Raw genomic sequence first — 71,093 nt, 5'->3', positions numbered from 1 at the left:
CGGGGGGAACGCTGAAGAGCAGGCAGATCAATCCGCCGTTCCCCAACCCAGCGGTAGGCTTCAACCGCGCGTTATTCACCACCCCGGTCAACCCCGGCGGTGAGACAAACCCAAGTAGCAGTCGCCCGCCAGGCCAAGACCTCGCCTCTTTATATGAGCTGGCACTGGCGGACCTTCACAAAGCGAACAGAGAGCGTGAACAAGAACGCAAGGAAAAGGCCGAGGCCCAAAAGCAAGTGGCCACGCTTGTGTCCCGCTTCGATGAGCTAAAGAAAACGCTGGAGGCAATCGCCAACCCGGCACGAAGTGAGCAGTCACGAAGCACCAGGCGATGCCAACCCGGTACAGGAGCATTGATACCAGCACCAGTCGTGCATATGCAGGTCCCGCTGCACCCACCAAAGCTAGCGGGAATGGGACCACCCCCTGTACCCCAGCTAATGTTGGAACAGGAGGCAGAGTCATCACTGCACACTCACCGCTCGAGACCTCGGGCAAGAACAGAGGGAAACCCACCCGCTCCCAGGCGAGGATCAGTTCAGCGGAGTACCAGATTAGACCCCGCCGGCGATGCAACAGCTCAAATATTGGAAAGGATGCAGCAGTTGGAGCAAAGGTTAATCCAGGCGGAATCAGGCACCCTAGCACCAACTTCAAATCCACTTTTCGCGTCCAGGCCAGGACCATTTACCTTTGCAATTTTGCTAGCCGTCAGACCGGCGTATGCAAAGACTCCTAAAATGTCACATTACAGCGGTAAGACTGATCCCTTCGTCCATATGGACACCTTCAAGAAAGTCACCAACAACAAGGGATTCGATGATGCCACCCTGTGCCACTTGTTCAGCAAAACGCTGGACAATGAGGCAATGAATTGGTTCTTCGAATGCCCGCCGGGATCCATCGACTCATTCCAAGCATTCTCACACGCTTTCCTTTCCCAGTTCATCCTACTGTCCGCCGGGCACCACAACACAAGCCAATTGTTCAACGTCAAGCAGGGCACGGAGGAAACACTGAAGGCGTTCGTCACAAGGTGGCAAGCGGCGGCATCTCAATGCCGTGATCTTGATAAAACAATGGCTTCGGCGGCTTTTAAGCAGGGACTCCTCAAAGGGCCATTTCTCTATCACCTCAACTACAATCATCCAAATGCGGTATATGACCACCTCATGAGTGAGGCGATCATTCATGCCCAAGCAAAATTCATCACATATGGAGAGACCCCACCGCCACCAGCAGCATTAGCAAAGTCGGTACATCCCTCCTCTAGTCAGCAGGGGACCGCTAACAAAACCTCCAACACACCACCAACTGACAAAAAGAGGGAGTGGCAGCAGGGCCAGTACCAAAACAAGCGACAGAATGACCAACACTACAAGGGGAACCGCCCATCCCATGGGGACAACCGCAACAAACATACAGAGTCTTCTCAGCGGTACGCAGTGTTTACAGTCCTCACGGCCTCGTATGAAGAAATATACAATCAGTGCAAGGATCAGATCCCACCGCCGCCCCCGGGAAAGTACCCAAAAACAGGAAAGCCAAGAAACACCGGCAGGTGGTGCAAATACCACGAAGACAGCGGTCACAATACCAACAGCTGCAACGCCCTCAAAATGGCCATTGAGACCTTGTACCGTGACGGCAAGCTTGAGCAGTTCAAGGTGCGCTAACCGCCACCTGTGATCGCCGACATTGAGCCCATGGGCCGCATCAACACCATCAATGGAGGTGCTCCAATCACCAACATGTCTCACAGAGCTAGAAAGCGTTATGCGCGAGCTAATCACCCAAAGGAAGTCTGCAACATCCGCTATGAAAGATCCGCCAAACTCCCAAGGGCTGGTTGGGAGCCCATTACCTTCTCAGATGAGGAGGAACGCGGAGTACATGTGCCCCATGACGATCCTTTCTTGATCGACGCCATTCTCGGCAAAATGTCAGTGGGAAGAATCCTGGTTGATAGCGGGTCCGCTGTCAACGTTATATTCAGTGGTTGTTACAACGACCTGAAGCGGAACAGAAAATTACTCCAAGATCATGAACCTCTGCTCAGCTTCTTCGATGACGTCACGCAACCTCTGGGTTCTGACTATATGCAACTAGTTATCGGTACTAGTCCATGTATGGCTGAAATACATACGGAGTTCATAATTGTCGATTGTTTCAGCTCATATAACGCCATCATTAGTCGGCCAGCGCTCAACAAACTCAAGTGCATCATGTCGGGTACATGCTGCTCATGAAATTCCCCACACCCAACGGCACAGGCTGTGTCAAGGGAAGTCAACAGTTGGCACGCGAGTGTTATTCTACTACTATAGCACAATCAACCCACCGCCATGAGATCCTAGCGGTAGGCAGTCAGGCACCGCCACCAAACATTTTTGAGGACCCCAGGGAAGACGAAAAGAAGTACGTAAGGAAGGAGCCGGTCAACCCAGAAACATCACTGAGGGTTGTCAGCATCTCGGACGAGCATCCTGAGCGGACAGTCCGCATAGGCGCTTAATTAGACCCAGAGCTGGCGGCGGAGCCCACTCAGTTCCTACTTGACAACGCTACGGTCTTTGCCTGGTCATATGCAGACATGCCAGGTATCTCCCCTGAAATCATCTCACACAAGTTGAGCATCAAACCATCCTTCTACTCGCAGAGCCTTCGACGAAGAGAAGTACCGTCCTATAAGAGAAGAGGTTGCCAAGCTCCAGGGGATTGGGTTCATCTGCCAGGTCATCTATCCGCAATGGATTTCCAACCTGGTTATGGTCAAAAAGGCTAGCGGCAGGTGGAGGATGTGCGTCGACTTCAAAAACCTTAACAAAGCATGCTCGAAAGACAGCTTCCCCTACCCCGCATCGATCAACTCGTCGATGCAACCGCTGGACACGAACTCCTCAGCATGATGGATGCGTTCTCCGGCTATAACCAGATCAGGATGCATCCCGACGACCAGGAGTGCACCACCTTCACTACCGACAAAGGCCTATACTGTTACAATGTGATGCCTTTCGGTTTGAAGAACGTAGGTGCAACTTATCAGCGATTGATGAACGCCATGTTCGCGGAACATCTGGGCAAGATAATCGAGGTCTACGTAGACGACATGTTGGTCAAGAGTATAAAAGCCAGCGGACATGTGGCAAACCTAAAAATCATAGTATCCATCCTCCTTACCTATGGTATGCGCCTCAACCCAGAAAAATGTTTCTTTGGCGTCACCGCAAGCAAGTTTCTGGGGTATATTGTCAGTGAGCGAGGCATCGAGGCCAACCCTGATAAGGTGCAAGCCATCCTCAACTTGAAGGACCCGGAATAGAAGGTGCACGTCCAATGCCTCCAGGCCAAGCTAACCGCCCTGTCTCGATTCATCTCCAGACTGACCGACAGGTGCGCCCCATTTTTCAAAGTCCTTAAAACAACCCACAAGAAGGTCATCGATTGGAACCCAGAGTGCCAGGCGGTGTTCCAAGGCCTGAAGGAATACCTGGCGGCAGTTCCACTCCTCTCCATTCCTGTGCAAGGAGAAATATTATACATTTACCTGGCGGTGTCTCAATCAGCGGTGAGCTACGCCATCGTCCAGCGGGAAGGCCAGGACGAGCTCCCAGTTTTCTATGCTGGCAGGGGCATGAACGGAGCAGAAACACGGTATCCTCCATTGGAGTAGCTTGCTCTCGCACTCATCGTTGCCGCCAGACGCCTCCGCCAGTACTTCCAAGCCCATACAATCCATGTGTTAACCAATCAACCGCTGAGACAAGTAATGCAGAACCCTGAACATTCGGGGCGCCTCAGCAAGTGGGCCATTGAGCTCAGCGAGTTTGACATAGATTACAAACCACGAACCGCCATGAAGGGCCAGGCGGTGGCAGACTTCATTGCTGAGCTCACCGAGCGTCAGCCCGAAACCAAGATCGATGTACCGCCTGGAACGGAAATGGTTACGGCCGAGGAGCCGGCTCCCCAACAATCAGACTGGAACCTACACGTGGACGGTTCCTCTTCCGCCAAGGCCAGCGGCACCGGAATCATCTTAACAGGACCAGGGGGCTTAGCGTCGAGTACGTGTTGAAATTCAACTTCAAAGCTTCTAACAACATGGCGGAATATGAGGCACTCATTGCCGGCCTTCTCCTCGCCATAGATTCAAGGGCCGACAGTGTCAACATCTTCAGCGACTCTCAGTTCGTCGTTAACCAGGTCAACGACAGCTTTCAGGCCAAGGACCAGCAGTTAGCGGCATACTTGGGGTACGCCAAGACGCTGCTCAAAAAATTCAAGTTCCACACCATCACACAAATCCCCAGGGAAAAGAACGGCAAGGCTGATTCATTGGCAAGACTGGCAACCGCCCTGCCACACCAGAATCCAGCGGACACAAGGGTAGAGTCTCTGGACAGGCCAAGTATCACAAAAACCCTGGCGGAGATCTTTAACATTGAGGCCAATCCTAGCTGGATGGACGAAATTATTCAGTACAAACGCAACGGGACATTGCCAGAAGACAAGATCAAGGCGCGACAGCTCCAGCGGAGAGCAACCCGTTACAACATGCAGAACAGCAAACTTTACCGTCAAGGATTCACTCACCCCAACCTCCGCTGTCTAACCCCAGAGGAGGGAAAGGTCATACTGGCAACAATACATGGCGGAGAATGCGGAAATCATTCAGGCGCCAGATCCTTGGCTAATCGCACAATGCGACAAGGCTACTTTTGGCCTACGCCTGGTGATGACGCCCGACGGATATCAAAATCTTGTCACAAATGCCAACAATATGCTGATCTTCCACATGCGCTGGCGGAACCTCTGTCGGTTATCGTCGTTCCCTGGATTCACTCAACGTGGGGCCTGGACTTGATGGGAAAATTCCAAACCGCCAAAGGTCAGTTCAAATACATCATTGTCGCCATCGATTACAACAGCAAATGGATAGAGGCAGAGCCCCTGACGGCAATAACTACCGCCAAGGTAATTCATTTCCTCTGGAAGAACATCTACTGCCGCTACGGTGTCCCGCATGCAATCATCACAGACAACGGCACATAGTTCAACAATAAGGAACTCATCTCTTTCACCGCCAACCTGGGCACCAAGATGCGTTTTGCATCAGTCGCTCACCCCCAAACCAACGGCCAGCTCGAGGAGGCAAACAAGATAATCAAGAAGCTGTTGCAGAAGAAGCTCGATAGGGCCAAGGGTTTGTGGGCGGAGAAGCTCCCGGAAGTTTTGTGGGCCATCAGGACAACCCCAACTTCCGCCACAGGTGAAACCCCATTTTGTATGATGTTCGGAACTGAGGCCGTCCTGCCTATCGAGGTAACCCAACCAACCGCTAGGGTCGAAAGCTACTGCCCCGAGACCAACAGCGACGGCGTTAACCTCGACAGGGATCTCCTAGAGGAAAAGCGTGACGCAGCCCATTTGCGCAATCTCCAAAACAAGCGACGGGTATCGCGTTTCTACAACACTAGGATCAAAGCCCACAACCTCTAACTGGGGGACTGGGTAATGAAAGAAGTCATACCACCGCCAACAAAACTCCGCCCAACTTGGGAAGGTCCATACAAAATTGTAGAGGTCGTTAGCCCAGGCACTTTCTACTTAATGGACAAGGATGGCGTCACAACGACCCACCCTTGGAATACCGAACACCTTCGGTATTGCTTCAAATAGTCAAACCGCTACCCAAGAGCATCTTGACTTAGCTAAATTTTTGTTCAATATTTAGCTAAGGGAAGCTACCCAACGGGTACGACCCCGCTTTTGTAAACGCTGTTCAGATAGCTATCAATGAAACGAGGAATTATTCAAACCATTGTTACCAAGTCTAGCACTGGGGGCAACTGGCAACGCCAGTCAGCGGACTACGTCGGCTACATTGTGCACTTGGACCAATTTTAATTCCTTTAATGTTTCATTCATGGCCAAAAACGAAATTGTCAAGACCCCTAGCGGTACACACATCATCACAAACAAAAGAAAAAAACAGACTATAGGAGCTTAGGTTCCAAAATTTCATTTATATCCCAAAGAGAATTACATAAAATATTTATGCCTCAGCGGCTACAAAAACTTTCCTACTATTTTCAGAGGTTGGCAGGGTTGGCGGGGTTGGCGAGGTCGGCTCCGCTACCTTTAGCATCTCCACTGGCGGCCTGCGGTGGATGTGAACGGCTCGTCTGGTCAGACCCTCGGGCTGTGGGACTGGGGGTCTCTACTGTGCCATCCGCCTGGGTGTGGGCCACCAAGAACCCAGCGCGAGACACCTCGGACTGGGTAGGCGTCCGCTGAGAGTCGCCCTCTGGAAGTCCGCCACTCTCCCCGCTACCCGAGCAGGCTCCTTCAACATAACCAGGGGCGGCAGTAGGAGCGGTACTTGTTGTCGGTGGAGCTTCCTTAGATGGCTGCACGACCGGCATCGAAGCTTTCGCCCAGTCGATGGCGCCCTTCTGCTGCAGCATCTCCACATTAGCTAGGGCACCGGCCTTCGCTACTTCGGTCAGTGCCTTCTTGTACTCCGCCGACTGCTTGTATGACTCAACAGCGGCTGCCGCAGGATGGCTCCCCTCAGCCTCCAGGCGAGCGACTTCACCCTCTAGCCGCTTAACCTCTGCCTGTTTGGCGGCGGACTCCTGTTGAAGGATCTCAACTTTCTCATTCTTGGCGGCCACCCGATCCCGCAGTAGGGACATGTCTTGCTCCAACTTGGCGAACTGTTCGTTCCGCTCCAAGTGCCGCTCAATGGCAACGTTCAGCTTGCCACGGGCGTCTGCCGCATTGCAGTCGGCCTTTGTCAAGCGTCGCTCGACATCAGCCAACTTTTCCTGGGCCTTCCCCAAGTCCCTCTGTAGGCCCGCCACCTCGTCCCTGAGCTCCCTCTCAACCAGGGGCTGTTTTGACGCCGCCTAGAACATCTCATGTAGCCCAACAGCGACGTGCCCAAAGGCTGTGCTGAAGGGCGATTCGCTGATGGCGGTCGACCGCACAATCCCCTCCAACCAGCCAAACCCCAGCCGCTCGCAAAGGTGATACAGGAACTCCCGTTCACCATCATTCAGAAACTCGGTGTAAGCGGCAAATGAGTCCAAGCCGCTAGTACCCGCCGCTTTCGCCAAATCAGCGGGAGCCTCTGGCGGAGCCTGCCTTGACTTCTTCGGCTGCTCGCGGTCCCCGATTATCTCCACTTCCTCCTCTTCTCCGCCCGAGTCGGGTTGACGGCGTTTTCGCTGAAGCGCCCGCGTGCTCCCAGCAGGCCTCGAACCCCCCGTCGGCAGCTCCAACCCCGCTATGGTAACACCCTCAGTTAGGCGCACTGCTTTCTTCGGCACCCCGCGCCGTATTGTCGGCTCTCTCTCTTTCCGCAGCGCCGCCTCGCTTGCCACGCCGGTTCCCGCCTGAACAGCAGGCAGCCCGTCACCACCAAGATGAGAGTAGTGCGGCATTGGCAGCAGCACAGGAACCTCGGACGGGCTCAGCGCCAGCGTCTCCGGGTTCACCACCGTCTTCTGAGCCGCCAGCCCAGACGCATACATGGCTTCCAGGAAATTGTCGATCTCAGCGCGGTCCATAGCTTTTGCAAAAGCGTCACGGCTCGCCTTGTTTCCCGGTGGAGTCTCTACAAAAAATATATAATGGCAGGCCGGTTAGCATGAGGCAACCTCACAAAAGGTGCGATACAGTGGAGAGTACTTACCAACGGCACGCGTCAGTTGTTGAGCTACCAACAACTCCCACCCGGTAAGGAAACGGAAGTCCAGCAAGTTGCGATTCCGCCAGCAACCCCTGATGCGTGCTATGCAGCACTCTTCCTCACGAGTCAGGTTGTACTGCAACCCCGCTGCACAAAAAAAGGTCATTATCAGTACAGAGTACAAAAAAAAACAAAAAAAAAACAAAAAGCAGATATTCCGCCAATCGTGTTCAGCGGAAACTACAAACAACCTCGGATGGGCTGAAACTCCGACTTAATTCTAAACGTCGGCTCCCCCTCGTTGGACCCCGCTTGGTACTCCCACCCCGCCGTGGCAATGCAGAAGGAACCCCGCCAGTACGACATTGAGTCCCTCAGCTTGGACGCTCCTTGGCGACGACTGAGGTTTACTTGCCCTCTACAACCCTGGCGCTTCACGTACACCAGTTAGTAGAAATGTAATACCTCCGCCACAGTCTGTCCTTCTCAACCAGACAACCGCCACAACGAGTTCAGCGCCAGCAGTAACCGCCACATGTTGGGGCACACTTGCCCAAAGGCGATGCCGAACTCGCACACCAGGATCTGTAGGTTGGGCACCGGCGGGAAGGTCACTCCCTCGCGGAATATAGCCTCATGCACCGCGACGTGGCCCACTGGCAGGATCGAAGCCTTCTCCTCTACCGTCAGTGGACGCAGCTTCACCACGCCGGGCAACCGGAACACCCGCTTCAGCCGGTTGACAACAACAGCGGTCATCCTACCTCCCGCCTCGTCAACAGGGGTGTCGTCCTCAAACACCCAAGCCGACTCCGTATCCTCCCCCGCTACACCTCCCCCCCCCCCCCCCCAGCGGAACCGCTGGCGGCACTATTGCTTTCTAGGCGCTTTTCATGCATAGTATGAGCAGCGGCAGCCTCCACCGCCCTAGAACTCTCCAGACGCAATGCACAACCCATAACTACGTCCCACGGTATGGTCTGTAGCGGCTCGACCTCTAGCGGTTCTAGCAATGAGGTTCCTGCACGGGCAGACGGACTTAACGAGTCAATAAAATTTCTATCCGCCGAGCTGAACGACACTTCAGATCTGGAATCCTCACTGCTCGAAATCTCTATGACGTCGGCCATCCCAAAACCCTAAAACCCAAATCAGTTAGCTCACACAAGATCTAACCTATCCCTATATCAGTCAGTGCCCAAGAACATCAACAACACTCAACCCAGAAAATACCAAAACAAGAACAAACGCACTCAAACCCAGATTCGACCACCTAGAAAATCCCTAAAAACCCCAATTCTGTCAAACACAGCAACCCATCCCCAAACCCACTCACACCCTCACAGGACATCAAAGAACATACCACATGAACACCCAAAACCCAAAAAATCACCATGGCAAACATCCAATGAAACAGGGATATAAGTCAGAATACCAACCTCAACGATGGAGTCTCTGACAGCAGTGTGAGCACTTGTCTTCGGAGCCGAAGGTCGTCGGTTCTTCCACGTACGAAAACTCGGCAATATCGCCTCAACCTTCTTCTCCGATCTCAGACGCAGAAAGCTTGAAGACAACGAAGCACAGTTCAAAGTTTAGAGCAGTGCCAAATATGCCAACTTCCCCCCCTTTTATGTCAACGTCAAACAGTCCTACGCCGTCCATTGAAAAACGACATCAACTGTCAGCCGTACACGTGTCCTACAACTACAGTTACTCTCCGGATTAACCGAGGCGTCGCCTCGGTTATGAAATCCATCATTACTCGACATTAATGGCGAGGAGACGGCTAGGCGGAGGAGGCACGCCTCCGCACGCTAACCCTTTAGGGGTTCGCCATGTGTCCACCACCATCAGACGAAGCGTCTGGTAGAAGCCACAACTTTTGGGAGGAGGGCGCCAATTGTCGGCGGATTCCGCTGAACGAAACCCCACCAGCGGAACTTCCCACTTGTCATCTTCCAAGTGTCGAAGTCCGCTGAGCGAAACCCCGCTAGTGGAACTTCCCACTTGTCATCTTCCAAGTGTCGAAGTCCGCTAAGCGAAACCTCGCCAGCGGAGCTTCTCACTTGTCATCTTCCAAGTGTCGAAGTCTGCTGAGCGAAACCCCGCCAGTGGAACTTCTCACTTGACACCTGTCGAAGTCTCCTATGAGCGGATCCCCGCAAGAACACTTCCACTTGTCAATTTGCAAGGGGCAGCCTCAGCTATACGTGGCACTGCCGGCATAACCCCCTCCATCTTGCAAACCCTGTGCGTTGCTGAGCACAACTCCGCTCACTAACTACCACCAAACCAGTCTACGCGACGCTGTTTCCTGCTACATCTAGTGGGGGGTATCCGCCAGCGACGAATCCCGAGGCTACGCCTCACTCTAACAACGACCGCCACGCGGCGTTACGATCAAATCGTCCCTACGGGACACGGGGACTAGTCAACAGTCTACGACGACCTTGATCAGGTACGTTGACCCCCGTCACCCGGGTACTAAGATTGGGCTCGCTACCCAACACCCTCTGCTCAGCGCAGCTTCCCCTCAACAAACAATTTGCCGACCATCCGGAGGTCCGTCTTGGCTAGGGAGTGGGGGACTCCCTGGAGGGCCTGGCAGGGGCCCACCCGAAAGGGTATAAAGCGTTCGCTCAGTAAATCTATGGTTGACAACGCACTGACGCTAATTATGCTATTGCAAGTCTAGCGGAAGTAACGCTTCACACCGCCGATCAACTCCCCAACCAAGATTGCCCTCCTCTACTGGGGACTTGGGGGACTTGTACCTATATGTGCCAGAATGAGCATAATTAGCTATAAAGAGCCGCGCTCATGGTACCGCCAGAGGTACCGACTCCCACCAAGGGGGTAACCTGCGAAGGCACAGCCAGACGGGCTACCGCTCGAGCCCTGGATCACCCCCAGATCACCGCTGACGCGCCGCCACGCGCCGCGTCAAGATGGCATTAGAAGCTCCAGACGCTGGGAATCGAAGCACATCAGTCCCACATCGGAAACAAGAAGAAGATCAACCTCTTCCTCACCTATAAAAGGTTCTCTCCTCTCTCCTCATTAATTACGCAATTACTACTCATTTATTGTCATGCTGCCCATATACAGTGACTGACTTAGGCATCGGAGAAGTGAAGACCGCCCAACGCGGTCTCCCTCTGACGCCCTGTCTCTCGTGTTGCAGTAAACGGAAGTCATCTAATCCTCCGAGTAGTGGTCCGCCCACCGGACCCGTGTTAAACAAGGAGCCGGCTACCACCGGACTTGAGCATTAACAAAAAAAAATTCACAAATCCAATTCGATGAGGGGCAGCTGTTGAGATAAAAAAAATAATAATAAATAAATTGGTGCTACATATATGGCTGCTGTAAATTTCCTTCATATGCGAAAAATAAAGAATCAAGAATCTTTGTAATTAAGGCATGATTCAAAAAATGAATCAAAGCCTTCATGCCGCACCTTTATTCTGAAAAGAGACAAAAAATGCAATTGAATCACAGCTTGAAACAGTGGTCAAACGTGATGTAGTGAACAAGAAGACAAACGACCATGTTTAATTATTCAAGTATGCAAACACAAAGAATGGTGGAAAAATTTGTTAACACAAAGCACTCAGTGGTGGATGTGTGCTTTCTTCGGTGGTGGCAATCAAAGCAATATAAATATGGCATGATAATTAATTGATCTTTTGAAGTGGAAGACAACAACAAAAGCAATGTCCAGCAATATTAATTGTTTTTGCAAGTTGATTTTGGTGCAAAGAAATATAATGCTATGTGCCCATCTCCCAATGGAGGAGGAAGAAAAAAAAATACAGCAGAGGAGAGGACGCACAGAGCAGAAATACAGAGAAGAAGATCTGAGGCATTTCCACAAACACCTAGTGGGCAAAACAAAAATGCAAGCAACCCTCAGACCATAAATTTAGCTTAAGCAGATTTGGAATCCTCTTTCACTGCTGCAAAAATGCATTGAAACAAATCAAATAACAAAAACCAATCGAACCCTGATTCCCTAAATCCCTAAACCCAAATGAGAGAGCAAAGTAGTGAGAGAGTACCAATTGGGGAAGTGGGGCTTTGCTGTAGATGACTTTGAGTCTGGCAAGGGGTGAGAGAGTACTGACCTACATCTTAAAAGGTACAGATGAACAGAGGAAGTGGCCATAAAAGCACAGCTAATACAATCATCAAACGAGAGCATATTCTCTGCAATCATGCAAATCACCAAAATCACATAAAGCATCAGCTCCCATCAAGCAGTCATACACCTGAATCAAATATTCATCAACTCAATTCATCATTCAATTCAACCATAAACCACGCAAACTGCTCAACACAACAACCATGCAGATCAGAGTTCACCCAAAATGAAGTAAATAATCAACAAGAAGCATGCAATGTGTTTTTCCTTGGAAAATAGGAATTGGAACGAATACCAAATATTTTGAATGTTGAGGTGACAAAACAAAGAAAATTGGCTGGTAAAGCCTGACCCACCGTAATTTTAAGCACCACTCCCCGGTCCCTGATTTCCCACAGATGATAGCCCCGGTCCACCTAAAGGATGATGCCCCAGCGGCGGTTGGCCACCCAAAAACCCCCCATACCCAAAACAATCTATGAATTACATTTTCAATACCTGTCAAAGAACTAAATGAAGCAATCTGATTTCAGATTTATCAATTATCAGTCCTAACAACAATGTGACCTTATCGGACATCAATATACTTGAAATACTTTGATGCAAGCAAATCTACCAAGAAATTTGGCAATGTTGTAGAGTACACCTAGTGATAACAACAGAATTATCATAAAGATCTCTTCAAATAGAAATAGAGGAAAATCAAAGCCTGGTCAAGTCTATAGAGAAAACCATAACTTACAATGTTACGAAGAAACCTAAGGAATATAGCAGAGTGAAACCTTCTTCCGTTTCCCAACTTCAAAAACTCCATCAGTGTATCCAACACCACCTCCTAACAACATTATCAAATTTCAAATTAGAAGCAGTAAAGATATCTATAATTATCTGAATGGCTGTAAATTTAAAAAAAAAAAAACCCTTGAGAGTTTCATCGGATTCCGGCAAAAGAAGGAGCTGGATGAGGGACACGACGAGCTCGTCAAACTTGGACTAGAGCCAAGTGCTGTATATGAACTCGGGGTCGTCGTCTTGGGAGTGATTGGGCTTGGAAGAAGAGGAAGGGAGGTCAGGCAAGACGGGAGTGAAGAAGGCTTGGATGGAGAGGAGAGATTTGACAATGTACTAAGGCAGTGAGGTTAGGGTGACGTAGGAGAGGAGCTTGGGGAGGTTGTTGATATGGGTTCGGGAGCTTCCAAGCTTGGTGGTTTTCTGCTTCTGCTTTTGCTTCTTCAAGAGAATGGAGGCCACAAATTTAGCTTTGGTAGATTTGGAATCCTCTTTAACTGCTGCAAAAATGCATTGAAACAAATCAAATAACAAAAACCAATCGGACCCCGATTCCCTAAATCCCTAAACCCAAATGCGAAAGAGACCAAAGCAGTGACAGCGTACCAATTGGGGAAGTAGGGCTTCGCTGTAGATGGCTTTGAGTCTGGCGAGAGGGATGAGAGCAGAGTCAATGTTGGCTTCAGCGTAGAGCTATTGCTTCCAGTCCCACACTCCCACATGGTCTGCTAGGTGGCCTTCTTCGATTTGATGAGGGAGTCCTTCTCCGCCTTTAGAGCTTCAATTTTGTTTTTGCTGCTTCACTGACCTTGCGCTCAGAGCGATGGGGACCCCGCATGGGTAATAAGTTGGAGAGAGCGAGTTAGGGTTTTGAAGGTTGACGAAATTTTGGGGTCAAGAGCTGAGGGGTTGATTATTAGGGATCAGGGATGCAGGTTTCAGTGGAGAGATGGTGAAATCCACTAGGCGCTTCGATTGGAAGCCCGATTTTCATTTGAGTCGGACACGGAAGTTGGTTGTGGATAGAAATGAAGGTACTTGTCTTTCGGGGAAAGAAGAAGAGTGATGAAGAAATAGTGCTTTGAGGTGATCTGTCTGGGTGTTGGAAATAAACAAAGTGGGAGACAAAAGTCACTAGCCCTAGCCAATTAAGTTGTCAAACGCACCGGTTGTTGGCTATTTTTATTTTGTATTCATGTATCAGACAACATAACTTTGCTATGTGTTGTCTGATTCCGCACAAATTAAATTTGAGTTGTGGCAGCAAGGAGGGAAAGTTCCCGCTATGTGTAAGTACAGTTCAATTTGGGAGCAAAGGAATGAGTGGCGTATGGAGACGCATCGAAACCTCTAATATATTTTCCTTGATCATACAACACAAAACAAAAACTGTTGTGTGACAATTTGCAAACTACACTCATACAACAGATATAACTATTCTGTTGTACAATGAAGTACCAATTTGGAGCCAAATTTGGGGTCGATCTAGGAGGGAAATCTACTGCTATTTTTTTTTTCATTCACATAACGAATTATTCTTATAACTGTTGTGCAATGATCTACTAGCTAAAAAGTTCAGAATTTTAACCACCTTATACAACGCAAGTTTTGTAAATGTGTTGTGTGATTCACTTTTCTTCATCACACAACACTTTTTTTTTTTCGTTGTGCAAAAAGTGTTGTGTGTTAACGTTTTTGGTGTAGTGAACCCAAGTTAATCTGGTGAAGTCATCAATGAATAAAACAAAATAATGCATTCCTGAAAAAGTTGAATTTTTGGAAGGTCCCCATAAATCAGAATGAATTAATTCAAATGCATTGTACTAGACTGAAAGCTAGAAGGATAACTAGACCTATAACTCTTGGCTAAATAACAGGTTTCACAATGTAGACTAGAATCACTTATTCCCAAAAAAAGGGAAGGCATGGACTTCTTCATGACACCAAAGGATGGGTGGCCCAAACGGCGGTGCCACAACCACAATTCATTCATCCGATCAGAACTCAATGTCAGGGCAACATGACCTTGTGGACTTAATGGTGCTTGTGTCGGTCCTCCGTACATGCAATCCAAGTGAAACAGTCTCTCCCTCAGATCTCCCTTGCCAATTATCACCCGAGTACACAGATCCTGAAAGATAACATACATAGGATAAAAGGTGACAGAGCATTTGTTTTGTGTGTTTAATTGAGACACAGACAAAAGATGATGAGATAAAGACGGTACATATAGGACATTATAAAGAGTAATGGACTGTGTAACCTGGACTGACCCAATTCCTAAGACCGGAAAGGACTCACCATTTTCATTAGAGACATGTGTTATGGATGGGGAGGACAACGTGACGAAGAAAGACTTATCATAGGTCATATGATCAGACACACCAAAATCAATTATCCATGTATTACTACCAGTAAAGCTAGAAACATTTAAATCGACACCAGTTTTACCTCGATTCTCCTGAGTTAGAGAAACATTACCCTTAGTTTGATCTTGACCCTCCACATCATAGAAATCAGGCGCTTGCTCCTGCACTAGTTGGATTGTCGCCTTGCTTTTCTGACCATTGTTACTTGTTTTCCAACCAGAGTTATTGGAATTGAGTCTTAGCAACTTGGGGCATTGACTTTTGTAGTGGCCAACAGTCTTACAATAGTTGCAAGTCACCTGACTGTTGAACAACAAACTAAGGGACAAATATGCCATTCTTCTTCTTCAAGCAGCAACACAAACCACAAAATTTGACACGGCTAAGGAAGGAGAGGTTGACGGCAAGGTATGGCAAACTTTAGGGTTTTAGGGCAAAAGGAATAGAGAATGAAGGCAAAGGACAACTCTTAAAGAGAACAAAGACAAATTTGCTGCGGAAACAAACAAACAGAGTCCAAACGGATCTCTGCTCTGATACCAAGTCAAACAGAACAAAGACAAAGAGAAAGTTTGGGAATTTCTGATGTATTGATATTCTCCAAAGATGGAGTACATATACAAAGTATACACATTCCTAATAGGAAACTAATTACACTGTGATATTCTCCCCTTAACTACATGATATCCTCCTTAACTATATAATCCTAATTATACTACAATTCCTACAATTATGGAGAGTGACTCACGCCAACAAACAACACGCCCAATTCCACCAAGATATATATTTTTCACATAAATACACACACACACACGTAGTCATCCACTCAGGGATGCCACTAATACCAACTGTAGTTTTACAAATTATACTTTTCGAAAATCATTTTACATCAAAACATTGTTTTAGCTTACCCATGAACTGTTGTTGATCAAGTTCATATATTTTAAAACAAATAATTTGTTTCGATAAATACGATTATTCATGCTAATAATTAAATCTACTAAATTAAAACATAACTAATTTATCAACCGAAACACCGTGAGATTTACTCACCTCTAATTCCAGCTGCGTTTTTTCTAACAGCCAAGATCACACAATCACAAATTTTTTGCCCAATACAATTCCGTCAAGCACCTAATCACATATGGTCTCAACTTAGCACACAAGTCACAAAACATAATTATTCGACGATCCAAGAGTTAGTTCCTCATCCGAGACCATCCAACATCTTCGGAACACTTCTATGATCAAAACAATCAAAACTACAAGTCGATCGGACGGCCTAATCCTCACGAATAGAAAAACCGATACGAATCGAAGCCATAAAAACCCTAACTTAATCATGCAATCTCCAAAAACTACGTGTTGTATATTGAAATGCTCGTATCGACAAGTAGATCGAAATCAGAAACAGAAACTGTCCCTGGGGTAACCGGAAGCAACTGCAAAGCGTCACCATCAACCTCCGAATTGAACGTCAAGACCTATGCCAAACTCTTCCTCTCAAGATTCACAACAACTTTCACAACTAGCACCAAGCCTAAATCAAAGCAGAGAATCCGGAAAATACCTCGACAGTGGCTAGATTGGATAATTGCCCAATTTTTGATTTAGCTTGGTTCTCCTTCCACGCTTCGATTCTATTAATTCCACTTGGTGAGCATGATCAACATCTTCAGAGGGTTCCAAAATGACCGGTGGCTCGACTTGTGGTGGCAAGAGGACGAAGAAACCGGCGTTGACCTAAAACTGAGTTAGGATCGGGTTCTCCTTGCTGCGCCATGTAGTGGCGGAGATAGGTTGCAAAACCACCACAGACAAGCGGAGGAGGAAGAGGCGAAGCTAATGCAAGTGCTGGCACATGCAATGGTGGCTGGATGACGAAGATATGGCCGGAAGAAGGATTGAGGCGATTTCTGGTCGGGGGGAGAGAGAGAAGGGCTGGATTTCCAATTTTGGAAATTCTGTCATTCTTTGCAATTTTCGGAAATTTTCGTCCTTTATACAAAAATGAAAGCTTTTTCTGAAACCCATAACTTCTTCATATGAACTCCGATTTTTGAGTTCCGGATATGCACGAACTCTTATCGACGCGCTCTACAACTTACGCGAATGAAGTTTTCAAGAATCCTAATGTATAAAAAGTCAACCTTCAAACCACGAAATCCTACTAACGAACACTATATTAATTCCAGGAAATTTCAAGAAATTAATAACGAATTTCTAGAGTATTAAAACAGGATACCTCACAATAACCTCTCTCTATGACTTCAATGGCATCCACATCGTTGATTGAGATGTGGACTGGCGGCAGTGCTGTGCGAAGAGGCAGAGTAGAGGCTACGGATCCTCACCATGCTATTCTCGTGCAACTGGCAAAAGTGATGTTGGGCAGGGCTTGGTCGGTGCTGCAGATGATGTCAGAGTTGACGGTGACATGCCAATGGAATTGGGTGTCCAGATTAGTATGGCTGGACTGTGTTTGGGCTCAAATCCTAGCTTTGTTCTTGGTGATTTTGATGATGATTGTCCGGTGGTGTTCACAGGTATCTGGGCTGGTCTTTGGCTGTGGTCCAAGTAGCCGTGCTATTGGCGAGGTGATTCCCAGTGACGGAGATGTCGGGGTCTGTGGTAAAGGTGTTATTGCCTAAGTGAATTGGGGTATCCAAATTAGTTGGGGCAAACTATTAGGCCTTTGCTTAAGGCTCTTGGAAATGGGCTCATCAATGCTGCTATGGGCCAGAAAATGAAGATGTAAGCAAAGCGTGATGGGCTTGAGCTCTTCAACGAGGCATCTAAGTCAATTCAGATCGTCAAGGGGTTGGGCAGTTGTGGGGCCCACTTCACCCTGCTATTAGGTCCAATCTCTCTATGTAATGGTCATCTTGGCATGCGTTTAATGAAATCTACATTTACTATAAAAAAAAAAAACATAATATTATTAATTGTAGCAAATTTACATTATAAACTACTATTCAAAGACGTGATAGAAAGAGCTACATCGACCTAAATAATTATACAAATTTTCTCAAAATCCAGAAACTTGTAACCAAAAAAAAAAAAAAAACTCAATACTATTTGGTGTAGTGGCATAAGTTTCCCTACGTAAATAGGAGGTTATGAGTTGTTGGTGATGAAAAATTCCGCAGAGGATTTTGACTCACCAATAAATGCGAACTAGAGTGGAAGTTGACCAGAAAAGATCAAGAAGCCTCATTTGAGCGTTAACTCAGAAGCTTAACCGTAAGCTCGAAGAGGAAGGGGTACCTGCAGAAAACCCTTTGATGCCTAAGTCAATATATTTTTTTAGTCAACTAAAGTAGAATAAGTAGGAATTAGATCCCATATCTAGTCGTCTTACCCCTATTTATAGGTGTGCTATGCCTTGAGCCGCAAGTAAACTTGCCTGGCAAGTCGCCAATGACTTGGACAGCAAGTCACTATTGATACCGTACTCATCTCTATAATTATTATCAAGCTTTATGACTATCATCATTGCCCTACTTTATATCTGTAATGATTACTGCACTCATTGCTGTAATCATTGTGGCACTTTACTATCGTCATCATGTCACATTTACGATCGTAATTATCACCATATTCATGGTTGTAAATTTGTAATTGTTCTCATATTCAAGGCAGAGTTAATTATCATGATTGCGGGTTAAATTTGTTGACCACCTCCATATGAGTTTAACTTACGAAAAATTAGTTGTTATACTTCTCAACCGTTGATGTAATAAAAAATAATAAAAAAATAAAAACAAGTACAAAAAAGTGAAAGCAGTATCCTAATCCAACTCTGACATATTTGAACCAGCCTTCAATTTCAAATGATTAAGTCGATGTTGTTGTCGACATATTTGGGATCTAAATTGTGTTGTGCTTCTTCGGATAAATAACAGCTCGAATCATATAGGTAGCTTTTGGAATCAATTAGAGTCCAGTCTTCTTCATGCACTTGATTCAAATGACTCCGACGAATTCTTTTGTACTTTTGGTGTTCTTCCTCGTTCATGATTGAATATGCATAAGCGAACCCCTGAAAGGCTTGTCATCCCTATCAATTGGTTGGAACTTTTTGGAATTGGGGTTTCAGGCTAATGAGCTTAAGCAGTATCTAGTTGGTATGGCCTTGAGGCCTTCCATGTCCGTAAAGTGAAGCATTGCTCATATAGGAGCTTGAATTTTTCACTTTTCCATGAGTAATGGAGTCATGTGTACTGTGTATTATAAAAAATAGGTATGGAGATTCACTTGTGATACAAAATAGGCATAACTAATTTTCATCTTTGAAAGACATATTTTACTTCATTACTTCATTCCCAAAAAATAAAAAATAAAGACACCACTTTACAATCGAATTATAACGGGAACGGGAACGACGTCGTTTTAGACCCGGCGTGAAATTAGAGATGAAACTATGAAAGATGGTGCTGATAAAATTTTGCTATCAGTCTCCCTCTCCAAACCCTAACAATGGCCTCCATTGCGATCTCGATGACAGTTTATTCTGATTCATCTGAATACAATACCACAACCTTATCGAAGCGGAATGGACGATCTCACTTTAGTAACGAAAAACAGAGATTTATGATCAAGGACCAATGACCAGGTGTCTGTTTCAATTTGCGAACACCCAATTCTGCAGTCACCGGATTCCGGTTGTGCGACCAACCCGAAACGGTGGTCGCAACAATCATTACTCATTACAAATTTGTGTTTGTGTGTGAGTGCAGGTGGCTGAAGTGGCAACTTATCAACCATGGAGGAGCTGCACAAATCACAAATTATACAGATAATTGGGTCCCGCCAGGACTAGATAATTGGGTCACTTTAATTCATTTTACTGTTTATAACTAGGAATCCTAGATGTGACATTGTTCTATATTAGTCTCCTTATCTTATTTTACATGGTTGTTCTACTCTTACATATTATACCTTGATCCTAATAAACATATATAGGGCGAAACAACAAATATCTGATAGTCATCCATGTTAAAATCTCTGTTTGGATGTCTTCTTGTTTGAAACACAAATCACATTCCTTCCCGGCCGGGAGAGATTTTGCTCTGGCCAGCAACAACAACAAAAGGCCGAAAAGAGGACCTCCGCCAAACAATGCTCTTGACCATGACGTCCTTTCCGCAATCTTCTCTTTGCTCGACTGCTGCCAAGACCTCGTCAGTTGTTCCTTGGTTTGCAAAACCTGGAGGACCGCCATCGCCAAATGCAAGTGTTTCGAAGCGCTTTATTACAAGCAGTGGCAAATGGGTCTTGTGAGGGGTCTTTGTTTGGAGGAGATGGCCGGTGTGACTCATAGACTTGCATTGCTTCAAAGCCGTTGGATTAATGTTGATCACTGGAAGGGTCACTCTGTTAATATTGATCAATGCCGACACAAGGATGGGTTGCTTCTGACTGGCAGCAGCAGGAAGAAGTTCATGCATCTGTGGTCACCGGAAGAAAGCCGTAAATGTGTGTATAAATTTCAAGGAGAATATCGAGTTCCAGTAGACTATGGCCCTTTGGTTGATTTTGACTTTGATGAGAGCAAGATTGTTGGCTTGGTCGGCTCAAAGAATAGTCGAATATGCATATGGAGGCGCAGTGGGATGACTAGGATATTAAACCCCTTTAAGTGCAAGGGTACCTTTCCGAAGGGTTTATGCATGAGCTACTGTGATCCAGAGGCTGTGGTTGGATGTGCTGACGGCACTGCTCGAGTGTTTGACATGTACAGTAGCCAATGTTCTCAAATTCTTAGAATGCACGACCCTGAGGTGCCAGTGACATGCCTAGGGTTGAGTGATGAAGGCAGTCGGTTGTCCATTCTTGCTGGTGGTGGTTCTTCTATCACAGTTTCCTCTGTACTTTTACCTGATCATGAGTTTGCAGCAAAATTGCATATAGCAGGCGAGATAAAGACTTTGAGTTACAACCCTTGCGGCAATGAGAGGACAGTGTTTGCTGGATCAAGCAATGGATATGTGTACGGTTGGGACCTGAGGACATGCATGTAGACTTTTGTGGGAAACGAGAGTGAGTCGGGGTGCTGTGTGTTCAATGCAGCACCGGAGGAATGATGCATCAACTTTGGTTGTGGGTGGAATGGATGGTGTGTGCTTCATCTAGTGGATCAGAACACAGGGAAAGTGGTTACTAAAATTGTCTTGGACACCAGCTACTGTGTACTGCCAAGTTCTAAACCTGCTTCAAGTTCAAGTGGTGGTTGTTATCAAAACATGGTAATTCAGAGATTGAGAGGAAAAAGGATTTCACCTGATGCCGACATTGTCAGCATTCCTGCACCTCCCATCACCTGCTTGGCAGTGGGGATGAAGAAGATTATCACCACACACGATAGGGACTACATCAGAACCTGGAAATTTAACTAGTCCCTCTGCCGTGTTTTTTGTTAGATATGGCCAAATTCGACGCGCAGTATGTGAAACATTGCCTATGTATGTATGCGCTAACGGGGTCATATTTATTATCAAAGACAGGAAGGCAGAGACTTTTTTTTTTCATTGCATACTTAACAGCTGGTTCATCAAAACGTGGCTCTTTCAATGTCGGATCTGGTCATCATAAGATTTATGAATCTGGGTCCAAACCATCTCTGTGATAACTCACATTGTTGTCACATTATTGCTCCTGCAGTTTGGATATTGATAACACTAATGCTCTCCCCAAGACAGTGCGTTTTCTTTGGGTGGCTTTTTCACTCTGGACAATCTGGAAGGCAAGAAGTGAAGTTGTCTATGGACATCCGTCTCCTAAACCTGTTGGTAAAGCGCACAGAATTGGAGCAGCTGTTGCTGAGTTTCTTGGCAGTTCCTTAGTGGCTCCATATACAGGTGTCCCCCAAGCTGATATCGGTTCTGAAATTCGAGCAATTGTGATGGTGCTTGGGATGATAGCACAGGAATGGCAGGGACTGTAGTTATTGCTAGAGATCATCAGTATTTGGTCGTTGCAGGTAATACTTCCTCATACTTGAATTCTACATTGATGCCTGAAGCCTCTGCTGCTTTGGGGTTTGAAGCCAGCTAAGATTCATGATTTTCAAAATGTTATTATGGAGATTTCAAGTGTACTGTGTTATTTTGGTTCCTTTTCAAAGAATGTCTGGGAAATCTACCCTCTCATCAAAGAAATCCGATGGTTTCAGAGTATGCTGAAGTGTTGTAGCTGGAATTTGATAAAGATAGCATTAGAATGCTTTGGCTGATTTGCTTGCCAGGCAAGCCGAAAGGAAGATGGTTCTTGGAAATTGGGTAATGCACCCTCCATCTGATTTTCTCAAAGTTCTGAGGAGTAATGGATTGCCTGCACCTCCTTCTGGTGTGATTTAGTGGCATGTAGTTATTTCTTTTCTGTTTGTTGTTACTGTAGTTTTGGTTTTCAGTTGTATGCTTCTCTCTGCTGCTTTTGCAGTTTAATGAAACTTCATTGTCCGAAAAAAAACAAAGCTGGTCCAACAATTTTCACTTTGCTTAGCTTTTCTTTTCCGGTATAAAAAAGAATGAATGATTATGCTGGTGAAGAATGAAGGTAGAGTACTTGGAAAAGCAGTATATTCTTATGCACTCAATGTCAGTAGTTTATCTATAGTTTGGTGATTGGGCGCCGCATGCCAACCTGAAACTAATGAAATTATATCACCACTTGTTGTAAAAAAATCATTTCCCATGGGCAAGATCATTCAAGAACACTTCTTCCATAGTTTATATTTTCATCTGTTGTCTACAAAATTATCCAAAGCCACCATTATACCCTTACAACTTCTGGAAAATTGTGGGGGAAAAAAACAGCAACTTTTCAGAGCAAATTTATACAACAGACCAAATTCAGAAACAGATGTTTTACAAAGCAAAGTGTGCGAGTAAATATGTTTTAACTCCAAGCAAAGGGGTAACTACTAGATCTATCCTGCAAGTTCTAATTTGAACTGATTGTCTTTTCATCACAGAGATATCTTTTGATCATGACTACCACAACCCCAACAATAAAATACAACAAAAACTCCTCCTAAGGCTTCACTTTATTCCACTACAGCATCAGGCCTTTAAAAAGCATGATTGTTATGATTGCACCCATTATGATTAACATCATTAACATCAGCAATTCATCTTTAATCACACTATATAAGAAGTACATAGTAATGAACATCACAAAACATTTTGCACAACTTAGTAACACTACAAATAGCAATGTTGAGGAGAGGTTCTATAACCATATCTATGTTGTCAGACTCTACTATGTTGGTTGGGTGGTGCCGGCCACGGAGGCGGATTAGAAGGCGGAGAGGTAGCACAATATGGCTCGGGAATAAGCGCCGACGGTTCTGCCTAGGCTCGCGTTCAGTGCTACAATGGGGGGCAATGGCTGGTCCTATTCGGATGGTAAGGAAAATCATTATGGAGATGGTACCTAATGGAAGATGGATAGAAGCTTATAATTGGTCTTTGCCAATTTTACGTCCACAAATATTTCCCATGTGTTAATTGGCAACTGCAAATTATTTTGCCTAGTTTTTCATTTCAACTCAATATCTGTAAGGAGCTGCTGCAACCCTTTGATTGAAGTGACAGATTTCTTGTTTATATTGGGTGATTTAAGAACTTCAAATGTGGGAATTCACTTGTTCTGTTAACATGATTGCACATTTAGTATTTGAATTCCAATCCGGGGCTTGAATTTTTTCACATGCAGCCATCTAGATTCAAACATCGGGCTCTTATTTTTTACTTAAAATCGAACATATGAACATCACGATCTCTGTGTTTATATGCATTGCACAAAATCCGACTACAGAAGTCATTTATATTGTGGATGCAGTACAATCAGAAGTTCAGATACAAGTTCGATACAACAGAAAGGATCACTACACTGCCTAGCCGCAAAAGATGGAGAAACATAGGAGATTACACAGTACCGACTGTAGCTTGACTGCAAAACAGCAACTTCATATCTGTCTTTCTACCTAACAAAATCATCAGCCATGTCCATACACATATGAAGCGTGGACAAAGAAAGTTTGAAGTTGATGCAAACAAAACTAGCTCTTCCCAAAGTATGAAAATAGTGTAGGTTGCTTATCTTGAGAAGTCTTCAAGTTGACCTTCTTCTTTGCTGGACTAGCACTAGAAATCTTATCAGCTTTCTTAAGAACCAGTTTAGAATCAGCTAAGAACTCTTCATAGTCCCGCTTCGTCTGCCCCTTAGATGCCTCCTCTTGAGAGAATGTAGAGACACTAGTTTTTGAATCTTCTTCACATTTCACAGTCAAGGATGGTTGCACCCTGTCCTCTGTGTATTCAGGATCTTTTTTATGCTTTCTGGAAAATCAGTCTTCACAGATGAGTCATGAGAACTTGTATCATTTGGCTTTAGCTCTTCTTTTTTGGTTCCCTTTGTTGAGAAAAATTTTGTGATCGAGTTAGTGCCCTCTGTCTTCAACTGTATCTGCAGAAAATGATGCAATCATTAAGTAGTGGTATTCTTTTAGTATTAAAACAAGAATATGACTTATTACTTCCCTCCTCAACCCCACCCTACCAAAGAAGGTAACCCTAATACCCTCCCAAACCCTAATCAAGACAGGATTCAATTCCAGATCTCTGAATTGGCAACCAAGAGACTTTACCAAACCACGAAAACTCGATGTATTAAGGAAATCTTACCCTACAGAAAGCAGAGTCACTGTTTTGTATACCAAGCAATGCATCATGATGCGAGGGAAAAGGTACCAAAAGCCAGTCTTTAACAACTTTAAGTACAGAACAATTTCCTTTATAAGAAATTTTTCAATGAAACCATCTTAACAACTTTATCTCATCATGTAAACTTCCTAAAGGAGAACCACCTTAAGGAAAAGCACAGGTGAAAAATCATTTCTCACATTCAAGTCTGCAAGTCAAAATTTCGCCTTTACTCTGACTAGGAGATCCAGGTTAAAATTATTGGGTTTAAATTCTTCCCATTACCAAATGATGCACATCATGCGTAAAAGAAAACACAGTAACTGTCGCACCTCATTGCTGCACTCTGGCCCATTAAAAGACACCTTACCCATTGCTGGTGTTACTGGGTACCATACCTGGTGATTAAAGGAATTAGCATCCAAGAAATAGTAGTTTATGTCTCTCCTTTTAGAAGTTCAAGAATTACTTACCAAATCAGACCCTTCATATGGTTTAAGTAACTTGTCAAAATTGGAAGATGAAGAATCATTAAGCCATGTATCAATAGATTCCTTGTCACCCAAAATAACTGGCATCCTGTCTATAGTGAAAAAAAAAAAAAATTAATAAACATGTTAAAGAGTATAAGGTGAGAATGGAGGGAAGGAGAACATTTCACACTCTTAACAAGGACTAAACATATAACATGTCAAGCAACTGAAACTAGAAAATGTACTGGTAGTAACATCTGCCAGTAACCTTACATATAAAATAAAAATTGAGCAAGTAATGGAGAGTCTATAGCTAATGCATACTGTATTAGAACACAGAGAAACATAAATGAAAAAGAACAAGCAGGACTCACCATGGAGCCACGCCAAAGCTGAAGATGAAGAAGTTGTAATGATAGTGAAGGTATAAAGTTTCTCACCTGCAGGCTCACGTTCAGTACACAAATTAGAACCCAGATGAGAACAGTCACATACTAGATATTCACTGGCTAACATGTTTCAGATTAATTCAATGATTTACGGACATAAAGCAAAAACAAACTAACAGCAGTTGTGGTTTTGGGAAGCGGGTTTAATAACAGAATGTTTGTACATTAACTACCTTCAGAGTTCTCCCACGAATCATAAAGAGCAGCAAACAGAAGAGGCCGACCATCCTTAAAATGGACATAGTAAGGCTGTTTCTTAGAACCATCTTTTTTCCATTCATAAAATCTGGAAATGCAAATTTCACACTGATTCACTATGAGATATTCATTAGTAACAAGAATGAAAGGGAAAGACTTCTCGTCCTCCAATATGACCAAAACTGAAAAGATGTCGTCATGTAAAAGTATGATTACTGCTGCACATTTACAATTACAGTTCACATAATCGTTTTTACTTCATGAATCATGATGTGGTGCTACATGTCATACTAGATGAAAGATAAGTGCCCACACCTTGGAGGACGATAATCTATTTTCGGCATAACCGATCCAATTTTAAGTACTTTAGTTTCTAGCAACTAAAAGAGTGGCGTGACAATGTGACATGTATTAAATTTGGGAGAACATTGTCCCCCTAATATTGTTTGTATATCGTTTTCCTTCTCATATCACAAAGAATTAAAAGGCAGAAACACTTGATCGAAAAGAAGTATGGTATAATCAGTGTACACTGTAGAGCAAGACAAACCAGTCATATAGCAAAAACAGCATACCCTTCTACAGCAACTAGGCAGCGGTTTTTAGGAACTAGACGACGAAAAGAAGCCTTTTCACAAATGGACTCAGAGCGAGCATTGAACTGCAGTTGTTTACACAAATCATAAATCACAACCATCCAAACAAAAGTTGCTTAATTTGAAGCCAGGCCAAAACCAACCAAGCTTAAAACTACTGCAAATTCAAATTGAACATGAAAAAGAATCACAACTGGAGCTTCAATTACCATCCTGTAATGATCGGGCTTCTCCGTTTTCTTGGTGAAACTCGGAATCAGTCCCCATTTCATGCAATGAAGAACAGCGCCGTCTTCACCATCTGACCCACTATCTCCTCTACGCACGACCGGCAAATCCGCTCCCGGCGACACATTATACGACGGCCGATACCTGAAAATTCGTTAAAACCATTTTTCAATCTAAAAAAAAAAAATATAAAAAAAGAGTCTATATTCAGTAATCACCGGTCCAAGTTAATCGTACGAATGGCGCCATGGTTGCGGTAGCAAGCCCTCGAAACGTCGTCGGCTCTGAGAGTACAGCGCGCCCTCCCACACATCTCCAAGGAAGAAGAACACTCAACAAGGCGGGAACCGAAACGCCACACCATCTTATAACCGTCCGATTTCAACTTACACGACCTTCGAGATCCTCCGTGGCAATCCCTGAATCGTAAGCTCCAGGATTTCGACAGGTGTCTTCCAAAATATAACCCGACCCGGTTCGCTGGAATCGGGTCCTCTTGCTTTTTAGCTTTGGCTCCCAGTCACAATACGGAATGCTCTCCCTGGCAAAAAGACCGAAGACGTTGCCTTGGTGTGTGGAGTCCGCCGGCAACCAACTCCGGCGAGTGCGGACGGAGGCGCGGTCGCCGAGGCGGCGGTCGTGGTCTCCGGCGCTGGCGATGAGGAAGGCGGAGGAGAAGTCGGAGTGGTGAATCGTGGATAGTCGACGGCGAAATGCACGAGATCGGCGACCAGGTTCCGCCACGTAAGCGGTTCGTGAACAGTTAATGTCCCCAACAAGCGTTGGAAGCAGCTCCGGGAACAGTTAATGTCCCGCACTCGCCTCGTTCTCAAAGAAACAGTAGGTAACTTTTCACCAAGGGTTTCGGTTTCATTTACTTAGGCTTACATTAATTCATGAGATTTGTGGAGGGGTTTAAGATAATGTTTTGGTAATTGGAGGTTTGAATTGTTTGTTTGGGGTTTAAGATAGTCTTGACCGGTCAAGCTCGATGGTGGACTTGCTCTAAGTGGGAGGGTTTTGAAAATTTTAATGTGAGAGATTTGGTATGCTGTCATTAATTGAAATTATGGGTTAGAGAAGGGTGGGATTCTTGCATTTTGACAAGAGGTTCAAGTCGTTGTCCTTCAAAGGATATCTCTCAAGGCGTTAATATATTCCCTTTGTCAATTCTGGGTGAGAATGGGAAAAGAGTGAGTCTCTGTGTAGATCGTTGGGTGGGGAAAACAGCTTTCCATAACCTTTTTCCTCCATTATACAGACTCATTTTCAGAATGCTCCTATTGTAAGATCTTGTGATAGTTCTGTTTCTCATCTTTTGTCTTGGGATTTGAGTTTTGGAGGAATCTTAATGTTCAGGATATGGGGGAATCAACATATTTGTTGGCATGTTTAGAAATATTATTTTGCTTCTATCAAGATCGGATAGGAGAGTATGCAAGCTGGAGTCATCAGGATTCTTCTTAGATATGGACGTTTCTTGTCTTTTTCTTGACCTCATTTAGGCTAAGGTACCCGGAAAGGTGCGAGCGCCTATTCTGGAGTTTTGCTGGTGGTAGATTGATTACTTGTGATATGGTTCAGAAGTTCTTGGTGTGTTTCACCTAATTTCTGTGAGATGTACAGAAATGATCCAGAAAGTTTGAATCATTTGCTGCCTCGGTGTCCCGTAGCTTTGACTTTGCTTGGAAAGGTTTTTTTGGGAGGCTATTATGAGTGGGCATATTCACTATCATGCTATGCTCAACTTTCTAAGCTCTTAAGTACTTTGGGGAAGAACGATGGGTAAGATGCATGGCATCTTGCTGCAGCTGTAGGTGTTAGCACCTGCAATAAGCTTCTCGAGTAGTTAATTATCAATGGCTCAATGTATTAATTAGTCTATGTATTTTATATTCAATCATTTGTAACTGAGAAAACTTTAGAAACAAAGAAGAAGAAGAAGAAATCATCTAAAGCGCTGCATCGGGGATCTGCTCATTCCATAGTCCTAAATCACGATTCTTTTGCCTCACATATTGGCATATTATTTGTAGATTCAAGAGAGAAGCAAGGGAATCTGTGGTCTCAGAATTAAGTGAGAACAATATAAAGTTGCATACAAGGTAGCTACGCAGCTACATAATGTGTTCATTTTTGTTCTTCAGAATTACGTAATAGCGTATTGTCTTTGAAGTACATTACACGTGTATGCAACATACATATATAGCGTGTACATATATGTACATTTCTTATATATTTAGGACTCAAGTACTCCTCTCCTCATGTATGACTTGAAAATTCGTCACAAATTGGGAGGGGGGAATGATGTGTGGTAATGCGTTATCATACACTGAAAAATTGTGGTATTGTATAAATTTTATAAGGGTTTGTGGCTCTTCAACTATTGTTAATATAACGGTAGAGGATGAATATAACTAATTCAGACTACTTTGAATTACATTTTGATAATAATGAAAGTCGGTAAAAGCATCCGCCACGATGTTAACTTATCAAATTGAGATCTAAATTTGCTTTCGTCCTATTTTTACAATGATTTGTAAACGTACAGAAGGAGAAACCGGATCGGTGAAAAACGGGGTGAGAACCATGCAGGATACAATTGAATAGGATACGAAGGAAATAGGACAAAGATGGTCTGCTATTATTGCCAAACATTCATGGCGGTGATGTCATCCGATCATGTCATCCGATCATCAAGTATACAGTGTCCAATTAATAATGATCTGAAAAGTAACCAAGTAATTAATTAAGAGAGGAACAGTAGCTGACATGGTTGCTGGCGATTGGCCGAGAGATATAAATGAGAATAAATTGGAGAAACTAATGACGAGGAGAACAGTAATCTATAGAGCTATGGACGGCCAACGGTCGACTGCGTCATGATAAATTTGTGATGCGTATTGATGAATGATACAAGTTGATGCAGACACCCCATGCACGTGGAAACTATGTGGAATTTTGGGTGGAGGTCGACCAAATTTTTTACAAATTTATGGATAAAGTTTTTAATATCTCACGTGAGATCTATATGTTTAAAACGTTCTCACACACAAGTGTAATGAGTTTAGTCTCATCATCTATATTTGTAGAAAGCCTTTCTCAATATATGAAATCAAATAATCATTCATAAACTCATTACTGATTCGTAAGAGAGGAATAATGAAAACCCAAAAAAACAGTTGCGGCAATACTCTATGCAAAAAGAATTGATTGAGAATCGTAACTCGATTAACATATACTAAGTAAGAATGAATAGAAAGCATTGATTAATTGATTGAATAATTGATCTCAAATAGATTTAGAATTTAGTGTAATAACATATCATTAAACAGGTACCAATAATATCTAGTCTAATTAATATAACCTACATATTACATAATTTTTTTTCAAAATATTCAGTTAGAGGGTTCCACCTGGCCCTAACCTGGCTCCGCCTCTGTTAATGTGTGTCTGTGCAAAGTGCAAACATAATAATAACAAGTAATAACTTATCAACTACCAGCTGCTTTCAACGAAAATTCCGCCCATCGTAGTTTGTAGGGTGACTCGAGCTAGTAAAAGCTATGACAAAACAAAATGATCCTGGATAAATATAGACCATGGTCCATGTAGATCGCTATAGCTCCAATACTACTACTGCACCCTAAACCATAAGATGGTCTATTTTGCCTTTTTGCATGTGTGATGAGATTTTGTTTCGTATCATTTTGCTTTGTAGACCTTTTCTTCTATTTACTTTGTGGGGACTGGGGAATCTATCGCGGCACATCCTGAAAGACATAATTATTTCAATCAGAAACCTCAACCTTTATTTCTAGACTTAAGAGTAAGAAGAAATTAAAGAGAAAACCCCCAACTTATTGCTTGCTCTGAAGTAATTGTTACGTAGACTTTAAAGGAATACACAATGTTTTATTGATTATGTTGAATTTAACATACAACGATGTGGCTGTAGTTTAGTGGTAAGAATTCCATGTTGAGGCCGTGGAGATAGGATAATGTTTTATGGTTTTATTGAAACAAATATTATATCCTTTTTATTTATTTATTTTTTAAACAACTATCAGACATGAAGATATATAACAGAAGATTTTTTTTTTTTTGGTAAGAAGGTTTTTTTTTTTGAATGAATGGTAATTCCATTGATAAAACGCATGCCAAGAAGGCCATTACATACCCACCCGCTGCCTCACATTGGACATGACAAGGCATCATGGTAAAACCACAGTGATACATAGGATAGACCAACTACATTCGAACTTATCACTCACTTATCTAAAACGAGCCTATAACTATGACAATACATAGTTTATAGGCATGCAGGCAAATACTCATTAGCGCTTACTAAGAAACTAAATGAGCATAGCTCCCTAAACACTAGGGAATTATTGAAAATAGACTAAACTACTAACATAGAGATCCCTAAATAAAATAGGAAACATAAACAACCCACAAGGTCCCTAGACAAACATCACCCAAAGCCCAAACATGAGTGGCCCAACCCAGCTCAAGCCTCCACCCTTCTGCAAGAGAAACTAACCTTACGCACACCGAAGGCACCGTCACCGCGAGCGGACCTCCGCCGTCCCCACCTCAAGGAATCACGGTGCCACCATCCAGAAGACCCCAAATGAAGCTCCAACAGCACGGTCAAACCCAAATCCACAACGGGTTTGTGCCCCCCGCGCTCCAAAGCCTTCAGCAGATCCTTGAAAAAATGCCATCATCGTCGCCAAGCAGAACCCAGATCCTGCTGCCGACAATATTCCACGAAGTAGTGCCTACGACCACTTCTAAACTCCAAATAGCTTCGAACTCTAGCAGAACCTGACTACTCGCTGTCTAAAACCTCAAATAGTGCAATCTTGGAAGTCAAAGGGAATAGCAAAAACATTCCCATCCGACAGCATCCCAACGCCGACGAGGCGAGTGCCAACGTTGACGGCAGACGCCGCCGGACAAGAAGAAGATTTTTGGGTTTTCGCCTTTGCTCCCTGACCTTGTGCGGCTAGGGTTTTGTAGCTGAAATCTAGAAAGTGAAGAACAGCATAGCATTTTTGGTAAGAAGGTATAAACAGAAGATAAAGCAAGATTATAATAAGCTTATTCCTTAAAGTTCTTTTATGTAGTAAATTAGTAATCTTAGAATTTTGTTGATAAGGAAATTAAAATGCAACATACACTAAAACAAGAATCTTGAATAAAGGTCAAAACCACATTTTTCATAGTTCTAAATCTAGTTCGATTAAAACTTTATTCTTGAAATGTTATTTGAGAAATTTTTTTTTTATATTTAAACTGTAATGAAGTTCATAGTGTGAATAAGAACTTCTTTTTTTTTAACTAAAACAAACATGATCAAGTAAAATCATGATCGAATTTTGTTTAAAAACAAAAATTAGGCTAATATTTGAACTGAAGTGGATAAGAGCAAAGGTTGTGGATTTATTTTGTGGAGACAATGTTTTGTTGACAAGTAAATGCATATTTGTGAGGCCTGGGCGCCGGTGAGAATTAAGTGATGGGTTTTGACTTTTGAACAAGGATTGTCATCTCTATTAATTTGAAGAGTTCTTGGATACTCTTGAGTAAGTGGGGCCAATTTTGTGGGCGATTTGCTGTTCACCACTGTGCTCAGAAGCTTTAAAGCTGGATCAAATTTGCTCACCACGTTACTAAATGCAGTGATATCACCACCCTATTAAAACTTGTCACGTTATATAGATTTTAACTACAGTTAACTATAATAAAAAATTTCATTAATTAATGTTTTTTTAATAAAAAGTAAAAGCCTTCCTTTTCTTCTTCTTCTTCTTCAAAAAAAAAACAGGTAAAAGCCGCCCTCACGACTTCACTCCTACAATTCTCTCTCTGTTTCTTCTTAACTGCCATAATTATCTCTCTCACCCACCACAGCCACACGACCCCAATTCCCCAACTCCCACTCCAGCGCCTAATAGCATCTTTAACAGACTCTCTATTTTGGCTCCTTAGTTATTTTAGAGAGCATATCAAGTTTTTTTATCCATTTTAGCAGCTGCACCAGACTCCTAAGTGGCTCTCCATTATAACTTTTAGCTATCTCGCTCCTAAATATAGAGAGCGAGATGAGGCTCTCTATAATTTAAAACATTCATTTTGAGTTATTTTTATGTAATTTATAAATACATTTAAACTATTTAGTCTTCATTTTAAAAATAATATAAATTTAAAATTATCTAAAATAGAGAGCATTGATACAGAAGTATTTTTAAAGTGGCTAGCCAAAATAATTTTTTAGCTACTTTAGCTAAAATTTGACTCAAAAATGGATAGCACTGCTAAAGATGCTTTAAGACAATGAAGAGGACGATAACTTTTTGCTTTGGTGAGATTGAGAGATGTTTCTGTTTGGATGCCGTCAGCGGTGTCTAGGTCGGAACTTTTCGCCACAGGCGATTGTGGTGGCAGAGATGAATTAGTCCACCAAAATAAATTTCACTATGGATTTATATTGCTACCAGCTGGTGGCAGAGTGCCAATGACTTTAATTAATTTTTACACTATATTCAAATCTCAAATGTGGGTTTGGTGGGATTATTTATTCGAATTGGGTTTGTCTGGTTTGTTGTGAAGAAGGTAGGGACTAGGGAGAAAGGAACTAGTGGCTAGAGAGAATTTGTTTTCTCTCAGACTGCTTTCTCTCTTGCTATTAAAATTGGGTCATTTTGGTATTCTATCAGTCCTTGATTTGCAAAATTCTTAAGGAAAATGATCATATTTCAAAACTGAGTTTGCTATGTTTGTTTCTGGGTTTGATGGGAGAGGAGAGAGAGTTTTGTTCTTTTATTTTTCTTTCTTAATTAATTATTAATATAATATTATTAGTCTATCTCTACTATTATAAATGGAGGGCCCTCTTTTGGTGTCAAAGGATTTCACTAAATTTTGAAGTGTAATTATTAAATTACACTAAATTTTGAAGTGTCAAAGGATTTCACTAAATTTTGAAGTCTATCTCTACATTTTCATAACATAATTATTAAATTAAATCAATAAAATATAAATAGATAAAAGTGTAAATTGAAATTTAAAATAGCCAAATCACCACTATTCTATGTTAAAAAAAATATATATTCCTTTTAGTTGACCATTTTCCCTTAACACAATGTCACCCGCAAGAAACGAGAGCATGTTGCTAGTTACTATTAATCCTAAAGATTTAACCATGATTAAAAGGACACGTGGTGAGCATTTGTAGAGTGGTGGCATCACCAGGGGCGGAACCAGGATTTGAATGTAGGGGGGGTCCAGACATAGTGGCAAAAAAAAAAAAAAAAAAAAAACCTACTCCAAAAATAAATTAAAAAATCATTTTTAATATAATGCATAACTCAACAATAAATTTTTTATAAATTTGAAAAAGGAAAAACCGTACATAACTGCACATTTGAAAAAATAGCTGGAATCAATTCAAAAAACGCCTTATTGTTATTGATTATTTTATTACACTTACACACACACATATATCAATCATTTTTTTTTTGGCCAGTATATTTGATCATCACCTTTTGGGGGGGGGGGGGGGGGGGGGGGGGGGGGGGGTGTCCGGACCCCGTCAAACCGGAAGGTAGTTCCGCCCCTGGGCATCACCACCTTTACTAATGTGGTGAGCAAATTCAAATCTCTCTAAAGCTCACAGAAGTAGAAGCACAGAAGAGTTAATAGTTGAAAAAACTCCCTTACACGTCGACGTCGTTGCCGTCGCCGTCCTAGCTATCTCAGCCAATTGCCGTTGCCGGAGAAGACACAAAGAAGGAGAGCCGCTGCCTCCAAAGCCCAAAACCATCTGGGGCCAACTTTTTTCCCGCCAAATCTAGAGAAATAGTTTGCTTCTTTGTCTTGCCGGAGCGACAGCTGGAGCCCAAGGGTTGAACTTTTATGCTCATGCTCAGAGTAAATGTTGACAACGACGTCGTATACAGGATAGCGAAACAAAAGAGCGACGCTCCCGCAGTGGCAGTTAAAATAGAGATTTACTCAATTAACTTTTATTATCGTTTAGTGCATTAAAAATTACCGCATTGCCTCTGCCGTTAGCAACCGTCCTTGCCTCCTTGGGGCCATTTACTATCTCTGTCTCCACTATTCCTGCATGTTTACATATGGCTATATATAAATATATATACACACACACATACCTGACTCTCTCCATACCCTTACCATCTTTGCTCATGATTCAAAACATTCCCTTGTCTAGTTAGCCATCGTAGTTTGAATAACTATCAGTGATGTGGACGATGATGGGTAGCAGCAGTGGTTGTAGAGACCCTAATATTGGGGCTCTGCCTGAGTACTCGATCAAAGCTGCATATCCTCAGCCTGCAGTACTACTCACTCCAAAGCTTAGCTCTACTTCCAACATGACCCAAATCCCTTTGTTACCATTCAACCACCACCATCAGAGTACGTACCGATGATTTATACACACACACACATTCATATATAGATGATTGCAGTACACACACACACACACAATCATATATAGATGATTGCAGTACACACACACACATACATATATATACATATCATACTTTGATGGTCTGATTATTCTGTGGGTAGCTGATAATCTGATTTCATGTGTACGTATGCAGTGGTTCCAGTGACGTCGAATGAGCAAGGCAGAAATAGCAGTGATTGTTCTTATAGTCATAATCGAAGTTCCCGATGGACTCCAACCCCGGAGCAGATAGTGCATCTGGAAGAGCTGTATCGATCTGGGATCAAGACGCCGACGGCCCAACAAATCCGACAGGTGACTGCACGGCTTCGAAACTATGGGAGGGTTGAAGGCAAGAATATATTCTACTGGTTTCAGAACCGCCGAGCCAGGGAGAGGCAGAAGACACGCCGTGAACTCGTGTCCATGCATCAGTCCGACTCTAAACAACAACAACAACAAACTTTGACTAACAACACAATTAGCTGTCTCCGAGAAAAAGAATCTGCAGGAGGTATCATTTAATAAGCATCATTTTATTATTAACATGCAGTTAATCTATCTGTTGGACACAAGGCTCCCCAGGTAATAGGGGGATTAGGGTTCAACACTTGGTGAGGCCAGCTCCTTTAGGTCACCTACGGGCTACGGCTCAATTACTGTATACCATATTGAATATCTATGCTATGAGGAGGGGAGAGTGAGAGAGTTAATGGTTATGTTAATAATAATTAAGACCATTCAGTACAAATAATATAACCGTGCTTTACACTCATGACTCACCAGGCAAGTCAGCAAACCCTAGCCAAGAGCTGGAGAACCTAATTAATTGAACGGGCACTCGAGTACAAGGACTTGTAAATTTATTGGTTCTATATAGCTGAACGGGTGCAAAAATTAATTAACAGATTATTTCATGTTATGGAAATTGTTTGCTTGCCGTTGACTTTGTTCGTTGTTTTGAAGTTGAGCAGCAGAATAGATGGACACTACGAAGCTTCACTCTTCTTACCGATCAGGTAAGTGTATATTGTATAATGTATATCGAGCCAAAATCTCAAGAAACTATAGAAATTTATTGAATGCATTATTTAATGTTGGAAAATGATTATTCGCCTCAATCTGAGTTGTCATGTTATGTCACCTACTCACATTACACTTATGCCATGTAATACTTTAAAAAAAAAAATCATCTTGCCCTTCTAAAATCCAATAGCTCTAAATTATTTGCTTACTTTAAAAAAAATGGTTTTTTTTTTTCTGTTTCTTTTTTCTTCAATCAAGAATAGATTTGCATAACACATTTATATGAATTCGGAGTTTGTTGGGTTCCTACAAATTATGAAAATATATGTGAAAAATACATATTCATGTTCATATGAATATATATATATATATATATATATATATATATTTCATCCAAAAAATACACACACATATAAATAATGAAATATATTTATTTAAAAACAAATAACTTTTTTTTTTTAATCTCAACTATAATATAATGGTTATATGATCTAATGGTCTAGAATGAGAGTATAATCTTAATTATAATTTAGGTGGTTATTGATCCGCCCCTTAGTTGGGGTGTTGTGGTGTAAAAAGTTGTTTGTAAATAAATTTAATAAAATTAATAAAAAGTAACTAATCATCCTTACACTAATAAATTAATTAGGAAAGTAAAAAAATTAAATTAGATTCCGTATAAAAAAGAAAAAAAAAATTGGATCCACACAAATGGGAAGAGAATATATTGATATCGTAATTTTAATCCATAAAATCTAGTAATTTAAGTAATATTTAAATCTCTTAATAAGTAAAGGACAAACATTGGAAGAAAGAGTTAAGAGTGGATCTAATAATAAATTATTTTCACTAAAAATTTTCTCTCACAATTAAATATTAAATTTAAACATGAAGGAATACGTATTAATTGAAGCGAAGAAAGATATTTCAAATTCTAATTAAATTCATTAATGTCATTAATTCAATCTAAAAGGAAATATAAAAGGGTAAAATTAGTGTTCCAAGATTATAATTTGGCAATATATATTATGCGGAATTGAAAATAAAAATTTGAATTTGCTTACATGGCAAGACACCTAAGATTGAGGTCATTGAGGCCTTTTACTATTTTGCACTACATATGTGCATGAGTTTCATTTGTTACTGTACGTCCTCAGGAATCATCTTCAGTACTGCAAGAGAGGATGACGAGCATGGCGAAAAGCAATTCCTCCGGGCTACTTATGGAACATACCGATTCACCTGGACTGACCTCAAACACAAACGTGTCAGCTACATTAATTTACAAAAAGCTCTTGGACTTTCATCACTATTATGATTACAATTACGGTATGGTATTGACTACACCGAATATTTACAAAGAAGAAGAAGAAGAAGAAAGCACAGAAACTCAAACTCTTAAGCTCTTTCCACTCGAGAGCGACAATCTTAAAGGTGCTAAGGATACCAAATTACCTATGAGCAGAACCACAAGCACAGAAGCTACTTCAAATTTCATGGCAGACCAATATTATTAGTTTCTTTGAACGCTTAAGGGAGCATATAGCTAGGAATCTATATATTCATGTAATAATAGTACGCATGCGTGTCTTCTCTTTCATGGAATAATGCGGCACATCTTTATGATCAGGCCGGTTCTGTATTTGCTTATTCTTCCCACTTTTGTTTCTTCTATTTGTTCAAACATAGAGGAAGAGTAAGGCTGGTGTCCCTCTTCTTTACTTAATTAGGTTTCTTTCGTTTGCTAGTGTACCTTTTCTGTTTCTATATATAAAACTCCATCGTATTGTATTGTCGAAGTCCATCAAAAATGTAAGGTCAATACATATGTATAACTAGCAAGCTCTTATATGTCATGATCAACTTCAGATTTGCCTGGTCCTGCATTTTCTGTTTGTATCATGCATGCTACAGAACAGTTAGGTAATGCTGCAGAAGACATGCGTCAGACTGATTATCAATAGAACTATTGTATATGTATCTGCATATGTGTGTGTATCGGTCCGAACATAATCACTCCACTTTATACCATAGAGTAAACACATTATGCACTATGGCATCTAAAATATAGAGATAACAACAATGAATTAGGTTTATCCTAGCCCAATGCAAAATATCACTCCACCAATAATTTAACTCTAGCACATTAATAATGCATATGAGCTCTACATACACTTATAGAGAGAGAGAGAGAGAGCTAGCTGCTGGCTACAATCTTTAATCACCTAAAGCCTCCTTTGGTTCACAGAAATGAAAGCAATTCATTTGTCTTTCCCATGGTAATGGAAGGAAAATTAAATTTGCGAAGAACTTTCCATTATGCTGTTTGGTAACATAAGGAAAGTTGTTAAAAAGTTTGCTATTAATGCAATAAAATAATGTGTTGTGAATAATAAATGCAAGGAAAGAAGAGGAAAAAGTGATTCCTTTGAAGTATGGTGAACCATTTCCCCCATTTTCATTTGCTTCAGGAAATTATCATTTCCTTTTACATCCCAAACGCAAGAAACGAATAACTTTTCTTTCTCGATGCTTATATTCTGCGAACCAAACAAAGCATAAAATTATTGTGTCAGTAACACCTGTGGTAGATTTGTAAATAGGTCTTTACTCTTTAATTAGCAATCAAGATCTAGGTACCTAATAAAATTCAGAGTTACATGCATAAGACTCCACCGTCTCCTAGTCCAAGTTGAATCCTTGAATTTTAATTTTCATTAAGGCTAGGATCTTCAATTTGTAAGCACATAGAAATTATAAAGTTACTTTATATATATTGGAAATTCTTCTATGCACCGACGGTGCAAGTGACCAAACACTTATAAGATGATCTAAACCCTTAATATTTATAACTTTTTTTTAATAACAAAAAAATGTATTTAATATAATTCAACCATTCATTCAAGTTGATATAAGTACACGTCGGTACTCTGAATACTCCCATTAATTTATCATAATATATGAAGAAAGTAGGCAAACTGGATTTGCTAATTAGTAATTGCTTACCTCTGTTCACGGGTTTTCCATCTCTTAAACTATTCACTGTAAAATATTATGAGGACCATTATTAAATCATTAAATGTTCGTCAATAAAGTAAAAAAAACAAAAACTAAATGGGTTGCTGGGTAAATTCAATAGTTGGTTCGTAGCGTATTCATGCCGCCACTGTCTATAGTACGATTCGGTCATTCATTACAATACTTCCCGACCTTTTCTTTTGATAGTCATACTGTACCAGTGTACCCTCAGTTTAGTTTCTACTTTTGGCCCACTACAAAAAATGAAATTAGCATTTTGTCCTCTTCTCCATGGAGAAGATGACATGAGCAATGAGCATTGTTCTTTCATATATAGATGGAGAAGAGGACATGAGCAATGAGCATTATTCCTTCATATATAGACGCACCATAATAGGGGGCAGCTGCTTTTCTTCTAGTATATATTAATATGCACTATAATTAATTGTTGGGGAATCTTAATTAGTGAACTAATTAAAGTATTCCAATAGATTGATAATATTGATAACACCGAAAGTAGCTAGAAACATAAACGATTACATTAATTATAATCATAAGATACATGGTCTGAGACATTATGATTATAGATATACATGGGATGAGACATTTATAATCATAAGATACATAAACGATTAGGGTTTTACCTATTTGTAAACATATAATAATCGTGACGTACTCCATTTTGAAGGTAGTTTTAAACAAAGAAAGAAATGAAAGTTCCAATTATGGGTTGATAAATAAAATTTTGTTCTATCTTTTGTTTTTATCAATGGCTCAATACTAAATCAACCAGCTAGCTTACCCATTTTATATGTATAGTATTTAATTTAATTTTCTTCAATTTCTTGCGCATGACCCTTTATTCCTAGCTGGAATCTTATAGTCTTAATCCTAACATAGGTCTCCACTATTTCCTCATCAGTTTGGCTAACCCAAGGGCCCCTTGTACCTCAACCCTTGGTACTCTTTTTTTTTTTTTTTTTTGAAAAAACCCTTTGTACTTAATTTCCTGTATATATTCAAATAAAACAAATCCCGTACAGATGAAACTTGAAGAGGGTTGATCAAAATAATTGAGCAATAAATACTGAATCATCAATGACTGGCAAACTAGAGAGATAGAGAAGAAAAATAAACGGAGGAGGCTAGTAGATGCATTTACTGATGCGTACCAAACCCAAACGCTGAAGATTTTCTAATCTCTCATACAACGTAGGATGCATGCATCTTAAAAGCTAGGATGATGTGTTGTCCGGCTAGTGGCAGCTGGCCGGCTTTGAGATAAAAGTGAGAATTTACACCTAGCTGCGCCCTCCTAACTTATATACACAAGGACAGGTAGCTGCGCCCTCCTAACTTATATACACAAGGACAGGGACATTAAAAACCACGTACAACCAGAGCAAAAGTCTGTAAGCCTGGCATGCCAGGGAAATTTATACGACTCATCCCCACTGTTTTGCTCATTCTAATTCTAATTCTATTGAAAGACGCAAATCTGTCTCGCAATTATTATTATACTATATATTAAAGGAGGGATGGTGAATCACTGTTCATCATCGGCTTAGTAACAGTACCAGCTCCAGCCGAGCCGATTATTAAAATTACAATGTTATCCTTATTTTGTAATAATTTACAGCCTTGCCATCCGCCCTAGATATAAAATCCTTCCTCCGTTTGCGCCCAATTTTTGTTCCTTTCCTTTCTCTTGCTCGGTCACTCTCCTTAGTGTCCTTGCTCTGAACTGTATGGAGGTTTGCAATTTCAATCAATTTTTGAAGAAAGCTCAGAAGCTAGAAGCTACAACTTCGACAACAGTGAACGGTCGGTAAGACTTTAAGTTTCTAGAATCAAGTATGATTGAGATTTCAGTTTCAATTTTAATTCAGTATTGAAATAATTGAGTTCTTGATTTTGGTTTGTGAATGCCATTGGTGTTGATAATGTTAGGACTCAGTACACTCCTTATGAACGTTTAGATGATTCTATACTTCAGCAATTGAATATCAGTGTAAACTGAACATTCTGTGATTCCTATCTGTGAGATTGAATTAGGTTTATCTATCTGAGGATCGGAGGGTGCATTAAATCGAGGCTGGCTCTGGGAATTCCGGCATGGAAATTGCTTTGGATCTGGCAAATGATGGTGCAAAGACTTCAATCACTGTTCAAAGCCCGGTAAGGTAGTCAAAATCTGACGTGTATGATATTTTGTGGTTAAATATAAGATTTAGCTTAATATTATATGAAATGATGTGATATGCAGGTTCATTTTTTGTCAAGAAGGATGGTTTATTTGGCCTTGGTTTTGTTAAGATATCTTTCATTTAGCAAAGTGGATTATTTGATGGTTTTGCTTAGCAAGCTGGTTTATGGAGACCTGACCCAAGTACGGGATACCCAGGCCAAAAGAGGGCCCTTTCTTTATGAAGATCAATTACAGCAAGTATCCGACCATTGATGTCGGCACCTGTAGTAAGATCAAGTCCGGCGAGATTCAGGTAAACAAAACATGATCCTCTGCCTCATACGTCAATTTTTCGGTTTTATTGTCATTTGTTTTGAGTTTGTATTAACAAGATAACTAAATAGAAGTCTAAAACTACAACTTGCAATGCTTTTTTTTTTTTTTTTTTTATCCATGCAGGTTTTACCCGCAGAAATAGGCAGCATAAGAGGAAGCGATGTGGAACTCAAAAAGGGGAAGTCGTACCAGTTTGAGTCCATCGTTTTCTGCACCGGATTCAAGACATCAACAAGTTTGTGGCTCAAGGTGATTATACTAATCAATTACAATTAACAAAGTGCAGTTGTTTTTTGGCCTCAATTCATATTGATTTATTTATTTATTTTTCCTAGGCAGATGATTATCTTTTGAAAGAAGATGGGATTCCAAGACCAAGTTCTCCAAACCATTCAAAGGGACAGAAGGGTTTGTATTGTGTGGGACTATCAAGAAGCAATTTCCCTTTTTTATATGTTCTGTGGTCATTTTGTGAAGATGCCTACTTTCTTCGTCACTTGAACCATTTATTTGTGAAGGCATGATTTGGATGATCTTATGTTCCATGTAATTGTTCCCTTGCATCAAGATGAGAAGTGAATTGTATTGTAATCATAAGAAGTGAGGAAATGGTGGACCACAATTAATTAATTAGCATCACTGATCATAAATGCTTGGTCTGCACTGCAAAACCTCACTTAGTTTCAGGTTTTGATTTCATACACAGGCCTGAAATGCACTTCTTTGTTGTCTGCTTTCCATCGAGTAATATAGTATCAGTCTGCAGAAATCACGATCCAAGTTGATCTTTGTTTCATTTGTTTATAGTCATGATTTAATAGTAAACCTGTAGTTCTAATTAGAATGAAGTACAAATTCATAAAACATAAAGTCTTGGTATCTGTTGATTATTTTTGTTTATTCATCAATGGTTTCATTATTTCTTGCTCTAATGATATTTCCAGAATGATTGGCTTCTAACGCCTTATGGTTTTATCTGTAGTTTGGAGCCAAAATTTGTTTAATCACCTCTCTTCGGGATACTTGCTACATTGAGATCCTTCCTGAAGACAGGAATCCTACACAAGGTATATCTCATTTGCTTACTGCATCTTAACGTCAAGCTGCATTGAAACTTGAAAGAGAATGCAGAACGCATAAGATATGTCAGTTTCTGTTCAGCCTTTGTGTTATATTGCTATAGTAGAACTTCCAAATAAAAGTCAGTGAGGGTTCTTTTGTTTTTTCTTCAAACTTGACCACCCTTTTGTGTTGTTTTTCAGAGCTTTTGGAGCGAAGTGCATTACAACTCACTATATGCTACTGCAGGTGATGAACTAAACTGCAATTACTCGAATATCCTATTTACAATTTTTTTTTTTTTTGCCCGACAGTCTGGATATAGTACTCATTCTTTTACTAATCTATTTACAGATGTTTCCACAAGAAGTCCCAGAAAGAACCATCGGCTTTTCTAGACTGCAATTAGCAAGCAGACAGACCATGATGTAATCTTAGTCTGCTTGCCGGTATCCATTCTACTGTCTTTGGCAGAATTAGAAAATGGGACAGTGCCTTGGTTGTTTCTACGAGGACCATTCTATTGATGATGTGCTTAAACCAGATTATCATTGTTTGCCTTGGTGTTTGGGTAGCGCAGCAGCTGGTCATTTCTTTCTACGAGTGCAGCAATTGGATATTCGCTGTGAAACAAAGACCAAGATTTATTTTTAATTTTCTTTATAAACAAAAGATTGACATTAACTTTCTATACACAGAGCAAGTACTGCACACGCGCTCTAGCCGGATCTCTTAGTTCTCTCACTAATGTAAAGACTTTGTGTAGTTTCTCTTAATTGTCTATGTATATATTTGTTCTCTGTTGGTTTAATTATTTAAGGTGCTTATGGTTGTTACTTATTTTTACCAGTTTCATTTGTCCATTTTGGATTTTTACTTGGGTGTCCAGAGCATTTTTCTAAGTTGTATTTGGACTTTGTTTTGTGCTCTTTCATTTTCAGTTTCATGTTAATTATAATTTTTCTTTCATAAGAAGTAAGGCGGGTGTCCCTCTCTTCAACTGCAGTTTGTTTCTTTTATAAACAAAAAAATGGAGTACTCACTTTTCTTACCTTTTTTTTTTTTTTTTTTGAAACTTAGGGTAAATAATGTTGTAAGCAAAAGCAGTGGAAGAGACAAGGAAAAAAAACAACCCCGCAGCAATGCGCGGGTGTAACAACTAGTACTATATATTAAAGGAGGGTGCGGGATTCACTGTTCATCATCGGCTTAGTTAATCTTATAATTAACTTTCCAGCTTTTAGTGCTTTGTTTTTGGTTTGAATTTCTATCTAATGAAGAAGGGAAAAGGTACTTTGCCTGGTCTTGATTCCCTTTGTGGCCATCTAAGGACTTGCTGGCTTTAGCTCACAACTTGATTCATCTCCAGCAGCCTCTTTTAGACCTAAGTGGATATATGTGAAACTATAAGCTATTAATTTTCCTTTTGTTGCGATTCGATTCAAGGCAAATGCCACACCAGACTTTGCAGAACAAATTAAAAAATTCTGAAAATTCCAACATTATACTATGAAATAGTGGATTTAGCTCTAGCTAAATGTTACTGTATAGTTTGTGTATTTGAATGGGCGATAATCAATCCTTGAGTCTTTTCTTCTCTTTGGTAACTAAATTTTCAGATTCATTTCATTAGCTTGGATGAAAAGAAGTTTGGTGTCAAAGTTTGATCTATGGAATTGGTGGAAGTTGATAGAATGCTTCTGTGATTTCATTTTTTGTTATTGTATGGACTTAGTGGCTTTAGCTCACAGCCTCACAACTTCATCCATCTCTAGCAGCCTCTTTCATTAAAACTTTAACCTTTTAATTTTCCTTTCGTTGTGAATTGTGATTCAAGTCAAGATAAATGCAGTGCCAGATTCTGTTGTTTTTGCTTTGGCTCAACTATTATGGCATCTTATTCTAGCTAGAATGGAAATATCATTTTCTCCTAATTAAAATCTCGAAAGAAAAGCTAGGATTTTGTTCCTCAATATGTCCAATATGTCCAACTTAGCCTCCGCCTAGAGAGAGGAGGCTTCCACCTTTCAAATCAAACTTGGAGAAATCAAGGTACATATCAGTTGCTATGATTAAAGCTTCAATCTTTTTACTGAATTTTGGTGTTTGGGTGTGGTCAGTTTGCTAATTTCTATCACTCTATCACTGTACCTTATGTTTATTTGAACTGGGTGAATGCATTCAAGGAGAAAAATGTCAACTCTTTGTCTCTGTTTAGTCACAATGGTAAAATTTAGAGCTAAATGCAGTTTTACTTGCTGAGACTTTCGGACATTGATTCTTAGTTTTGTTGAACTCAAAGTTGTGGGTATGTAAAGTGAAGATATATGCTTTTTGCTCTGTGTTTAATGTGTTCTGTAAGTACAATTAGGAATTATATGGAAGTATTTGTAGGCACTTTTCGAACCATTGGGTGCAATTACTTGATAATGATGGTGAGGTAAAATGTGTGTCTATGGGTTCAAGGAAGTGATGCCCTTTTCATTTTATATTTGTGGCAGCTGCCCTATTGCTTCATTTGATTTGGATCGTCAAGTATCGAATAAGTTATTGTTTCCTTGGAATTTAAGCCACAGCCTTATTAAAGGTATGCATACTTGCCCATTTTTGCAGTTTAATGAGTGTTAGAGTTTAGTCATTACCCTTTTCTGTGAGCTACAATGGAAAAGTTTTAAGTTTTTTCTTATTTTTGTTTGCAGGAAGCAGAATTCATAAGACATATAAAGCTGGCTTTTGGGAATCGATTAAATCTGGGTAATTGTTGATATCCACTTTTACTCATGATATGAATACTACAACATGACATATCTGCTTATAATTTTCACACTGAATGTGGAAGTATTTTAATTCTGTGAGCTGTGCCACATTATTGTATTTTGTTTTATATACATTAGTGTGTTGAAACTGCTATTATTTAAAATGATGTGGCTGAAGCTCCTCTGAGTATGTTGAGTAAACGTAGTGTTTTTGCTTGAGGGCAAGTTCGGTTTTTGATTAGATCATCAAAGTTTGATTCTTTTATGTGTTTAGTGAATGTAGTATTTTTTGCTTGAGGGCAGTAGGAGATAGTTTTCATTCTTATTGAAGAACTGTGCATTCTATCATTTCGTATCAGCAGTGGAAATTAGCCGGACTGTTTTTGTCGTTAAGAAATGTGCATTGTATCATTTTGTATCAGCAATGGAAATTAGCCAAACTATTTTTGTAGTTATAATGTTTTATTGTATACTTCAGAAGAGTTCTGTTTGTAAGGATAATGCAATGACTTGCATGTCATCTAGCAATGTTGGATTCCAAGTAATTACTGTATATCTTCAGTGCAGTTTTCAGTCAGCATGTCTTTGCATGATACAAGCTTTTGCTTTATTTGCACTCATTTAACCTCAGGAGAGAAGGATTGGAGGGTGATGAGCTAAGAAGGAATTCTGATGTCATGGAGATCCTAAAGAAGACAAGTTTCCAAAGGTTATTGGCTCTAGCGCGTTGAAAAACCCAGAAACAACCCTGGAGCATGAACTATTGATTAAAGACTGATTACAACTTAAGCATATGAACGCATGGTAATGTTGTCCTCTTTCTAAATAAACTGGTTTAAATAGTATGGTCTAAATTTGATCTCTTAACTGATCCGTACTCGATAGGAGAGTGAACCAGAGACGAACGATGCAAGGTCAGATCCTTTCTATTTTCGTCAACTATTATTTTATTTTTTTTGGAAACCTGAATAGCCAATTGAAAACTGAGAATTTTGGAATTTTATAGTGTTTAATTTACTGCTGTTGGTCTGTTTAGTGTGGACCTGAGGACAGTTGCTGATGACAAATTGTAGCCCTTTTTTATGGTTTAAAATTCCTTCATATGAAATCTTAGTAATGATGCACCTTTATAAAAAAAACTTTGATGTAGTTTCATTGCACTGTGTTGCACAAGTTGAATCTATATTGGCACGTTGGTATTAATTGAATAGCTTGCCTTTGCAGGACAAGGTTGCACCGATGTAATGGTACCCATGATCACAGGAATATAGCATTTCCGGCTTATAAAGCTTTTCAGGCTGTCGCGGTTGCTTTGCATAATAGTTATTTTTCCATTTCCCACCTGTTGATAACATGCCTGTGTATATCAATCAATTAGCGTCTTACAATGTCAATCAACTCATCAACAATGTCACCTCAATTTATTAAAACTATTCTTCAATTCATTTCAACACCGATTACTTATTTTTGTTAACCAAATTATATTCAACTACAATGTTTTTAAAAAATGAACAAGAAATACAACTTTTTGCCCCGCGGCATTGCGCAGGTTATTTTCCTAGTCTAATTAAAGACAGATCCACTGTTTCACTGTTCATCCTGGATGGATAGATCCACTGTTGTACTGTTCATCAGGGATTGTCGCTTGCTACTTTGCTGAATTACCCCTGCATTCTCTTTGGTTTTTTACCTGATTTTGCCCGGATAGGTGCACGTCTTCATTGGCGTCCCGATGATTTCCGCGTGGCTCTGTTTCCTTGCTCCACGAAGAGAGAGAACAATGCAGAGAGAAATGAAGAGAGTCCAAGTGTGTTTCTTTGCTTTGCCCGAAGAGAGAGAGAGAGAGAGAGAGAGAGAGAAGGGTTTAATTTTGATCACCGGAGAGAGAGAGAGAGTGAGAGAGCGAAATCTGAGTTTTCTTTCTTCTCATTGGATCCAAAGGATATTTATCAAGCGGCGAAGAGTATTCTTTATCAGGTCAGGTCAGTTTTCCAATTGCAAGTAACTAAATTTTTCATCTGGATTCCCAGCTTTAGCTTAGTTTAAATTTGACTCCTTACGTCTGAGTATTCGTGTTTAGAGTTTGCTTCTCAATTAGTCTCTCAGTTTTGGTGTGTAATCGCTGGAGACCGAAAGAGAGGGGAGCGTGCATGGTTTAGGGAGAGCGAGTACAAAAAAAGAAAGGCACCGACACTCCCATTTCCAAGGCTTGATTTTTATGCACCCCATGTGTTTGTCACAATGCCTCTCTCAGTTTTCTAAGACCTTTCTTAACATTCTTGGGTTTATGAAATTAAAGCTTCTTTCTTTATCTTTCTGGGTTGTTGAAATGGGAATCTGCAGAGGCTGAAAAGGATGAAGGGTCGCCTGAAAGAGATGAGTGAGTGGTGCAGGCAACTCATGCGTGAAGAAGATTTGGAACAAGATGAAGAACTTGAAACTGGAGTTACTCAAGACATTCCTGACATTGATGCCACTCAAGATATTCCCAATGATACTTTTACTGAGGTATTGATTTTTGTCCTCACAATTCTGTGTCTGAAAGTCTCCATCTGAAGCTATTTTTGATCGAGCAGTTGTCGGTTGCTTCTTCCCGGCAGAAGTTGAAGTCCAAAGCCTGCTACATGAACATTGAGTGAGCACTGTAAATTTAATGGGGGATCAACTACTATAGTTTGGAACCTAATTCAGGATTTTGAATGCAGGTTTTATTCTCGCCCTTTCTCACTCCAATGGCATTGAAGTTCTAGGTTGTTTACGATATCTAATTCGTCTCTGACTTTATAGGCTCAACAGTGTCTATCCTTTGATCTTAATAAGAGTACCAACCCAGTAACTGCCTCATTTCAGGTACTTTTAACTTGATAAATTAATCCTTTGCGTTTTAATACTCATGAAAAGTTTTATCATATACATAGTATTGACAATTTAGACGTACTGAATGTTTCTTCCATCACTGGGAAATGATGATTGACAATGTTATTGTCCCTGTGGCTTCCAGTTTTGGCCTTGAAGAGGATTATAAATACTTAAGGAGATCAATCAGAGAATTTTTGTCAGGTGAGTTTTCCTTGGTTTGCTTCTAGGTGGTTGTGTAAGAGCTATTGAGAGAATGAGAGTGAGCAGCATAAAATTTTCTTTTTGCCTACTTTTTTGATTGAAGAAAAATGGAGCTGATTGTTCTGTGCAATCTTAGAAGACGACATCCCATTCGATGCTGGAGCATCTCATAGACTATTTCAGCAAACACTGATGCATCTTCTTTGATAGCTGAATATACATTTGGTTAAGTTTTCTTTTTCTTTGATAGCTGATGTGTCTTCTTGGTATTTTTTTGTTTGTTTGTTTTTTGTTTTTGTTTTTTAACTTTTTGTATAGAAACTGTGAATAAGATTTGTGACAAAAAGAAACCGATGTGAGAGGCAATGAGAAAAACTTTTTGTATAGAAACTGTGAATCAGATTTGTGACAAAAAGAAACTGATGTGAGAGGCAATGAGAAAAAGAAAATTGTTGAGAAAGCAAAGGATGAAAACCCACCAGCAAAGCACCTGGCTGAGCTAGATATGACACCTTATGTGGACTGTATTTTTCAAGGAGCTTCAACTCTTATGGCATCTTATTCTAGCTGGAATGGAAATATCATTTTCTCCTGACTGAAGTCTCGAAAGAAAAGCTAGGATTTTGTTCCTCAATATGTCCAATATGTCCAACTTAGCCTCCCCATAGAGAGAGGAAGCTTCCACCTTTCAAATCAAACTCCGAGAAATCAAGGTATATATCAGTTGCTATGATTAAAGCTTCAATCTTTTTACTGGTCCGTGAATTTTAGTGTTTGGGTATGGTCAATTTGCTAATTTCTATCATTCTATCATTGTATCTTATGTTTATTTGAACTGGGTGAATGCATTCAAGGAGAAAAATGTCAACTCTTGGTCTCTGTTTAGTCAGAATGGTAAAATTTAGAGCTAAATGCACTTTTAACTTGCTGAGACTTTTGGACATTGATTCTTAGTTTTGTTCAACTCAAAGTTGTGGGTATGTAAAGTGTAGATATATGCTTTCTGTTCTGTGTTTAATGTGTTCTGTAAGTACAATTAGGAATTTTATGGAAATATCTGTAGGCACTTTTCCAACCATAAGGTGCAATTACTTGATAATGATGGTGAAGTAGAATGTGTGTTTATCGGTTCAAGAAAGTGATGCCCTTTTCGTTTTATATTTGTGGCAGGTTTCCTATTGCTTCATTTTATTTGGGTCGTCAAGTATCAAATAAGTTATTGTTCCTTGGAAATTAAGCCACAGCCATATTAAAGGTATGCATACTAGCCCATTTTTGCAGTTTAATAAGTGTTAAGAGTTTAGTCATTACCCTTTTCTGTGAGCTACAATGGAAAAGTTTTAAGCTTTTTCTTATTTTTGTTCACAGGAAGCAGAATTCATAAGACATATCCACTCAAGGCTGGCTTTTGGGAATCGATTAAATCTGGGTAATTGTTGCTACCCACATTTACTCATGGTATGAATACTACAACATGACATATCTGCTTATAATTTTTACACTGAACATGGAAGTAATTCTGTGAGCTGTGCCACATTATTGTATTTTGTTTTATATACATTAGTGTGTTGAGACTGCTATTATTTATGAGTCACAAAGTATGAGCAGCAACTTTTTGTTCTTCTTATCACGTATAAAATGATGTGGCTGAAGCTCCTCTGAGTATGTTGAGTAGATGTAGTGTTTTTGCTTGAGGGCAAGGTTGTTGATTAGATCATCAAAATTTGATTCTTTTATGTGTTTAGTGAATGTAGTGTTTTCGATCTTATTGAAGAACTGTGCATTCTATCATTTTGTATCAGCAGTGGAAATTAGCCAGACTGTTTTTGTAGTCAAGAAATCAGCACTGTATCATTTCGTATTGGCAGTGGAAATTAGCTGGACTGTTTTTGTAGGGAGAAGGATCGGAGGGTGATGAGCTAAGAAGGAATTTTGATGTCATCGAGATCCTAAAGAAGACAAGTTTCCATGGCTGTAGCGCGTTGAAAAACCCAGAAACAACCCTGGAGCATGAGTAAGAGTCTTGCTCATCAACTATTGGTTAAAGACTGATTACAGCTTGAGCATATGTAAAAAGACGCATGGTAATGTTATCCTCTTTCTAAATAAAGTGGTGCTCTCAAAACCACTTTGGAAGGCTCCCTCCTATTTTCGTCAATTTTTTTTTGGAAACCTGAACAGCAATAGAAAACTGAGCAATTTTGGAATTTTACAGTGTTTAATTTACTGCTTTTTGTTTGTTTAGTGTGGAACTGAGGAGAGTTGCTGATGATAAATTGTAGCCCTTTTTTATGGGTTAAAATTGCTTCATATAAAATCTTATCAACGATGCACTTTACTGATTGTAAATTTAGTTTCCTACATACGAAAACTTTGATGTAGTTTCATGTGTTGCACAAGTTGAATCTATATTGGCAGGTTGGTATTTAATTGAATAGGTTGCTTTTGCAGGACAAGGTTGCACCTCTGTAATAGTACCATGATCATAGGGATTAGGCTTGACGTTTAAACCCGTAACCCGCAAACCCGCACGCTAAAAACCTGCACAAACCCGCCTGTTTATTAATCAGGGCTAAAAAAAAACCCGCACGCAAATTAACGGGCTTTGCGGGCTAAATCCGTTGGAACCCGTTAACTCAAAACCCTTCCCAAAAACCCATTTCCCATTACCCATACTGGTTCCCCATTTTTATTTTTATTTTCAACCAGGGGATTTTTATAATTTTTCTTATTTCCCATGAGGATCCGACAGTTGGATCTTCGTATAATTGTGAAAAGACTATTCAAAATGAGATCCGTGAGGATTCGACCGTTGGATCGTCGTATAATTTTGTGAGGATGATTCTAAATGCAATCTGGGGACGATCCAACCGTTGGATCTTCACATAATTTTGAGAGGATGATCCTAAGGGCGATCCGTGAGGATCCGACCATTGGATCTTCGTATAATGGTGAAAAGATGATTCAAAATGCGATCCATGAGCATCCGATCGTTGGATCGTCATATAATTTTGTAAGGATGATTCTAAGGGCGATCCGGGATGATCCAACTGTTGGATCTTCGTATAATTTTGAGAGGATGAACCTAAGGGTGATTCGTGAGGATCTGACCGTTGGATCATCGTATAATTTTGAGAGGATGAACCTAAGGGCGATCCGTGAGGATCCGACCGTTGGATCATCGTATAATTTTGAGAGGATGAACCTAAGGGCGATCCGTGAGGATCCGACCGTTGGATCGTCGTATACTTGTGATTTGTGAATTATTTTTTGTAAAAAAAGGAAAGGAAAAAAAATCTAAAAAGATAGAAAATAAAAAATTTCAAAATAGAAAACCAAAAAAGCTCATATAGAGAAAATGGCAAATGCGGGGTTATATACATAAGTCTTAATTGGTTTTAGTTATTTTGATAAAAAGTAAAAAAAGAAAAAAAGAAAAAAAGAAAAAGGTTTACGGGTCTTGACTAGTTTTAACGGGTTCCAACGGATAACCCGCAAACTCGCCGGGTTTAGCCCGCGAAACCCGTTAAGAACCCGCACGTTGCCAAGCCTAATAGGGATATAGCATTTTCGGCTTATAAGCTTTTAAAGCTGTCGTGGTTGCTTTACATAATAGTTATTTTTGCATTCCCTGTTTGTTGATAAGATCCCGTGTATTTCAATCAATTATCGTCTTACAATGTCAATCAACTCATCAACAATTTCGCCTCAGTTTATTAAAACGATCGTTAAATTCAATTTTTTTTTTAAATGAAGGAGAAATACAATGTTTTGCTTTGCAGCGTTGCGCGGGTTATTTTCCTAGTATTATTTACTATATACTAAAGGAGAGTTGGTGTTCATCTCTCCTGTTCATTTAACAGTAAAATGGCTCCAAATGGAGTGACGCTTTTGCCCTCGCTTCAAATTTTTTTGCAGCTCTGCCACTGACCTGGTTATATCGCGTCTCCCCCCTTCCAGAAGTTCCATGACTTCCAGACTTCTACTGACCTACATCTACAGATAGAGAGGAACGATCCATAGAGAGATAGAGAGATCGGGTGTGTGTTTTTTGCTTTGTACAGAGAGAGAGAGAGAGAGAAATTGCTGATAGTCAGGAAAGGGGATTTTCACCTCATCATCCGAGCACAAAGTTAGTTCTTTCTGCTTTTCACCGAAGACCCTAGACCCTATTTCTTGACTTCATCTGCTTCTGACTCCAATTTTTAACAGTTTGGTTTATCTTTGGTTTCAGGATAATTGTGTTTGGGTAGGTGAGCTGCTACAACTAAACCAATCGTGCTTGGGTTTTGAAGATAATCGTGCTAGATCAACCAGGTGAGGGGTTTTTTATTTTATTGAGTTTTGTTTAAGATTCAACTGGCCTTCTGCTCCTCTTCATGGAATCAAGGTTCAATTTTAATATGCTTATGCTTATTGGTTATGTATCAAAATGGTGCTAATTGCTTAGTTCCAGTACTGGGTTTTGAATTTTGATCAAGAATTGATATTCTAGGAAAAGACATTTAGTTTCTCTTGGAATGAGTCAACAAATCCAACTAGGCTATACCATATCTCTTGCTTTAGAATTGATCTGCTGGTAGTTTTATTCCATAGGAGAACAGGAAAATAAGAAAACAGGTGATTAAAAGCTCTTGAAGGGTTTTCTTTTTGGTCTAAATGATAAGGTAATGATACCTATTTATGAGCCATGGTTGGGTTTTTTAAGTCTAAATTTTGGAACATTATGTCAAAGCTGTGGGTTTGCACCGACCGAGCATTAATTTATGTTCAAGTGTATTAGTTGCCAATACTATATGCAGTAGTATGTAGGTTAGAATATGTGTGGCCCGAATTGTTATGATCATGTGTTATGTTAGTATTCTCTTATCGGATTGTGGATCTAGACCACAATTAGGTCAATTCTAACATTCATCTGTGGTTTAATTAGTCACTGCTTAATTAGCACTTTGGCAAGAAAAGGCATAGATCTATTTTGAACTGCGATGCTCTCTCGCCGACATTATTATTCTTTGTTAGCTTTAATGACACCATTTTTTCCAGATTTTCATACGTATATTTGGTTGATTTGGATTTGAATTTGAGTTTGATTTGATTTGGTTCTTTTTGTTCAAATTTACCGAATCGCATTTTCAAGTTTGAATTTTGATCACCTACTTGATGCCCCATGATTTGTTGTGAATTGATGAATTTGGTATTTCAGATTTGTTAATGGTATATTTGTGATGCTTGAGTTTCTAGGGTGCTTAGAGTCCTTTGTGATCCATTTTGATCACCTACTTGAAAAATACCTCTCATGCTTTCTTCATTACCTCATTAAGGTGCTGGACTCCCTGACAGATGTATACAACCATGTTATGTTCACAACCGACCTAAGCATTGATCTAAAAGTCTTTAGGTTACTTTCTGAACTTAGTCTGTCATAAACTACTGTACATAAATAAAAAAAAATTTCGTCTGCCTTCATTGAATATAGTTGCAATGACTTGGGAGGAAAGGAAATGTGTATGGAAAAAATGAATTTGTTATAGGCTCCAAGTATTCCAGAAAACCCATTAGTCATGATGAGATAATAATCATAAGATGCATACCTGTATGCCCATTATCTAGGCACATAGTAAATTAGTAATTACTGAAAGCTACTATTTGATTCGAAAGCTTGGTTCTTCTGAGTAATTTGTATTTGATTGATTGCAGATAGAGGTTCTGGGCGGTTGGTTAGGCTGATTGGGGAAAAAGGTGAAACTGCAGACGCCAAAAATCCACAAGTGAAGGTAATCTAATCAAGTGCGTTTCCATTCAGAAGAGAAATTTGGACTAGAATCCTCCACACTGTTTGTTAAAATCTCCACTATTATTATCTTTTAGCAATAGAGTAAGAAACTTGCGTATGCTGGTGCACTCTAGCTCTACAAATTGATTTGTTACTCAGCCAAAAGTCCATTATGCATGTGCTTATCCTTTAAAGACGATTAGAACAATCTTATCCACTTCCTTCACTATGGAGTTCTTACTGGGATTAGTGCATATATACTTTGGGTATAGTGATGGACTCCAATCTAATTGATTGTTGTGTTTATCGTTTTTTAGTTCGAAATTTTTAATTGAATTGTTTATAGGTTGAATCTGGTTTTTTATTTTTGTTGTTTGTTTTTAATTTGCAGGTTGTGCATATTCAAGGGGAAGAGGTTTGAAGTGGAAACAAAAAAAAAGAAGGAAAAAAAAGAGGTTTGGTTATTAGTTTTATTTATCTTTGTTGTTGTTTTGTATATTGTATTGGTTATGGATTTCAGTGGTATTATGAAGTACCACTGTTGCTTTATTCCATTGTTTTGGTAATGGGTATGTGATTTTTAGAGACTTTTCTGCTTCTGTTCCTTCTTATTAAGTGAGTTCAAATTTTGCTAATCCAACTCAAAGCAGACTCAGTCTGTCTCATACTTCATTTGTGCACTATATATACTAGCTACCTAATCCCATTATATATATGTTTCCTACAGATCGATCGACTTTGGTCCAATCTTGAATCTCTAATTGCCAGCCGGGTTCAAATCTTCTTCATTTACTTCTGAGATGAACATCAAAGCAAACCCAGGCTCGATTACAGAATTAATCAGTTGAGGTACATCCCGATCTCCTTCTTTCCAATTCTTTCTATCCTCGGATCATATTTTCATTTCTTCCTCCATCATGATTATATATTGTTGGTTTCTTCAATCCACAAGATCGATCCTTTTTTTTCTTTTTTCATTTTGTTTTGTGTTCATTTTTTTATTCATACATATTATAGAGTAATACTGTACATATTATAGATGCCAAAGCAAGATGTGTGCATTCTCAAATTAGGTGATTTGTGTATAGCTTACTAATGACATAGGAAAAGGAACCGCATGCATGCACAAAGTTAGAAGATCTAGAATTGTAATATTTTTGGCATCTTAAACAATTAGCCAACACTAACATATATAAACCAATTGAAGGATTGAGATCGATCATCAATGGTAAAAAAAAAATGGTTTTACTAATAGATCTAACAAGCGAGATGTAGGTATTTATGAGCTGAAAATTTGAAGTTAAACTGAATGTGTAATAGAAGACATTTCAGAAAGTGAAAACAAGGTTGCTAAATTTTGATAGGGAAAAAAAAATATGCTCTTGAAAGAACACGTGATAATCAGAGTACTCAAATAGTTTTCTTTTCTTATAGAAAAATAAGAATGAGATAGAATTTATAGAAGTGTTATGAGATTAGATACATAGTGAAAAGGCTTCAAGTATACCAATCAAATTATTTTATGAATGCTTTGTGATACGACTTGCATTGAGTGAGGTTTTTTGGCCAGATCACCTTAGTTCATTGAAACTACTAGGATTTGAAAGAACATTTTTTCTTTATTGCATCATATCATTACTGATTGGATTGTGTGTGTGTGTTTTTATTTATTTATTTATTTTATAATCCTGTTTTTCATTTATGATGAGAGTTTTTTTTGTCTACATATATTGACTTATTATCCTTTTTTTCGCTTTTCACTTTGTTTTGTGTTCTTTTTTATTTATTTTATTTTTTTATCCGTTGGCTTTGCCTACTCAACAATGTTGCATTTTTTGCTTTATTGTCCAACATTTTTCGTATCCTATCTTCTATGAATTACATCATTGATTGGTTGATAAGTTGAATACTGCTTGGCGTAATTTAAATAGCTCAACTACTATTTAGAAGTGCCTTAACATTATGGTTACGATTCACATCCCGCAGCAAAGCGCGGGCATTGTTGCTAGTTATACTATATACTAAAGTAATAAGGTTTTCCTTATGAATAGTTTTGTGACTGTTTTGCCCTTGGCCCTGCGTGCTTTTTACAGGATTGTGCACTCCAGCTGTTTGCGTCATGTGCTGCCGTGTGGGTTTGTATCAGCTTCGTAAGAACAATATAATTTTCTCAGAAAGAGAGAGTGAGAGAGCGATTATGCGTTTAGGTCAATTGAGATCAGTCAAAGAGAGACAGTGTACAGCTTATCATGTCCAAGGGGAGCAAATCTTTTCCATTTTAAGAGGTATTTGCTGGATTTGAAAAAAAAAAATTTCATATAGGCTATTCTAATTGATTTGGGGAATTACTGTTGATCACGGCCTTGCTCAGAAACTGGAGGATCCGACCCGGGATACAATTCCGATGATTCAGTTAAGGACCCAAGTTACAGCACTCTTGAAGAAATCCATGCCCAGTTCTCAAAGCTCTCTATCAATAGTACATCCAAGGCCCAGTGAGTGATATTGGACATTCTTTTTTTTTTTTTGTTAATGGGTTCTTTGATTTATGACTGAGGATAATAATTTATGGTTTAAGAGTTGGAAATTCAGTGGGTATAGATATTGTGAAGGTTTTTGATCTTGAAGAAGACCTTGATGGGGAGTAGATGATTGCGCCTGAGCTTAATCAGAATGATGCTAAAAGCTATGAACATGTCCAGAAGATAATTCAAGGTGAGCTTTGAAATGTTTACTTTTCAAAACAATGCATGCCAAGGTTTCTACTAAAGTTTACCCTTTTGAGCAATTTTACAAAGAGAAGACAAGCTGCCCATTGCAGATAAATGTATATATGTATATCCTTCACATCCCGTTAATAACAGCAAAATGATAGAACAAATGGTCATGTCCAATTTTTATGGTGTACTGATGAATCTTTTATGGTGTACTGATGAATCTTCTGTCATTGTTTGGTGGCAGACAAACAGATTGAGAAATTGAAAGTGGAGCAATGTAAGCTCTACTTGAGGAAGAATGGGTTTAGACTGACTAAAGTTAGGGAGGAAGTTTGTTGTCAGAGCTTTTGTTGGTAAGGTTATATCAGTACTTTAGCTTTCATGGAGAAGTTAACAAGTTTAACTTTTGTTATTGTTCTCGATCCTTAGTTTGTTATTGTCAATCTCTGATATTGAATTCATTGTTACCAAGTGGATCAAGGTACCTGACTATTCATTGTTATTGGACCCTATTTTGGGAAGCAGATATTTTCTTTTTTGCGTGATAAATGATAATGTTGATTATATTGATAACTTCGATTATTCCAGAATTGTATATGGTAATGAGAGTTGCGTCCTACTGTTAAATCAAAGTTTGGTTGTCACCTTTCAAAGGTTTTTGAGCTGCAAAATTGTTGCAAATCTCCTTTGATTTTGTTTCTGCTTTGTTTCCTTCGGTTTCTTGATTTATCCTCTTGAATCTTCGTGTATAATTTGAAAGTTTTTCTTTCTTATTCCGATTTTAGATTGTAAATACTGTTATGTATTTTTTTTCTTTGTTCATTTAGCATGCTAGAGGGATACGGAAACAAAATTTTTATACATTTCAATTGATTAGTAAATTGGAATGAAGGAGGTAACCCAGTTAATTAAGTCTACCTTCTATAGAAAGAGTTTCACATTTCCAATAAGCAAGACAGGCTTAGACATCTTTACTTCAGGGAGTTTCGAGTGGATCGTGTAAACCACCAGAAGCACATGCCCGAAAAAGGGCCCAGAACACTCATTTTAAGCAACTCTTGCCTGAGACAACTAAATAGGTGGCCTTAGTTATTCCTATGAATAAGGGGACCGGAAATGTGTTTTCCTAAGTTATCTGTTAACAGATAGCCACTTATACAAACAGATAGCCACTTATACAAACAAGTTATCTGGCTCATTAAGCTTTTCAGAGTAGTCCTAAAATCCAAATAACCTTTAGCAGGCTCAAAGATATCGCAACAACTACTCAAGTTGTTTTGAAAGAAAAGTTGCAGGAAACCCTCACCGCCAGAGGTTTATAGCCTCCAATTGAGAATAAGGTTTTTCATGAAGACATCATCATAACTAATCTCACAACATAGAGAATTTATGATCTGCAAGGAAAGTTAGAGACACATCAATATTAGAAACTGTATACTTTTAGGTGTATGATCTGCAATGAAAGTTATAGTTGCAATTTGATCTGTTTGTGGATTAAGAAACTAAATTGAAATGTAGTTTACAAGCCAGCTACTTTATCTTATTGCATGTCATCCTTACATACCATTGTTCTTTTATTTAGACTGTTGGCATTAACAGAACCAAGCCAAGTCCTAAAGGTGAAAGACCCACAAGTATTGATATAGAGAGCAGCAGAGAAATATATGAGCTAGAGACACAAATGCAACTTCTAAAAGTTCCTCACAAGATGGCCAAAGGGAGAGGGACTGATTACTCTTCAAATGAGAATGTGCCAACATTGATACAGTTATTGGCATTGAGAAAAAACCTAAAAACTAAGGTTGCGTTTGGTATGGCTATGCTTTGAAAAAAAAACTGGCTTTTGCTTATTTCTTAGAATAAGTGGCTGAAAAGCAAAGCAGCTGAGTATTTGGTAAACTGACTTTTTATAATTGCTGTCAGTGACAAAAGTAGTGACAAAGTGTTTAGTAAACTCAAAGTTAGCTTGTGCTTTTTGTTTGTAGAATGACCAATTTTGACATGAGAGATTATTTTGCCTTGATTATTTGGTAATACAATGTTGTTCAAATGCTCTTGTTATCATTTTTAATCTTTATTATGTCCTTATAAATTTTTGTTAACTTTTAATTTTGTTAAATCATGTTGATCATATGATTATTATTGAACAATTTTAAAAATAACTTATACAAATATAATAGTAACATTAATAGTAATATTAATAAATCATGGTGATCATCCTTTCAAAAAAAAAAAAAATCATGGTGATCGTATGATTATTATTGAACAATTTTAAAAATAACTTGTACAAATATTCTTGTAAGGAAGCAATCTTCTCATTGCTTACAAGCTCATCAAGAAATCAAACCTAAGATCTTGACCATCAGCACATAATTTACAAAATTATTAGCGGCATATCTGCTTCTGATGCATGGACCTTGGAACTTATTTGCAGTCTAATTAATTAGTTTAGGCGCAGAGATTTCTCCAAACAGAATCTTTCCCTGAGGTCGTCCAATTCCATCCATAATAGTCTTCAAGCACAGGAAATAATTTGAGAATCAGAATCAGTTAATCAGGACAGACACTATAACATGGAGGAACTCAGATGCTGAATGCAAATTATGACTATACCATGAAAATACAATAATAAGTCCTCAAATATTTGATCATAAGTCATAATTTTCATTAATAATCTCAAAACAATCAAAATACATTGTGGCGTTCATAAAATTACACCTACTGCATTGTCTCTGCCAACAAGTTTCCTAACTTGTGTACTGTGATACAAATCTTAATAGAATAAAAATAATAATGATAAAATAAAACTACTCTATATTACTTCTCTAAAACAGCTCCAAAACTTTTGATGTTGAGTCACTTTCCCACTTATCTGAGAGTGAACCAGCAATGCAGGAAGTATATCTTGTACATTGACGAAACACCATACAGTACTTGAGTTATTGCTGAATGAGAACAAAACACAATCCACAGTTGCTTAAGTAAAATGATGATGTTGCATGCTGGATGTAGGTCTCTGATACATGTATAAATTACATATAAATTTAAATAACTTGTACTCTCCATACATAATACAAATTATAGTCGCTTTCCGAGGATCTGTTGCAAATTAGATGTATGTCTATGATCGTAGTTTTACAAAGCCATGCACTCATATATTTTATAACTATTTCTTTCAAAAAAAAATTTTTTATAACTATTTGTTGTAGTGAAATTTCAAACTGTGATCCAAGTGAAAACAGTCCCAGACTTTCCTCTGAACAAACATATCAAGTCACATAAATAGGCAAAGCAACTTTTGAAACTCCTCAGAGATTTGGTGGTAAATACCATCACTTCAATAATTAGGAGCAGCCACTCAGCCGGGGCTGAGATGGACAGAAGAAACCATAGAGAAAATATAAGATGACAACAGTTAAAATAAGCGAGTTAAATTGAAACATTTCTAAATTGTACTGGTATCATTTGACATAAAGGTAATTCCGGATATACTTAAATTGACATACAGGTGTTCCCTTTTTGGTAATATCTTGAGATGTTCCAAATTTGGGTGCACATATAACAAGATTGAAAGCTGATGCATCTGAATCGTCTCCATCTATAATAAGATCTTCAAGTACAGGGAAAGAAGAAAACAGCTTCTCCACAGTGTGAGGATAAGGAAACCAAAATGTAACATGTAGCAACTTGAGACAGGCCGGGGAAACAATGTGAGGGAGGAGTAACGGAATTAACATTTTTCTGCAGAAACAACTTCAAACTAACCAATGTGTTGCACATGAATAGACATCTCGGAATCTCAAAAAACAGTAAGAAAGGAGCCATGTAATAATCATGTGCAAACCAACAATCATGTGTAATAATCATCTCAAAACACAGTAAGACACGATTCACAAACTTTGCAAACCAATCCGACACGTATCTTACTGGTTGTGGCAAAGTACAGAAAACATAGGCCACGTAATAGTCATATTCATTGAAATCTAGATTGGGAACTCAAGCCCAGACATTCCTCCATTTATGTGATAAAATGCTGGTCTTTACAGCCTGTCTGATTGAAAAGAAAGAAAGAATGTGGCAAAGAATTGCATCTGGGAACCCATTGATCCTGTCTTCATTGTGTGAGCATAATTTGAGACGCTTTGAGTTTGAAGGCATTTTTGATTTGAAACCTATAAAATGCGGTTCACAAATCCCATTAAGTTATAATCATCACAATTCCAAGAAACTAAATTTTTCTCAGAAACTATGCAGAGAACATATGCTATATAAATCATACCCGTTTGGGAGAGTCGGCCATGTTTGAATTGAGTGAACAAAGGGAGGATGAGGAAGAAGAAATGGAAGCTACTGGAAGAAAACTGCTCGATTTGGTTCCATTTTCCCAAATCAATCTAAACCCACATTGATTCAGTACCCAAGCATAATTGATCTAAACGAACTATATCCGTCAAACCCAGAACAATATCATCTCAAACATTCATCAAATTCAAAGAAATTGAAACTGAAATAGATACAAGACTAACCATTGAATCAAATTGCCAAGCAGCCAGCAATCAAGTATTGAGGCTTCGATTTCATACACGGATGAGAGGCAAGATGAGAGCAGTCAGAGAGAGAGAGATCAAAGCAGTCATGAAGTGGTATTTCCGAAACGGAGAGAGGTGAACACAGAAGAGAATGAAACTACTGGAGAGCAGATAAAAATCCAGATATAGCGGTACTTGAAGATGGGATTCAGGAAGTGTCAGAACCAGGACATCTTTTATGGAAATGATAGATAACTTTTTATTGCATGCAATTATTTGGCTATTTCACATTTCTTCTATACACTTGATATGAATATCTTGGATTCACTTTCAGCTTTATATACTGTGTCTTTGAACCTCTCTATGTTCGATCTCTTTGGACTGGAAAAATATGGTTAAAACAAGCATTAAATTCAGTTTAGTCCCTCAAGCTTTAGGCCAAACATAAGTTTGATACTTTTTTTTTTAATCAAACTCATCCCTGATCTCCCAAATTGCATTAATCTCGTCCAAAATTTGAATTTGTCTCCGAAGATGACGTCATGCGCTGAGCTGGAGCTAACAAGGAGGTCTCACATTTCTGATTTTGAACCCACAAAAAGGGCAAAATAGACATTTCAAATTTAATCTAATTTCTAATTTTTTTTCTCTTATTTTCTCTCCTTTCTCCCTCGCACAAATCTGAAACCTCCTCTCTTTCTCTCTACTCTCTCTCTCATTCCAGCCACCATGAATCTCTGCTCACAAGCTCCCACTACCCACCACCTCAACCAAACTCCACACTCTCTCAGAACCTTGTGGGGGTTACAGCGAGTATTTGAACTACTGGTTCTTGATAAATTACAGGTTTTGGGCGAGATATGGTAGGATTTGATAAACTATGATCATTGCAAATAAATCCAACAAAGAAGAAAAATGCCACAATCAACTACTTGATCATAATCAATCATCTAATCAACAATAACAGTATGATCTAAACATGCAAATTTGTCTACGAAAACAAAACTTCTAATTTGGAGCACAAGTCAAAGAACATTCAATTCTGTTTATGATATGAAGGCCTAAGAAATTCATGCACAGTTTAAACAAGAAAATTAGTTTGTAGGTGACAAGCAAAGCATACATTGACACTATATCTAGCGACGGCAAATAAAAAATTCCAGTAGAATTGGGCTGCGACTGAGGAGGTAGACTCTGTTGCTGAGGCTGAGGAGGAAGCAGTTCTGATATCCACCGTGATCGGATCGTTCGTTATCTGAGCAAACTGCTCCAATCCCAACCTTCTGATCCTGTGCTCTATTCCCACCGCGACTACTCCCACAGCAGTCTTCCACGTGGACCCGAATCGGAGGCAAATTCGCCAACGACGGAGACGACGATGTGGACCCAAATGACTTCTGATCCTGCAATTCAGCCTCCGCGTCTCCTCCTCTCGAATCCTAATTGTTCGTGGCGCCACCATCGCCGCCGCCGCGCAAGCAGTTAACAGAGGCATAGTCGGAGAAGCCATGGTTGAGCATCGCCAATTCGAGAGGTCCGCGAGCGAAGTTTTCCTTTCCACGACGACGATTCGAGTGTTGCCATTAACGTACCACAATGACTTGTCATGCGGCCGTAGTAGCTGCACATCAGCCGGAGCCTGGACGCTGGCAAGAGAGGGTCGTCCCAGGAGTCGATGTTGAGGGACCGCGGCGACGAGTCGAGCGAGTCTGGAGTGGCGGCTGGGAATGAGAGAGAGAGTAGAGAGAAAGAGGAGGAGGTTTCAGATTTGTGCGAGGGAGAAAGGAGAGAAAATAAGAGAAAAAAAATAGAAATTAGATTAAATTTGAAATGTCCATTTTGCCCTTCTTGTGGGTTCAAAATCAGAAATGTGGGACCTCCTTGTCAGCTCCAACTCAGCGCATGACGTCATCTTTGGAGTCAAATTCAAATTTTGGATGAGGTTGATGCAATTTGGGAGATCAGGGATGAGTTTGATTAAAAAAAAAAAGAGGGACCAAACTGATGTTTGGCCTAAAGCTTGAGGGACTAAACTGAATTTAATCCTTAAAACAATGCCCATTTTAGGTTTTATGTTTACAGCATGTTTTGAAAACTTCAAATCATTGTTAGATTAATGCTCAAGTTTTTTTTTTTTTTTTTGGATGAGTTTCTGTTTTTTATGCTCTATTTTCCTTTCTCAATTTGTAAAAATAAAAACAGTTTCAGTTAACGCTTGTTAGATTATGAGTCACTCTATTACGTATAAATTTAAGAAAACAACCCCGCAGCATCGCCCGGGGCTCACTTGCTAGTTACTAGTGAATAATTGATGACGCGAGGTGAGCATAGCACGGTCTCTATTTAGCTTGACCTGTACGTGCGGGTTCCATAGACTTGTAAATAAAGCCAACAAACCCTAGAAACTGTATACCAATAGCAATGGAAAATTATCCCGACCATGAATTTGGATGATTGTTTGTGACTTATTGATCACCAACATCACAAGCTACGTTGATAGGGTGATTACTGATTAGCCTATGGCCGACCTCGACACCCAGTTCGACAAAACTCCATAAGGGAGCTGAGAGCCTCGACTAATCATAATCGAAACAAGCAAGGGCATCATGTATTTTGGCTTAAAATTAAGGAGCATTGTTTAGCATTTCAAAACTAGAGAGAGAGAGAGAGAGAGAGAGAGAGAGAGAGAGAGAGAGAGAGAGAGAGAGAGAGAGAGAATATGTGAATTGATTTTATTCTCTCCTCCCATTATTAGTTTGTCTCACAAACATAATGCGAATCTAATTTATGTTGACGACTTTTAGGTGACAAACCAATATTTTTGTTACCCATAATAGTTATTACAGACACACATGAGTTGCGTCTCCTACATTTTAGAGTTTTCCGTTATAGTATAAATAGTCCAATAACTTCTTTTAATATTTCGGTGTTTTGCGATCTTTAAAAGAGTTTTCCCTTGTAGTAAAAATAGTCCAATAACTTCTTTTAATATTTCGGTGTTTTGCGATCTTTAAGTTCAAACACATTTTCAGAATTCATGCTCTATGAATGGGTAAGCTTATGCATGCATAGGGATTTTTTTTCTATTCCAAAAAGATTATTAGCACGTTTGAAGGTTCCATGACTTACCAAAACATGCCAAACCTTGTAAGTATCACTTTTTTTTCTTTCAAACTTCTATGCATTTTCTTCAAACTTTGGAAAATAGTAAAGAAAAAATTGGGTTAAGATTTTCGAGTTCCACCAGTTGGAGAATTGCTTTGAAAAATGTGAATACAGACTCGTTTTTTAGAGTCACATATTACATTAAGCAAAGTTTACAAATTAAACTGAAACATCAATTCAATAAGTAACTGCACACACTACACTCATTACACAGCAGAAGACTAATAAGTGCGTAGCACAATTAGGTAGTAAACCTACCACTGCAACAACAAGAAAGTTCTACGGCTTCAACCACACTCACCCTAACCTGCAAGATAAACCCCTACACTATGGAATAGTGCACCGGGTTGCAACCACAAACCAGGTAAGCTTTTGCAATCTTGTAATGAGTAAACTCAACAACCAGAAATAGAAACACATGCTTAAGTTCTCTTAACCTAACATTCAATAAGCATATATCACAGCATCAATTATCAATTTCTCAAAATTCAATAGCATGCATCAACAAGTCCGCTCGTGACAAAATCTATATGCTCACACGTCCAATCAACTTCAATTTCACGATCATAGTTCAAAACAAAACCACTTCAAGTAATGTTTGAAATCATTTTCATGCTTGAAAGCGAATCACAAAATTACATAATCTGTGATAAATCCACTCAAATCTACTTGAGAAGGCAACTCACGCAACAACGATATATCCACTCAAATCTACTTGAGGAAGCAACTCACGCATTGTTTTCTTTTCCAAAACTCAACACCATTTTCTCAAAGAAAACACGTGCCACTCCGTGACAAATCATATTAATTGAAGTCTCAACAATTCAAATATGAAATCAAAGTCCCTCATGGACAATAAAAGAAAGACTACTCTCAAGACTCTTTTAAAACACGTACTTGTGAGTCTCCGGTAACCCGCAGTTACCCCCACGAAGTACCTCGGCAGACAGACTAGAGCTCTAACTGATCGTAACCACTCGCCCTGCCAAAGGTGTGGTTCCCAATAACATGTCTTTGTCACCTTTTGTGGCATCTGAACAGACCCATCTAGTCTTCAAACCCCGATCTCCACATATCAAAACATTTTAAAGAAGTCGTGTTGGACTTAAAAATGTTACACGGATTACAATCACCATCTGTGACCTACTCTCAGTCACCATCTGTGACTCAATCTTGATCACCATCTGTGACCAAGATCAAAACATTAAACGAGTCGCACTGGACCCAAAATGTTTCATAAATCTACTCAAAGATTACCCAATCTTGCTCACCATCTATGACAAGATTAAAACATTAAGCGAGTCGCAATGGACCCAAAATGTTACACCAATCTCAATTCTTTTCAAAACAATAGAAATCATCATTTCCAAAAGATATTGTTTCCCGAAAAATCACATCTCAAAACAATAACGTCAACAAAATCATGCATATTGTTTTCATCGCATATCACACTCACAAGAACATATATATTTCACATAAATATAAATACACACACACACACACACACACGTAGTCATTCACTCAGGAATGCCACTATTACCAACTATAGTCACAGTTAAATAAATAACACTAGACGATAAGGTAACCTTGTTCGTAAATGAACATTGTGAGATTTACTCACCTCGAAATTTCTGCTGCATCTTCTATACAGAACAAAGCAGTGTAACCATAAAATATCCATCCAAGAGTATTTCGTCAAGTACCTAATCACATACCGTCTCAACTTAGTATATGAATCATAAGCGATTTAAGTCTGAAACACCTGTTTTGAACTAAAATCCCCAAATGTAACACCAATCGAGGTGAAACCACATCCGAGACCACCTAAAGTCTTCAGAATAATCCTTCGATCGATATGTCAAAACCACAAGTTGATCGAACGCTCGAATCCTCACGGATCAAATACTCGAACGGTTTGAAACCGTAAAAATCATAACATATTCATACAATCTCCAAAAATTACATATTACATATCAAAATGCTCGTATTGACGAGTAGATGAGATATAAAATCAGAAAGTGTCCCTTACATGGCCGGAACACTGCCAAAGCGCCGCCACAAGCGGTGGAGCCGCCGCTAGGTCAAATCGACAATCGGAAAATCAAGGCCATCAAACATTTTCATCATGAAGAGTTGAGCAACTTTCATACCTAAAGCTAAGTCTGGATTGGTCTAGATCATCCTAGATCAAGCTTGCAATATCAATCAATCTCTGTCGTCTAATCAAGCTACAGATTCGTTGTGCACCGTTGTTCTTCAAACCTTGATCTTTCACTCCACATGGAAAATTATCCTTCAAGGCGGTTATGGGGATGATCTAGAGGAGAAGACGATTCCAGAACCGGGAGGATCGGCCGAGATGACGCCATAATCGGAAAATCCGGTCGGATCTCGAAAGCCTAGACTTTGGGTGCTCCGATCTGCTACTTCCGGCGAGCCACCGAGCAACCCACCACCACAGGGAGATCAGCGAGGCAAGTTTGAGTGGAGTATGGCTGGTCCCGTCGCCGGAGGTGGCCGAAGTTGAGAGATGCAGTCGGGTTAGAACGCCGAATACGAGTCGAGTCACGTGGTTTGGAGGAGAGAGAACGGAGCGAATTCGAGGGGAAGAAAATGGAAAAAAGGAAAATTTGGGGTTTTATGAAAAATCCTGGATTTTCTCCTATTTATAGAAATTTTTCAAACGCTCATAACTTTCTCATACGAACTCCGATTTCTGCATTCCACATATTCACGAACTCGTATCAAAATGCTCTACAACTTTCATGAAGGAAGTTTTCAGATAAACCCAAAGTATAAAAATTCAAACTTCGTGTCCGCCTTAAAACTGTGAAATTCGAATATTTATTCGTCCGAAAATAATTTCACTCCATTCCCGAACCACGTACTCGTACCAACAACCACTGAATTAATTCTAAAAAATTCTCAGAAAATAATAATGAAAATCTGGGGTATTATAGTAACATATGCCAGTAACACATAAAATAAAAATTGAGCAAGCAATGCATAAGCTATAGTTAATGCATACTGTAATAGAACACAGAGAAACATAAATGAAAAAGAACAAGCAAGACTCACCATGGAGCACCCCAAAGCTGAAGCTGAAGAAGTTATAATGATAGTGAAGGTATAAAGTTCAGTATACAAATTAGTACCTTTTTTTTTTTGAGAATATACAAATTAGTACCTAGATGAGAACAATATCATACTAGATATTCACTGGCTAACACGTTTCAGATCAAGTTAATTCAATGATATACGGACATAAACCAAAAACTAACTAACAGCAGTTGTGGTTTTGGGATGAAGGTTTAATAACTGAATGTTGTACATTAAATACCTTCAAAATTCTCCCATGAATCATAAAGAGCAGCAAACAAAAGAGGTCGACCATCCTCAAAATGGACATAGTAAGGTTGCTTCTTAGAACCATCTTTTTTCCTTTCATAAAATCTGGAAATGCAAATTTCACACCGATTCACTTTGAGATATTCATAAGTAATAAGATTCAAATGGAAAGGCTTGTGTCCTTCAGTATGATAGAAACTGAAAAGATGTCATGTTAATCAAGTTACAAGTGATGCCAAATGTGAAGTACACATTTCGATAGGTCAAATATATGTTTTTATACACGTGCATGTGGCATGTTTTTCAATTTTCTATATGTCAAGGATATTCTGGGTGTGAGGTTAGAGTGGCCACCTGGAGAAAACCCAAGAAATTCACCTTTTTGGGGGCGGTGGGAAAGTTGGAGATTAGAAAGGATGGAGGCCAGGGGAGGAACAGGGTATCAAGATGTTGAGTCTTAGTTAATCAGTTTTTCCATGCTACCCAAAACTTACTAACTGAGTCAACATTCCCCTTAGTCAAGTTACTATCTTTCACTAATTCAAATATTTGACACTGGCTGGTAGGACTGAAAGTGTAATCAGAAGTTTTCTGTGGGAAGAGGGTAAGAAAGGGAAAAAAGATCTGTTGGTTAAGTGGGAGGGTTTTGAAAATTTTAATGTGAGAGATTTGGCATGCTGTCATTAATTGAAATTATGGGTTTGCAAGAGAAGGGTGAGATTCTTGCATTTTGACAAGAGGTTCAGGACGCAGTCGAAAGTAACCCTAGGTTTATAAGCAACAAACCTTAAAAAGATAAATCTGAGGGTAACAATACTCGTTGAGCTTCAAACCAGAAGGTCCTCGCGACGCTTCTTATTGCTTTTTATCAGCGGAGGGACTTCCGCCAACGGCGATTCCCTAGGCAACGCCCCATTCTGACAACGACCGCCACGCGACGTTATAGTTAAGCTACGTCCCTCCGGGCCAAGTAAGGGGACATATCAGTAGTCTTCGACGGCCCTGATCAGGCACGTTGACCCCCGACACTTGGGTATTAAAGATTGGGCTCACTATCCAACACCCTTTGTTCAGTATAGATCCCCCTCATCAAACAATATGTCGGCCAAATAGAGGCCCATCTTAGCCGGGGAGTGGGGGACTCCCTGGGGGGCCCAGCAGGGGCCCACCCGAAAGGGGTATAAAGCGTTCGTTCAGTAAATCCATGGTTAACAACGCACTGACGCTAATTATGCTATCGCAAGTCTAGCAGAAGTAATGCTTTGAACTGCTAGGCAACTCCCCAACCAAGATTGTCCTCCTTGACAGGGGACTTGGGGGACTTGTACTTACATGGGCATTTGTCAAGCATAATTAGCTATAATGAGCCACGCTCATGCTACCGCCAGCGGTACCAACTACCACCAACGGTGTGACCTACGGAAACACAACTAGGCAGGCTACCGCTTGAGACCCAGATCACCGCTGACGCATCGCCATGCGCCCCGCCAAAACAACATAAGAAGCTCCACAAACTGGGAACTGAAGCATATCAGTCCCACATCGAAAACAAGGAAGAGGTCAGCCTCTTCCCCACCTATAAAAGGCTCACTCATCTCTCCTCATTAATTATACATTTACTACTTACCTACTGTTATTCTGTCAACATAAATACATTGACTAACTTAGGCATCGGAGAAGAGAAGACCGCCCAGCGCGGTCCTTTGTATTTTATTTGACAGATAGCGGAAGCTCCGAGAATACTACAAGTAGCGATCCGCCCATTGGACCCCCGTTAAAAGGTTCACTCCTCTCTCCTCATTAATTACGCATTTATTACTTACCTACTGTTATTCTTTCAACATAAATACATTGACTAACTTAGACATCGGAGAAGAGAAGACCGCCCAGCGCGGTCTCCCTCTGACGCCACTTTTTATTTTATTTGACAGATAGCGGAAGCTCTAAGAATACCACAAGTAGCGGTCCGCCCACCAGACCCACGTTAACCAAGATTAGGCTACCGCCTAAATCTTAGACATTAATATTGGCGCCGTTTATGGGAATCCTTGAACAAAAGGCCATCCCACCACAACAATTACCATGACTAACGGTAGAATGGGAAACGTTGAAGAGCAGGTGGACCAATCCGCCAACCTCGCAACTAACGTTAACCCAGCGGTTAACGTTAACCGTGCATTATTCAACACTCCGGTCAACCCTAGCGTGGAGCCCCAGGGTACACCCCAGGTCCCGCTGACTCAAATTGCAGCGGAGACCCGACTAGGCAGCAGTCGCCCACCAGGCTAGGACCTCACCGCTATGTATGAGCTGGCATTGGCGGACCTCCACAAGGCAAATAGGGAACGCGAACAAGAGCGCAGAGGAAAGGCCGAGGCCCAAAAGAAAGTGGCCACGCTAATGTCAAGATTCGACGAACTGAAGAAGGCGCTGGAGGTAAATGCTAACCCAGCGCAGAGCGAGCAATCGCAAAGCACCAGATGTAGTCGACCCAATACCGGTGGATTGGTACCCGCACCAATCATACAAATGATGGTACCGTTGAACCCACCAGAGTTATTGGGAATGGGACCACCTCCCCTGCCCCGACTAATGCTAGAACAAGAAGCGGAGTCGCAACCACGCATCAACCGCTCCTCGACCAGGGCTAGAACTAAAGGTAATCCGCCTACCCCCAAGAGGGAGCAGGTGCAACGAAACCTCCAGGCGGGGCCCACTGGCAAAGCAACAGCCTTAATCCTGGAAAGGATGCAGCAATTGGAACAAAGGTTAATCCGAGCGGAGGCAGGCACCCCAGCGCCAATTCTAAATCCGCTCTTTGCGTCTAGGCTAGGGCCATTCACCGCCAGGATCCTGCAAGCCGTCAGACTAACACATGCAAAGACGCCAAAGATGCCACATTACAGCGGCATGACTGACCCCTTCGTCCCAATGGACACCTTCAAAAAAGACACTAACAACAAGGGATTTGATGACACCAC

The 71,093-nt window shown here is 40.2% G+C and overlaps 4 protein-coding genes and 3 long non-coding RNA genes across 21 annotated transcripts; 5 read left to right on the top strand and 2 right to left on the bottom strand.

Moving 5' to 3' along the window:
* The first annotated feature begins 19,455 nt into the window (after positions 1 to 19,455).
* On the top strand, positions 19,456 to 22,506 carry LOC112171425 (F-box/WD-40 repeat-containing protein At3g52030). The gene is made up of 2 exons (XM_040509646.1): positions 19,456 to 19,619; positions 19,744 to 22,506. The coding sequence occupies exon 2, from the start codon at positions 20,020 to 20,022 to the stop codon at positions 21,025 to 21,027; it is 1,008 nt and encodes a 335-aa protein (XP_040365580.1). The 5' UTR covers positions 19,456 to 19,619; positions 19,744 to 20,019; the 3' UTR covers positions 21,028 to 22,506.
* Positions 22,507 to 23,201: 695 nt separating this feature from the next.
* LOC112172954 lies at positions 23,202 to 23,694 on the top strand. The gene has a single exon (XM_024310477.2). The coding sequence runs from the start codon at positions 23,221 to 23,223 to the stop codon at positions 23,512 to 23,514; it is 294 nt and encodes a 97-aa protein (XP_024166245.1). The 5' UTR covers positions 23,202 to 23,220; the 3' UTR covers positions 23,515 to 23,694.
* Positions 23,695 to 23,819: 125 nt separating this feature from the next.
* On the bottom strand, positions 23,820 to 27,360 carry LOC112172953 (abasic site processing protein YoqW). 2 transcript variants are annotated; one of them, XM_024310475.2, is made up of 8 exons: positions 26,874 to 27,360; positions 26,637 to 26,799; positions 26,407 to 26,492; positions 25,807 to 25,919; positions 25,559 to 25,624; positions 25,185 to 25,294; positions 25,044 to 25,109; positions 23,820 to 24,475 (listed from the first exon to the last, which is right to left on the bottom strand). In XM_024310475.2, exons 1-8 carry the CDS (start codon positions 27,017 to 27,019, stop codon positions 24,296 to 24,298), a joined length of 930 nt encoding a protein of 309 aa, XP_024166243.1. In that variant the 5' UTR covers positions 27,020 to 27,360; the 3' UTR covers positions 23,820 to 24,295. The 2 variants fall into 2 exon arrangements, with proteins under 2 accessions (XP_024166243.1, XP_024166244.1); XM_024310476.2 differs by having other exon boundaries at positions 23,820 to 24,469.
* Positions 27,361 to 40,868: 13,508 nt separating this feature from the next.
* LOC112172183 (probable indole-3-pyruvate monooxygenase YUCCA10) lies at positions 40,869 to 43,627 on the top strand. 7 transcript variants are annotated; one of them, XM_024309426.2, is made up of 8 exons: positions 40,869 to 41,009; positions 41,237 to 41,359; positions 41,448 to 41,682; positions 41,829 to 41,954; positions 42,041 to 42,223; positions 42,688 to 42,772; positions 42,968 to 43,013; positions 43,119 to 43,627. In XM_024309426.2, the coding sequence occupies exons 3-8, from the start codon at positions 41,608 to 41,610 to the stop codon at positions 43,171 to 43,173; spliced, it is 570 nt and encodes a 189-aa protein (XP_024165194.1). In that variant the 5' UTR covers positions 40,869 to 41,009; positions 41,237 to 41,359; positions 41,448 to 41,607; the 3' UTR covers positions 43,174 to 43,627. The 7 variants fall into 7 exon arrangements, 3 of the variants coding, with proteins under 3 accessions (XP_024165194.1, XP_024165195.1, XP_040365685.1); XM_040509751.1 differs by having other exon boundaries at positions 40,987 to 41,005; XR_005802457.1 differs by having other exon boundaries at positions 40,936 to 41,359; positions 42,045 to 42,251; positions 43,119 to 43,139.
* A 1,843-nt stretch (positions 43,628 to 45,470) lies between these two features.
* Positions 45,471 to 50,929, top strand: LOC112174615. Of its 6 annotated transcripts, none has more exons than XR_005801301.1 (11): positions 45,471 to 45,518; positions 46,152 to 46,324; positions 46,745 to 47,497; positions 47,864 to 48,028; positions 48,097 to 48,225; positions 48,308 to 48,370; positions 48,522 to 48,580; positions 48,899 to 49,293; positions 49,751 to 49,835; positions 49,949 to 50,038; positions 50,476 to 50,929. It is a non-coding gene; the product is annotated as an uncharacterized LOC112174615 (long non-coding RNA). The 6 variants fall into 6 exon arrangements; XR_005801304.1 differs by having other exon boundaries at positions 45,474 to 45,518; positions 46,088 to 46,324; positions 48,121 to 48,225; XR_005801299.1 differs by having other exon boundaries at positions 45,475 to 45,518; positions 46,088 to 46,324.
* A 5,605-nt stretch (positions 50,930 to 56,534) lies between these two features.
* On the top strand, positions 56,535 to 58,906 carry LOC121050189. Of its 3 annotated transcripts, none has more exons than XR_005802305.1 (4): positions 56,535 to 56,848; positions 56,966 to 57,068; positions 57,315 to 57,423; positions 58,653 to 58,906. It is a non-coding gene; the product is annotated as an uncharacterized LOC121050189 (long non-coding RNA). The 3 variants fall into 3 exon arrangements; XR_005802306.1 differs by lacking the exon at positions 58,653 to 58,906 and having other exon boundaries at positions 56,549 to 56,638; positions 56,725 to 56,848; positions 57,315 to 57,596; XR_005802304.1 differs by lacking the exon at positions 58,653 to 58,906 and having other exon boundaries at positions 56,543 to 56,848; positions 57,315 to 57,596.
* Positions 58,907 to 61,030: 2,124 nt separating this feature from the next.
* LOC121050123 lies at positions 61,031 to 61,969 on the bottom strand. The gene is made up of 2 exons (XR_005802039.1): positions 61,350 to 61,969; positions 61,031 to 61,242 (listed from the first exon to the last, which is right to left on the bottom strand). It is a non-coding gene; the product is annotated as an uncharacterized LOC121050123 (long non-coding RNA).
* Positions 61,970 to 71,093: the final 9,124 nt, after the last annotated feature.

Source organism: Rosa chinensis, chromosome 6 (assembly GCF_002994745.2).
Source record: "Rosa chinensis cultivar Old Blush chromosome 6, RchiOBHm-V2, whole genome shotgun sequence".
Classification (NCBI taxonomy): domain Eukaryota; kingdom Viridiplantae; phylum Streptophyta; class Magnoliopsida; order Rosales; family Rosaceae; genus Rosa; species Rosa chinensis.
This window is presented reverse-complemented; position numbering and strand designations above follow the sequence as displayed.

Coding starts and splice junctions, on each gene's coding strand:
- LOC112171425 (XM_040509646.1), top strand. CDS start 20,020: ATGTCTTCTTGTTTGAAACACAAATCACATTCCTTCCCGGCCGGGAGA.
- LOC112172953 (XM_024310475.2), bottom strand. CDS start 27,019: ATGGTGTGGCGTTTCGGTTCCCGCCTTGTTGAGTGTTCTTCTTCCTTG. Junction 26,493..26,636: donor AGCCCGATCATTACAGGATG/GTAATTGAAGCT, acceptor AAACAACTGCAG/TTCAATGCTCGCTCTGAGTC. Junction 25,295..25,558: donor AGCTTTGGCGTGGCTCCATG/GTGAGTCCTGCT, acceptor TTTTCACTATAG/ACAGGATGCCAGTTATTTTG.
- LOC112172183 (XM_024309426.2), top strand. CDS start 41,608: ATGAAGATCAATTACAGCAAGTATCCGACCATTGATGTCGGCACCTGT. Junction 41,683..41,828: donor TCAAGTCCGGCGAGATTCAG/GTAAACAAAACA, acceptor TTATCCATGCAG/GTTTTACCCGCAGAAATAGG. Junction 41,955..42,040: donor CAACAAGTTTGTGGCTCAAG/GTGATTATACTA, acceptor TATTTTTCCTAG/GCAGATGATTATCTTTTGAA.
- LOC112172954 (XM_024310477.2), top strand. CDS start 23,221: ATGTTGAGGAGAGGTTCTATAACCATATCTATGTTGTCAGACTCTACT.